The sequence below is a fragment of the Schistocerca serialis genome, chromosome 8 (assembly GCF_023864345.2).
Source record: "Schistocerca serialis cubense isolate TAMUIC-IGC-003099 chromosome 8, iqSchSeri2.2, whole genome shotgun sequence".
Classification (NCBI taxonomy): domain Eukaryota; kingdom Metazoa; phylum Arthropoda; class Insecta; order Orthoptera; family Acrididae; genus Schistocerca; species Schistocerca serialis.
The window spans coordinates 379,000,065-379,072,153 of record NC_064645.1 but is presented as its reverse complement, the minus strand read 5'-3'; positions in this window follow the sequence as shown (position 1 = coordinate 379,072,153).

The window sequence follows — 72,089 nt, the reverse complement described above, 5'->3', positions numbered from 1 at the left end:
TATCAAATACCTCTAATGACATTACTTCTTCAGCGTTTCCTGGTAATTATGGCGTCAACGAATACACTAACATGGAATTAAGTAGCAAGTCCTCTGCGATGACCACCTGTCTTTAGAAGTTTGCAACAATCTATTTCATGTTCGTAATGTAAAACTGTACATGTCGTGGTAGTGATGTGATCCTAGGCGATATGAGGTTGGCTAGAGGGCTGATTTAATAGAATGGAGTCAACACCTTCGTTCTTCTTGGACAACGTGGTAGGTGGCATTCGCGCCTCTACTTGGTTTCGTGACACTGTGACCGAGCGAAACGGGGTCTCTCCTGAACTAAAGCACCCCAATGATTAGCATTTCTCGTTTGCTGATTCGTGTATTTAAGTTTTGTTGTATAGATACTTACCTAATATTTTCTCTCTGTACCAGTCAGGTGACGACTCTAACAATATAGTATGAACGGTGAAGGCTGTCACCTTAGAAGGCCTTCGTTGCAACATGCACTAGGTTATAAAGGCGCCAACAGCCATGAAAAGAAGTAATTCTGTGGTGCATGCAGAGGGAACCCCCGTATTACATGGATGTAGTTATATGTTTTAATGGTTATCTAAGTCCTTATGCCACACATTCTGTTCGGCATTGACACTCAACATCGACAGTATTCTCTTTTCCTCTTCTGCGACTCGAAACATAATTGAACGGTGTAGTCAGTTACATTCATTCAACCAAACATTAAAAAAGTTATGATATGTAATTAAAAATTAGTACATCTATTCAGTGCCAACCTACCATCAACACAATCGGTCTATAAGAAAAATACATAATTTCTGTACTTTTTCTTAATTTATTCCAGACACAGTCACACAAAGACGCTTTCGGTCGTGACTGGTTTCTGCAATATGTTGGTCGTCTTCAAAAGGTAGCGTGATATGGACGACTGTACAGTGCAGTAGATGTCAATCACTTTTCTCCATCGACACAACGTCATTTTTACCAAAAGATGTGTTAGTTCTTTTCTCTTTATGTCAGTAAATGCCAACTAGTATTGTCATGCAGAACACACCAGCTCTTCTTAAAACAAGTGGTAACGCTACACACTCAAGTCCATCGCATTACCTCAGTGACGATCATTGACGCTGAAAGCCCTCTAAAATGTAAAGGGTGACGTTTAGGTGTAGATATGAAACTGAACAACCTGTGTTTCAGCGAGGTGCCTTTTTACAGCGGTCAAATACTTAAAGAAGTACATTTTAACCATCAGGTGTACAAATAAACATTATTCTTTACCGGCTTCGGTTCCTCGGAGCTTTATTACAGGGAGGCTATCAACTTTTCTGTTGATAGTCTTCCTGTCGAAGATGGTAGGGCGGTTCTAGGCGCTTCAGTCAGGAACCGCGCGACCGCTACGGTCGCAGGTTCGAATCCTGCCTCGGGCATGGATGTTTGTGATGTCCTTAGGTTAGTTAGGTTTAAGTAGTTCTAAGTTCTAGGGGACTGATGACCTCAGAAGTTAAGTCCCATAGTGCTCAGAGCCATTTGAACCATTTGAAGATGGTAGGAGAGGCCGTAACCGGTAAATACAAATGGTTTATTTGTGCAGCTGATGGTTGAAAGTGCCGTTCTATAAAGCAGACAACATGCTGATAACACCTGTAGTAATGGAACAGTTGCGTACCTTTTTTCACATGAAACAATATTTACAGAGAGGCTAGTTTTCTGTAGCTCAAAAATTTCCATTAGGTAAAAGCACTTTAAACTATTCAAATGTAAAATGAACACATTATAAATACTTCACGAAGCTACTTCATCTAAACGAAGACCGCAGGTTGCAAAATTGTGAATCGTTTTAGTAATGAACCAAGTGAAAGACGGTCGTTAACTATGATTTCCCTGGGAGCGCTAATCGGTGAACGTCATTGCGCAAGAGTAATGTACTTTGACTTCGCCCTGCACACATCAGTCACCTATCGTCAACAAAGTGTCTTCCGTACAGCTGCCTGTTTCGATAGCCGCGTTTGGTTGCCTGTTTGGCCACAGGCGTTGTCTGAAGGTCATTCCTATAAATATAAACTTGACTGAACAGTCAGCCAAAAAGAAAAAAAAACTAGAGACAAATTTCGTCTACAGATCTGTAACAATCAACCCAATCCGGCTTTGCTTGGGTAACACCAAGTAACTATGGTTGGACGACTTGTTTGGCGTAGCACTAATGTTGTTGACTGGTCATGCACAGGATTATGATTGAAATTCGAGGGATAGCATCAGTTAGTTGAATATCATCACTTTCGGATCACGATTTAAGCAGCAAACGCCAAGTAACTTCTCCGGAGGCATGAATGTTATCTGTTTCGTATGTAATTGGCACTTGGACGAAATCTCGTGGCAGTTACTGGAGTTGCGAACTACCGCAGTCTGTCCAACTGCAGCTCCAGTTGCATGCGAACTGTAGTGGCATCTCAGGTGGTTTAGGAAGTCTGCAGTAGCTCGCGCCGGATTCCCGGTAGCGATAGCTCGCTCTGGCCGATCATTGCAGTTCCAGTATGGGAGCCTTACACCTATCTCCTTGGTTATGAATCAATATATTAACCCTAACATAAAGATAGAGACCTCGTCAAGGTACTTTAATTTATATATGCGTAGTTTTCTGAAGCCGACACTCTAGATGCATTGAAATGGCAACCTATGAATTTAATTTCATTTCAAGTCTAGTGATGTGAAAGATTATTCTACAAAACCTGCAGAAAAGTGATTCAAACCAACCAGTCAGATAGTTCCATTCCACCACCTTGTTCTTCCCTTTTAATCGATTGTAAAATTTGTTAATTTTAAATTTTTGTTCACGTGAAAGCACAGTTTATACACAACTACCAATACAGTTTACAATTGCAACCCATTTGCTACAAGTCAACTCAAACATGGAGAGACCTCTGTAAGAATATGATCTCGATAGTCGCCATAATCAGCATGAGAGGATGGCACGAGCCCAACGGCATTCTGACACGACATCGAGAGATAACTGACGCATCCGACACCATCCCATGTATTGTTTCACTACCGATAATCGTTCGCTGCGCTGAGTTTATGTGAACTAAATCATAATCCGTATCGAGTTTGGACACATGTGTATACAATGTTTCTCATCTTCTTGCTACGTACATTCTGAGTAAAATTTCTTGCTTCCGACGCTTTACTTTGATCATCTTCATCAGGTGCCGTTGACTGTCATGACTGGTGGTATAAGCGATACTCGGTCTGTGATTAGTCGACCTACACCATCGCGACGTCAAACTGCTGGAGATCTTGTCAATATCTGCCGTGAAAGGACCATAGAGTTGCCCCCCTTTCCTATGAACCACAAACAACTCATAGAATTTCCCCATTATCCCTGAAGGCCGAGTGACAGATTTCACACACCCCCTTAAAACAGTTGTTGCACAGTATGATCTGTATGCTATCCCTGATGATAGCCTCGGTGCGCTGATGGTTGGAACAAGATATTTCTTTCATTAGACATAATTTTACGTTTGTTCGGGGGCCACGCTCAGCAACCACAGATGTTTCCAAACGTCCAATTTTAATGTTCCATTGCTGTTCCTAACATCGTTCAGGAACTGTGGGGATTGTGTAGCCGCTATAATTGATTCTGCACTCAAAAGCGATATTATGTTATACCTACTGTGGACATTTGAAATAACTCAATTCGGTAATTAAATCCTTTATGTTTATATCAACTTGTGTTATCAGCCATGGGCAGCGGTGTCCTAAAGCAACGTTTCAACGTCTTGAAACTGCTTTGGATCTCCTGCCGATGCAGCTGTACTGAACGATAATTATGACATTCTCACTTCTACGGGAAAAAGATCTGAAGAAGTTTTAAAATACTGGAAAAATTAACCATCTGAAGATGACGAGTAGGGAGTTCACTGAACCGTTACTTGAAGCTGAGTTGTTGATTTGTTTACAAAATATTAGTAGTTGGAGATAAATAGATGTCATGTGTCTGAACATCCTCTAGCCAAAGCAAATTACAATCTTTATGTAAGTGATTATAAACCACCTGCATGTCCGTGTAGATCCAACATGTATAAAATAGGGGTTATTATTTATGCATATAATTTATTTATCTATATTGATAATAGTAAGTGGGCTGGCGCAAGTCTTCATTGAACGCCACTTCGGCAGCTTTCGTCTCTCTGACCCACCACAGTTATTCAAGTGCGGCAAGGGGACCTACAGTTTATCGTAGAATCCGAAATACGTGTTGTTTCTGGCAACTCCTCATACCGTTGAGAAGAGAACGTTAGGTTATAACCAAGACTGAAAAATCCGTGGTCTGGTCGAGATTCGAAGCCGCGAACTCTTCGTGTCCAGGTACAAGCTGTACCACTAGACCATCACGTCCGAAACGTATGTATGTTCATCTGTAGCAGTGGTGGTAAACGTGGTCCCTAGTGCCCAGTAATGGGAATTCCGGCTTCCATGGTGGGAAGTAGGCAGTAAGTGCTTCAAAAACATGTTCATAAGATTACAACATAAAGTGTTTGGTATATTACTATTAATGTTTTAACTTGCTGTAACTCTCCTTTATACATTTTACAGGGGAAAGTTACTTACCTACTTCATACATAATTCACGATTTGTGTGGAACCGGTGGGCGGTTAGGAAATTTTCCTACTAACTGCGATACAAAAGTGGGTGGTAGGTGTATTGTGAAACCTTGATTCGTGTGAAATTTTGTGACTGTAGGTGAACTGGAAATACCCTACTTTCGTTGAGTGAGTTTGCGAGTATAGAAAAATAAGACTCAAACGGGCGTATCTTTTGACTGCTTTCAATTAGAAGCTCAAATTTTTCACACCACCAAGGGACCGTAGACCTCAGTATCTGAAATAAATATAATACCTCTATTTGATCCCCAGAAGAAAAGGCGTCATAACAATCGAACAGACACCAAACGGACGAAGTGGCCCTACAAGGGTCCGGTTTTTACCGACTAAAGTACAGAAACCCAAAAAGGAATAAAGTCACAAAAATGTAGAAGTAAGTAAATTGTACGTAGATCAGGATACAGAAGAGTGTGCTTCTGACTTAATATTGGGAAATGTAATACCTGTGATTACTACAGTTTACAAGTCTCCACTGGGTGATCGGAAAATTTTCACGAAAAACTTTAATGGATTTTTTGCTGTCAGAAGGAGTAGTATTTTAATTAGTGGTGATTTTGATGATTTCTTAAGGAATCTGACAGGAAAAATGACACAGAGATGCCTTCTACCACTTATAATTTGGTTAAAAAAAATGGTTCAAATGGCTCTGAGCACTATGGGACTTTAACATCGGAGGTCCCTGTCCCCTAGAACATAGAACTACTTAAACCTAACTAACCTAAGGACATCACACACATCCATGCCCTAGGCAGGATTCGAACCTGCGTCCGTAGCGGTCGCGCGGCTCCAGACTGTAGCGCCTATAACCGCTTGGCCACTCCGACCGGCTATAGTTTGGTATCAGTCATAAATTTCCCTACCAGAGTACCCTCATAGATAATGTATTAAAACAATAATCGGAAGATAAGGAGACGCATGCGTATCCTGTGTTAAACAGGTTGTCAGATCACTATGCAGTTAGTCGCAGTACATAACTTAGCAACGTGTACCCCTCAGAAACACTCTAAGAAAACTGTGAGACAGGTTTTAAAAATTATGACTGTGTTGAAGTTAACAATGAGCCTAATGCTAGCTCTGGAGTATCCATTTCTGAGAATAGTTTTGCTAAAAACATTATCAAATTAATAAGAGGAATTCATTAAAGAAAGCTTGAATCACCTCAGGTATCAGTCTCCTCACAGTGATAAAAGGAATTGTCTATAATAGCCAGAACAAGTAATGATCTGTAAATACTTACATATTCGAAACAGTACTGTAACATATTAAGAAAAGTTGCAAAAAATCCAAGGGTGTAAACATCTTGCCTAAAATTAACAGATCAAGCAATTCAATAAATAACACGTTTTTAAAAATAGATGAGAAAATTGATACAGACACTTGAGAAGAGAAAGAAAAACATTACATTGTAGAAGCAATACAGTGAACATTTAGTGACAATCAAATTAATCTCTCATCCCCATCCGAAATAGGAAAGATCATGATGACTCTAAGAAGTAAAAGTCCATGTGGGGAGGATAATATATCCAACAAGCAACTAAATACGAAAAGTTCGTAGTCAGTTATGTAATCCATCGTTATTCGGGGTGTTTTCTCACTCAGATCAAAATATGCCGTGATGCCGTGTTTAGGCCACAATATACGAAACGTTACTCTACAGATGCAATAAGTACCGCCCAGAGTCATTCTACATCTACATCTACATCTATACTCCGCGAGCCACCTTACGGTGTGTGGCGGAGGGTACTTATTGTACCACTATCTGATCCCCCCTTCCCTGTTCCATTCACGAATTGTGCGTGGGAAGAACGACTGCTTGTAAGTCTCCGTATTTGCTCTAATTTCTCGGATCTTTTCGTTGTGATCATTACGCGAGATATATGTGGGCGGTAGTAATATGTTGCCCATCTCTTCCCGGAATGTGCTCTCTCGTAATTTCGATAATAAACCTCTCCGTATTGCGTAACGCCTTTCTTGAAGTGTCCGCCACTGGAGCTTGTTCAGCATCTCCGTAACGCTCTCGCGCTGACTAAATGTCCCCATGACGAATCGCGCTGCTTTTCGCTGGATCATGTCTATCTCTTCTATTAATCCAACCTGGTAAGGGTCCCATACTGATGAGCAATACTCAAGAATCGGACGAACAAGCGTTTTGTAAGCTACTTCTTTCGTCGATGAGTCACATTTTCTTAGAATTCTTCCTATGAATCTCAACCTGGCGCCTGCTTTTCCCACTATTTGTTTTATGTGATCATTGCACTTCAGATCGCTCCGGATAGTAACTCCTAAGTATTTTACGGTCGTTACCGCTTCCAATGATTTACCACCTATGGCATAATCGTACTGGAATGGATTTCTGCCCCTATGTATGCGCATTATATTACATTTATCTACGTTTAGGGAAAGCTGCCAGCTGTCGCACCATGCATTAATCCTCTGCAGGTCCTCCTGGAGTACGTACGAGTCTTCTGATGTTGCTACTTTCTTGTAGACAACCGTGTCATCTGCAAATAGCCTCACGGAGCTACCGATGTTGTCAACTAAGTCATTTATGTATATTGTAAACAATAAAGGTCCTATCACGCTTCCCTGCGGTACTCCCGAAATTACCTCTACATCTGCAGATTTTGAACCGTTAAGAATGACATGTTGTGTTCTTTCTTCTAGGAAATCCTGAATCCAATCACAAACCTGGTCCGATATTCCGTAACCTCGTATTTTTTTCACTAAACGTAAGTGCGGAACCGTATCAAATGCCTTCCTGAAGTCCAGGAATACGGCATCAATCTGCTCGCCAGTGTCTACGGCACTGTGAATTTCTTGGGCAAATAGGGCGAGCTGAGTTTCACATGATCTCTGTTTGCAGAATCCATGTTGGTTATGATGAAGGAGATTTGTATTATCTAAGAACGTCATAATACGAGAACACAAAACATGTTCCATTATTCTACAACAGATTGACGTAAGCGAAATAGGCCTATAATTATTCGCATCTGATTTATGACCCTTCTTGAAAATGGGAACGACCTGCGCTTTCTTCCAGTCGCTAGGTACTTTACGTTCTTCCAGCGATCTACGATAAATTGCTGATAGAAAGGGGGCAAGTTCTTTAGCATAATCACTGTAGAATCTTAAGGGTATCTCGTCTGGTCCGGATGCTTTTCCGCTACTAAGTGATAGCAGTTGTTTTTCAATTCCGAAATCGTTTATTTCAATATTTTCCATTTTGGCGTCAATGCGACGGCTGAAGTCAGGGACCGTGTTACGATTTTCCGCAGTGAAACAGTTTCGGAACACTGAATTCAGTATTTCTGCCTTTCTTCGGTCGTCCTCTGTTTCGGTGCCATCGTGGTCAACGAGTGACTGAATAGGGGATTTAGATCCGCTTACCGATTTTACATATGACCAAAACTTTTTAGGGTTCTTGTTTAGATTGTTTGCCAATGTTTTATGTTCGAATTCGTTGAATGCTTCTCTCATTGCTCTCTTTACGCTCTTTTTCGCTTCGTTCAGCTTTTCCTTATCAGCTATGATTCGACTACTCTTAAACCTATGATGAAGCTTTCTTTGTTTCCGTAGTACCTTTCGTACATGATTGTTATACCACGGTGGATCTTTCCCCTCGCTTTGGACCTTAGTCGGTACGAACTTATCTAAGGCGTACTGGACGATGTTTCTGAATTTTTTCCATTTTTGTTCCACATCCTCTTCCTCAGAAATGAACGTTTGATGGTGGTCACTCAGATATTCTGCGATTTGTGCCCTATCACTCTTGTTAAGCAAATATATTTTCCTTCCTTTCTTGGCATTTCTTATTACACTTGTAGTCATTGATGCAACCACTGACTTATGATCACTGATACCCTCTTCTACATTCACGGAGTCGAAAAGTTCCGGTCTATTTGTTGCTATGAGGTCTAAAACGTTAGCTTCACGAGTTGGTTCTCTAACTATCTGCTCGAAGTAATTCTCTGACAAGGCAGTCAGGATAATGTCACAAGAGTCTCTGTCCCTGGCTCCAGTTCTGATTGTGTGACTATCCCATTCTATACCTGGTAGATTGAAGTCTCCCCCTATTACAATAATATGATCACGAAACTTCTTCACGACGTTCTGCAGGTTCTCTCTGAGGCGCTCAACTACTACGGTTGCTGATGCAGGTGGTCTATAGAAGCATCCGACTATCTTATCTGACCCACCTTTGATACTTAACTTAACCCAGATTATTTCACATTCGCATTCGCTAATAACTTCACTGGATATTATTGAATTCTTTACTGCTATAAATACTCCTCCACCATTGGCGTTTATCCTATCCTTGCGGTATATATTCCATTCTGTGTCTAGGATTTCGTTACTGTTCACTTCCGGTTTTAACCAACTTTCCGTTCCTAATACTATATGCGCACTATTTCCTTCAATAAGAGATACTAATTCAGGAACCTTGCCCTGGATACTCCTGCAGTTTACCAATATTACGTTAACTTTTCCTGTTTTTGGTCTCTGAGGACGGACGTTCTTTATCAACGATGATAATGTCCTCTCTGGTAAGCCGTCAGGTATTTTATCGTTTCGCCCAAGGGGGGGTCCCTCTAACCTAAAAAAAACCCCGTGTGCACGCCACACGTACTCTGCTACCCTAGTAGCTGCTTCCGGTGTGTAGTGCACGCCTGACCTGTCTAGGGGGGCCCTACAGTTCTCCACCCAATAACGGAGGTCGATGAATTTGCAACAATTATAGTCGCAGAGTCGTCTGAGCCTCTGGTTTAGACCCTCCACACGGCTCCAAACCAGAGGACCGCGATCGACTCTGGGCACTATGCTGCAGATATTAAGCTCAACTTGCACTCCGCGTGCGATGCTGGTTGTCTTCACCAAATCAGCCAGCCGCCGGAAGGAACCAAGGATGGCCTCAGAACCCAAGCGGCAGGCGTCATTCGTTCCGACATGTGCTACTATCTGCAGCCGGTCACACCCAGTGCGTTCAATAGCTGCCGGAAGGGCCTCCTCCACATTACGGACGAGACCCCCCGGCAAGCACACCGAGTGCACACTGGCATTCTTCCCCGACCTACCCGCTATTTTCCTGAGGGGCTCCATAACCCGCCTAACGTTGGAGCTCCCTATAACTAATAGGCCCGCCCTCTGTGACTGTCGGGACCTTGCCGGAGAATCGGCCACTGGCCCAACAGGCGAGGCATCCTGTGGTGGCTCGGAAACGATGTCATCACCACTAGGAAGCACCCCGTACCTGTTGGAAAGGGGTAAGGCAGCTGCCACGCGGCCAGATCCCACCTTCGCCTTTCGGCCAGGCACGCGCGAGCCCACCACTGTCCGCCATTCACCCTGGAGTGATGGCTGACCGGTAAGATGCTCACTGCCGGAAGACGCAGCGACATCAGGGGTTCCATGTGATTCCAAGGCCACCGAAGTAGGCATAGGTCTCACCACAGTTGCCCCAACGCCACTACGAGCCGACGCCTGCGCCTCGAGCTCGATGAGCCTAACAGACAAAGCCTCCACCTGCCCCCGAAGAGTGGCCAATTCTCCTTGCGTCCGCTCACAACAACCACAGTTCCTACACATGACTATGTTTACCCTACTCTATACGGTGACAAATTCCCAAGATAATCTTCTGATGAGCTACTCTGATAATCAAGAAACACTCACTGAAATACGAGACGCGAAAACTACGCTAGGTTTTCCCAGAAAAACTATTTAAAAGCTAAGCGCAGCAAATAAGTACAAAAACGCTTTATACAAACAGTACTCGCTGCTGCTGGTGCTCTCGCTCTGGCTGTCACAAGACAACTTACATTATATTCGAAAATTTTTGAGAAGATGATGTACTCCAGGATTGTCACCCAACTGTGCAGAAATGGGATACTTAATCAATTAGTTTATATTTCACTAGAGCCTCTCTATTTAGTCAGCTATTTATTCATTTAATGAGCACATAATAAAATCTATAAATCATGAAATATCACCAGTTTGGATCTTTTGTGACTTACGGAAAGCATTTGGTTTCGCCTGGCATAATATTCTACTAGTTTTAATGGACTATGTAGTTCAGCAAATGCCTGGTTTAGTTCTCGCTTAAGAAACAGGATGCAGAATGAAACTTCCTGGCAGATTAAAACTGTGTGCCGGACCGAGACTCGAACTCGGGACCTTTGCCTTTCGCGGGTACTTGCCCGTGAAAGCCAAAGGTCACGAATTCGAGTCTCGGGCCGGCACACAGTTTTAATCTTCCAGGAAGTTTCATATCAGCGCACACTCCGCTGTAAAGTGAAAATCTCATTCAGGATGCAGAGTGTTGTCCTAGGCTGTCCGAGCAATACAAAAACGAACGCAACATCATTTTCATGGGGAGAAATAACAGTGGGAGTCCAACAAGGTTCGAGCACTGGCCCACTACTGTTCTTGTTTTATGTTAATGATATAACATGTTACTTGAGTCGGGGGGCAGAATTAGTGAAACCGATCAAACAAGCAATAGCGAAAGTACAAAATGATGTGTGAAAATTGCTGACTGGGCTAGCTTGAGACTTTAAAAAATCACAGCTCATTCAGTTTTGAACAGTCCAAACTACCTTACGTACTATTAATTTAGTATACCAACAAGAAATAAAAACAGGATGGAAAATTTTAAGTTCGTAGGTGTGCATGTTGATGAAAATGTAAAAGTGTAAAAGCCATGTAGAAGACCTGCTAAATTGTTTACATTTAGCAGCTTTTCTCTTAACAATGTGCCGCATTTGGAGCACAGAAGTGAGTAAGTTAACATTTTTTTCACATCTGGTTTTCAATGATATCTTATAGGACAAAATTTTGGGGTCTCATTTAGACAAGTAGTGTTGATTCCTCAAAAGAAAATAATTAGAATTACGTGTGGGTTTCACTCACGGATATCGCAGAGGCATCGCTTTAAGCAGCTGGAAATATGAACCGCAACTTCACATTACGTTTAATCATTTATGCCATTTATTATCAACAAACCATCTGAATATGAGGATAACATAGATATTCAAAACACCAGAAGTAAAAATTATCTGCATTACCCTTAAACTAATCTAACTTTGATACAGAACGGAATGAAATATATCAAATATGCAGTTATAAAACTGTTTGACAATCTGCCCATAGAAGTAAAATGTTTAACAGATACCAGAAGTGTTTTGAAATGTAGGTTAAAGATGTTTCTCGGTAGCAACTCCTTCCATAGCAAAGAGGAAGTCTTGCGTAGAAATAATTACTCATTTTTAGAAAAAAAAAAACATGTTAGTGGATATATATATACCGGGTGACCAAAAATTCTGTGTAAATTTGAAAACTTGAAAATTGAATAAATCTCGGAATAATGTAGATAGAGAGGTACAAATTGACACACATGCTTGAAATAACATGGGGTTTTATTAGAACCCAAAAAATACAAAAGTTCAAAAAATGTCCGACAGATGGCGCTTCATCTGATCAGAATAGCAATAACTAGCATAACAAAGTAAGACAAAGCAAAGATGATGTTCTTTACAGGAAATGCTCAATATGTCCACCATCATTCCTCAACAATAGCTGCAGTCGAGGAATAATGTTGTGAACAGCACTGTAAAGCATGTCCGGAGTTATGGTGAGGCATCGGCGTCGGATGTTGTCTTTCAGCATCCCCAGAGATGTCGGTCGACCACGATACACTTGCGACTTCAGGTAACTCCAAAGCCAATAATCGCAAGGACTGAGGTCTGGAGACCTGGGAGGCCAAGCATGACGAAAGTGGCGGCTGATCACACGCTCATTACCAAACGACGCGCGCAAGAGATCTTTCACGCGTCTAGCAATATGGGGTGGAACGCCATCCTGCATAAACATCGTACGTTCCAGCAGGTGTTTATCAGCCAGAATGGGGATGATGCGATTCTGTAACATATCGGCGTACCTCTCACCCGTCACGGTAGTAGTTAAAAAACCAGAATCACGCATTTCCCCAAAGAAGAAAAAAGGCCCGATAACGATAGATGTGGTAAATCCAACCCATACCGTGACTTTCTCGTCATGAAATGGAGTTTCCACGACAGTTCTAGGATTTTCGGTTGCCCAAATTCTGCAGTTGTGGACGTTGACAGACCATCGCAGCGTGAAATGAGCTTCGTCGGTCCACAACGCGTTACTCAACCAACTGTCATCTTCCGCCATCTTTTGAGACGCCCACACCGCAAATGCCCTCCGCTTCACTAAATCGGCAGGTAACAGTTCATGATGCTGGTGGATTTTGTACGGATTGCATCTGATAGTGCGACTAAGTGCCAACCAAACAATAGTGTATGGAATGACGGTACGACGTGCGACTGCACGAGCGCTGACTTCCCCGTGCATAGACGAACCCGCTATAGTCTCCATTTCTGCCTTAACTGTCTCAGCAGCATTACGCCTTGTGCTCGGTCGGCCACTACGGGGTCTATCGTCCAAACAACCCGTGGCTTCGAACTTCTAAATCATTCTCGCCACAGCTGCATTTGTCAACGGACCTTTACCCGTTCGAATCCCCTTCCTATGGGTATAGGATCGTAACGCTGAACTAGCACATTCCCCATTCTGATAATACAGCTTTACTAAAAGCGCCTTTTCGGTAACGTCAACATGCTGCGGCTGCTGGCGCATCTGATTCTCTCTCTCTCATTACAGCTCCGTTTATACACGATTGACATACGCAGTCACTGACGTTTCGCTGTCCAGCGCCATCTGTCGGACATTTTGTGAACTTTGTCTTTTTTTCCGGTTCTAATAAAACCCCATGTCATTCCAAGCATGTGTGTAAATTTTTATTTCCCTATCTACATTATTCCGTGGTTTTTTAAGTTTTCAAATTTATACTGACTTTTTGATCACCGTGTTTGCAATATGTACAGGAGTGGACGAAACGAGCGAGACCCCTCGCCTTTTCGTGATGCTGATCCGCACAGCTTTAAAGTCTGCTACACAGCATAACATGCAAGGCGACGAAGTGCTACCAACATACCAGTGCAGGCGTGAAATTGAAAAACTATCCGAACTTTGTCACACTGCTTTCAATCATGTGTAAGACTATATCAATGTTTCCAGAATGAGATTTTCACTCTGCAGCGGAATGCTGATTCGTGTGTTAAAAACAACACATAAATATAATATATAAGTGAAAGAAAAACGCTAATTAGTAAGAACTGTACTAATAAAAATGAATTTCAGCTTATCCGGATAACATAACTATTTTAATAAGACAAAGTACTCCATTATACGCATTCGGCCGGGAAACGGTCTGTGTCAACGTTCAGTCGAGTCACACTGGATTACCGTTGCTGACCTACCATGAAAGTGTGCAAATTTAGCAATGGGTGAAGATTCATAACGAAATTCAGTTAAAAATCATTCAGTGCCACACTTATGTCAGTTCAATTATTGATAGAAGCGGAAAAAGTAGGCAGTAACAAGTATGCAATTCTACAAGATTTTCATATTTACATCCACAGGGCGGCGGTACAGAATAAAGGTAGCAATAAAACGTATTGGGACGCGAAAATTTCTTAATGTTGCCTTACTGATATTCTATCTGCATCCATCAAGATTAGAACCGAAAACAAACCAGACCTCCCTTGCAGTAGCAAACACCTTTCACTACACTAGCAGACAAACCAGGAAAATAGCCCTCTATTATTACCCCAGACATGAATAAGCCGGCAATTTCGCAATGAAAATGGCAAAATGATCTGCAGTTTCTGTTGCATAGAGCTTTATGGACTCAAAACATGAATTTTCTACCTTTATGTCACCGCTTATGTGACAATCATTCAGGATGTTTATCGAAATAATAAAATACTGAGGTACTTTGTCTTACTAAAATAGTTATGTTATATGGATAAGCTGGAATACATTTTTATTACTACAGTACATACTAATTAGCGTTTCTTCTTTCACTTATATTTATGTGTTGTGTTTAACACACTAATCAAAATTAATATAGTCTTGCACATGATTGAAAGCAGGGTGACAAAGTTCAAATAGTTTTTCAATTTCACGCCTGCACATAGTATGTTGGTAGCACTTCGTCGCCTTGCCTGTTATGCTGTGTAGCAAACTTTAATGCTGTGCGGATCAGCATAACGAAAAGGCGAGGGGTCTCGCTCGTTTCGTTCACGACTGTACCTGGAGTTAGCCGACGGAAACACTACTCTTCATTTCTTTCATGAGACTGTCAGTGTCGGCGGAAAGCGTCGGTGTGTTTCGGGCTACAAAAGAAAATGAGTTTTAAAACCGAATTTTACGTAATCATTCCATAGAGTCGTCCGAAAATTAGTCTAGTGCGACATTTGTTTTGTCGATATATATTAACAGGAACAGTAAAGCGCGATGAATAGCCAGTACCCCAGCAGCCAATGAGCAGAGCTAGTGCAAGATGGTAGCTGGCAGCGAGGGCCAGGGCGGTGATGTCACTGCTGACGTGTTGGTTATTCATCGTGTATTACTGTCCCTGTTAATAGATACCTACAGAAGAAATATACCTTTAGATTATTCCGGGGAGGCTCTATCGAATGGGCACGTAAAATTCCGCTTAAAAAATCATTTTCTTTATAATGGTAAACAAACCAACGCATTCCCTTGACACTGGGAGTCGTATGAAAGATTTTATGAGCCATATTTGTTTGAGCTGATTCCAGGTACAAATCTGAAAAGCAAAATTGCAGCGCTCCCTGTGCGTGTGTGTGTGTGTTCTGACTTTTTCCTGATGACGCATTCCACATCACAAAATTTATAGTGTACATGATCTGTGGTACAAGTAAAACAAAGAAGTAATTAAGATGACGCTGTTCCTAGTTGATAACAAGAGCAAATTTGAACAGTGAAATTAGTCGAGAAAGCTCGGATTCTCATATAAAAGTCTTGTTTCAAATTTCAGTCACGCAGCATCACACAATCTTCATTATTAATAGGATTCGTCAGGTTCGATGCGTATTTCGATTCTCTATAAGTTTGTTTTTATCACAATAGAAAGAAGCAGTTAGACAATCGGTCTCAGTTGCTGAACGACCATCTTTACATCTATGAAAAATAGAGAGAAATTGTTGTAACTAAGAGGAAATACACTAGTGATAGCGCCAGATAAAATAAATTATCTTTCAATTTTTCAAATTATTTAAAATAACTATTATGGATCATGCGTCTCCTTAAGTAAGTTATTTGGTTTTGTTATTTCTATAGATATTTCTTATTTTGTAGGAACCAATCGTTAGCAGACTGTAACATGACATGAGGCATATTGCATATAAAATACGTTTTCTCTCTCCTGGGTGGTACAGTTAGGTTTCAGCAGTCATCTCTCACATGAACTTCCTTACTGCAATTTACGAATTCATAACGGCATAGCAAACTTGTGGGTAGCAGAAGAAGCGAAGGTCATGTAACACAAAAGTGAAACACAGAACTACGCTGTGTTCATAAAAATAGAAATAAATTACTCTCGCGTATTGGAAAGATTATTGTCTTGATTAGCTTAGTGGTTACAAACAAGTAGAAAGCAGATTCTTACAGTGCAATAAGCGAGAAAAATAATATTTTTACCGGGATTATGATTTTCGTTGGGATATGATTTACACAAAATCACAATGATTGATGCCACGCACAACACAGGTTCTTGCACTGGATACTACTAACTTCACACAATTTCAGTGACACTGTGCCTGTCCTGTATCACACTCACATCTTCAATCTTCAGATCACCACGAAACGTGTGTCAAATGGCTGTTTTTATTGTACCACCACTTTAAAAATTTTTACATTTCAGTTCACCCACGCAGTTTGGTAATGTAGCACTTTGGAAGGCTTAATACAACTGAACAATTCTGACAAGTCAGTTTTTGTCAAACTTAATGAGCTGCAGCATATATGCAAGCCTAATTTCGCACGAGACAGAGAATATAAACGCTTTAATTGCTTCTGATTACAGAGGTCTCACTAGTTGTCCGACCACAACAACGAAACCGCATCCAGCTTGGAATTTATGTCCAGTGGAGCAAGTAGCAGTTGCTATATTAACTAAATTCTGCGCAGATTGGAGTTTAAGTGCTCGGATGATATATGCCTGAACTAGTCTGGTGCTTTGCCAGGGTGGAGGACACAGTAGCTCCGTATTCTGCAGTGTGGTGTTGGTAGAGACACTGAAGTGAAGCTAGTTAGAAAACACAACGCTCGCTTTCTTTTTGGCGAACTTTATGCGCCCAGCGACACACAGTATACAACGAACCATCTCCAAACCACAAAGAAGTATTCTGTTCTTAACTGAGAATTCCTCAGTACAAACCTTTTTTCCCCAACAACAATTGAGTAACTTTAACATTCTAGTACACACGTATTCAACGTAGCTTCAAGATGTTCCTCTGTGTATTTCGATCTTGTACAGCCCCTTCTTCTGCAACAAGTCTTCTCATTATCAATTGAACGCTTTGAGGCAAGGTTGTCATGGGTCGCCCTATCCTCGTACCTTTTTCAGTTTCCCATCATAGCATTCGTTTTGATATTCATCTAATTTCCGAATTTAATTTTATTTAACTCGTTTCTTCATTTCTGTCGCTTGCCCCTTCAGGGTAACTGCTGAGCGCCACACCATTGCTGTCCTTCCGCCCTCCCCAACCCTCCCTCTCTCTCTCTCTCTCTCTCTCTCTCTCTCTCTCTCTCTCTCTCATACACACATATATGCTGACAGGCAGGGAAAGATCTAACACCAAAAAACAAAAAATACACTGGCACGCAAAATTAAAGGAAGGAACGGAAATTTTGCGACGTTGCGTTTATTTTACCGCAAAACAGTATAAACGGGAGATGCTAAAGTAGAAGCAGTGTATAGCAAACAGAACGTAAATATTTGTAATATGTATAACGGTAGACAAAAACGTTCTTCGTTTTTACCTACTTAACAGACTTGCACACACATTCGGACAACTGGTTAATATGTTGAGAAGGAGATGTGACCACCTCTGGCAGCAATACAGGACTGACAACAAAGGGGCATGATGCGAATGATGTCATCAATCTCATGTTGAGGCAATAGCGCCCATTCTTCCTGCAGAGCTGCTCGCAAGCATTGGAGAGTAGTTGGCGGATGCTGACGTTGTGCAACCCGTCTCCCTAATGCATCCCAGACATGCTCTACGGGATTCAAATCGGGAGAGCGAGCAGGCCACCTCTTGCGTGCAATATCTTCCATTTCCAAGAAAACATCAACCACCCGTGCTCTGCAAGGTCGAGCATAATCGTCCACCAATACGAAGCCTGGACCAACAGCACCTCGCAACAACGGCACATGAGGTCTCAAGATCTCTTCACAATACTTGACAGCAGTTCAAGCTGTACTGTTTCATGAAGAGTTGCCAACATAATCCCTGCCCACACCATTACTGATCCCCCTCGATATCGGTCTCTTTCCACAATATTCGGATCCAGAAATCGTGTTCCACATTCCCTCCAGATGCGAATGCGTCTAGAATCACTCTACAGACCAAATCGGGACTCATCTGTGAAAAGAACATTGGCCCACCGTTCGACCATCCAGGTGCCATGTTGACGACTGTACACGGTTTGCCTCGATACAACACCTCCAGTGGACGCTTCTAGGTCAGATGCCAGTTGCCGCGCTGTGCTAAGGCGGTACCGTCGTGCTCTTACAGCCAACCACCGGTCCTCTCTTTCTGATGTCGCACGTGATCGACCTTGTGCCAGTCTTCGGAATTGAGTTTCAGTCTCTCTAAACAGTCGCCACGTCCGAGAAACAACAGAATGATTCCCATTATGCCATTGGGCCACATCAGTTTGCCACCGTTTCCATTATTCCTATGGCTCTCCATCGCAGAGAATCTGCTAGGCGTCTTCTCTGTGTCATACTGCACCGTCTGTGGCGGTGTACACAGTGATTGTGGATGTGGGACTACCGGGCAAACACTAGCCTGTTTGATAGGTGCCATGACGTCATCGTTGGCGCGGTTGTCCATTGACCGGAATGCCACGTTCCGTGCAGAACACTATCGTACGGACATCTGTTGACAGTTTGTATTATTATACCGTCAGTTAGACACATGGAGGGAAAATAATGGTTTGTTGCTTTAATTTTCGACACCAGTGTAATTAATGAAGAGTAGTGAAATGTCGGTAATCCATTTGTATAGGTAACATATTTAAGTAATTAACAATACAAGGTCACAGGTTAATATAAGCACTAGATAAGCTACTACAAATGTGAAATGCTGGTACATTAATAACAGACGTAACCGCCAGAATGTTTAATGCAACCATGCAAACGTGCGTTTGTAACCAAAAAGATGACAGTTTACATGTGATGTGTTACTATAGAGAAAGGAACCTGTGACCACTGGAAGCGTTGTATTTTACTTGTTTCTTTTCACCTTTGGATATAAGTTTAGTTTTTAGTCAAAAAAACTTCTCAAAACCTTGTTCTGAAATAGTGTTTTGTTTCTCCACTAGACAGCGCTACAAGTTACCCCAAAATCGTAACACAACACAAATATATGTCGTACTAACATATGTAAATCAACCTGATGATAGTGATTTAAACCTTGGAAACGCTTTGTGTATTTAAATAAATCAGTGGCTGGTAACAGCAAAATTGTGGTTCTTGAAGTAAAATTGTTGTTTCATAGATATCAATAAGTCAAGGTAAAGGCTAACCTAAAATTTTGGTATGGGCTACCTCACAATTTTTTCTGCTCGGAAAGCTACATGTTACGACAATAGAAGTACTTTATTCGAGATTCTGACCTGTTTAGAAAATGATTATTTTTCTTCTTTCATATGACTCTCTTTTCTAGAAAAGTATGCTTTTAGCTCGATCACTTCTTAATGACGCTTTAATTTGCTAGGCAGCACACATACCAAATCAAAACGTACTGTGGACGCTCTTCCTTTTTCACAACACCTGAAAGCAAAGTCGTATATTGTGTACTTGCGTTTCCTGTCTTCATTACCACTGTCCTTGGTGTTCACAATGAGTTATCGCTTTCTACTTCCACTTGAGAAATTTAAAAACTTTTTCATAGTTTATCGCCTTTATCGACTTTATAATAAAGTCGCAATAAAATAAAAAGTGGCTGAAAACTCAACAGTCATTGCTGCTGGTAAGTGTAAAGCGCGGAAGTTCAGATTCGAGGTTATGACTGGACACGCAGGCTGGCCAACATCTAAAGTTTGCGGGCTTTCAAAATAATATGAAATGAGTGCACCTGTACTACGTACACTCAGATTCAGAGTTGAAATATTAAAAGTTTTGACTGGTTTCGTTGTCTAGGGGCTGGGATACGTAGTTGCCGCATTATAAGCCAAAGTCTGCTGAGTCTGCAGTATACAATATGAATATACACATCCATCGAATGGTCGTAGGTACCTATCTCTCGGCAACTGCGAATTTTGAACGTAACATAGACACTTATAAATGAAAGGATGCAATTAAATAAATTCTGCAGGTATTATTTTAACGACTTTAAATGATGAGTACGATAGCAGAAGTACATTTAAGAAGGCCCATTATTACTGTAAAACAATTATTGTCGATAGTCCAGCAATTGAATAAAGTGTAAGTTGAGTAACAGGGAAACAATAGATTCCTACTTCACGTAATTAGTTATGAACAACAACATAGCTCGCGAAATATTCACTTCTAAACGCTCACTACGTCTTCACTGCAGAAGCCACGGAAATCTCACAAGTGCACACGTCGGCACTACGAAATATTTCTATCTCCCATGACTTCGGGCAAAACTCCACTCTCCAGAGTAGTTCCTGCGACCGACCGTTGCCCTTCCCGTCCAGCACTCTCTCTGTGCTGTGCCCCTGTCCCCCACGCTGCGCTGTTCGGAACTCCCCCCGTGTCCCGTGTCCTCTCCCGTACTGTCCAGAACTCCCCCCGTGTCCCGTGTCCTCTCCCGTACTGTCCAGAACTCCCCCCGTGTCCCGTGTCCTCTCCCGTACTGTCCAGAACTCCCCTGTCCTCTCTCGAAACGATGCTCCTCCCCCACTTCCATACAGTCCCTCCGCGTGTCCTTTTTGGAACGATCGATGTGACTGGCTAGAGCGCTCTCACCCTGTCTCCAAGCTAACGCACACTCACAAACATAATCAAACACATTCGAAATACTGGATATACATTTAAATAACTTGAAATTAAATAAATATTCCTACGGCTGGACCATAAACATGCTCTAACACACATTATTAAATACATAAACAAATTAAATGAACATATATATCAAAGGAATAGGACAGAAATAGGCTGTGCTTTCTAAACCACAGTAAATATTTGACCAATTCCTTCATGAATAGTATATATCGGATATAAACAAAGACATAGAGGAATAAATGTAAGCACGCTGCTACCGTTTTTTCGTGTAACTGTGGAGTACTTACGGCCTGACGCGATCGATAATAATCGACCATTTTGACCTCCGATAATTCATGTACTACTCAAGTTACATGCCTGTAATTTATACCAATTTAGGTTTACACTAATAGCTTTCTAAAGACACGTCGATCGACAAAATCGGATAAACCGTTTAGATTTTGGGAACTCGTTGGTGGGTGTTACTTGTATAATTTATCGTCAAATACTAAACTTTAAACTAACAAAGATATTGAGCATCTGATTACACTATCAGAATCGTCGTGCAAGTAATGGTAATGTACATGTTTCTTTTTGAGGTATCATGATTCCTCTGGCTATTATTAATTTATATATGAACTGCAAAATGTCTGGCATTATGGTTTCACAAAGTCCGCCATCTTTGGCACTACCGGCACACAAATCTCCTTCATCGACACAAAGCACAATCCTCGTCACAGCATCAACATGGAATATTCAGCCGCGGTCTCGGCCTGGACCTCGCGCTGGGTCTACCCCTCTTGCTGCGGCTAATGTTCGGCACCTCGCGGTTGATGACGAGCCCCAGCTTGCCGAGCGGCCCGTGCGGCCACGCCAACTCCGAACTTAGAATATTTTCAGGGCGCCACATCTCGCCCGTTACCTCAAAGGTTGAATCCCTCCGAGGCTACAAAGATTGACACCAGAAATGAAATTTTCCAACACTCTCTTCTTTGTTATTGACTAAGAAAAAGGGGACTGATGACCATAGATATTAAGTCCCATAGAGCTCAGAGCCAGCCAACTACGAAAAAAATTCACGGCGCCCCAGGCGATCATTCACGGCCCACCAGTGCGACGCTGCGCACAGGCTGAACACCACTGCGTTACGACATCAAAGATGGCTGTACTTGTTACAAACTCAAAAGGCCCCTGGAAGATAAAACGTTTCGGAAATGATATAAAGGTGAAGAATGCAGCGAACAACTGGCTGAACGCACTGACGGCTGCAGACTACAATATCGGAATTCTAAATGCTGTAGACATATAAAAAATCTTTACTACTAATTCTCGTATCAGACACGTATGTGACACCCGCAGTTCCTGCATCGGGCTATACATTGCAAAGCGAAGAGATACTTAACAAAATAGTCCACAATCAAAAATGGTTCAAATGGCTCTGAGCACTATGGGACTTAACTGCTGTGGTCATCAGTCCCCTAGAACTTAGAACTACTTAAACCTAACTAACCTAAGGACATCACACACATCCATGCCCGAGGCAGGATTCGAACCTGCGACCGTAGCGGTCGTGCGGTTCCGGACTGTAGCGCCTAGAACCGCTCGGCCACTCCGGCCGGCAGTCCACAATCCATTCATACCGAGTCAGACGATGTGCACCACGAAAGAACCTAGGATTTATGGAGAGAGGGGGGGAGGGGGGTTCAAATGGTTCAAATGGCTCTGAGCGCTATGCAACTTAACTTCTGAGGTCATGAGTCGCCTAGAACTTAGAACTAATTAAACCTAGCTAACCTAAGGACATCACACACATCCATGCCCGAGGCAGGATTCGAACCTGCGACCGGAGCGGTCGTGCGGTTCCGGACTGTAGCGCCTAGAACCGCTCGGCCACTCCGGCCGGCAGTCCACAATCCATTCATACCGAGTCAGACGATGTGCACCACGAAAGAACCTAGGATTTATGGAGAGAGGGGGGGAGGGGGGTTCAAATGGTTCAAATGGCTCTGAGCGCTATGCGACTTAACTTCTGAGGTCATGAGTCGCCTAGAACTTAGAACTAATTAAACCTAACTAACCTAAGGACATCACACACATCCAGGCCCGAGGCAGGATTCGAACCTGCGACCGGAGCGGTCGCTCGGTTCCAGACTGTAGCGCCTAGACCCGCACGGAGAGGGGTGGGGGGAGGGGGCGAAAGTACCTGAAAGGCAGAGGACGAAACTCATATTAGTTTCCTGGATGGAAGAGGGGTGAAGGAAACGAAACAGTTTCTTAAACAGTCAGACTAAGAATAACTGGGTTTATATATCACCAAACACAGTAAAGTTACCACTTTATTTATGGTACCTATAGCCAACAATGTACTTAACCGAGAGTCAGTCGTTATCACGAAATTTTTATACATTATTTTGCTGTCAAGCAGGCTAGCAACAGATACTTGTGAATACTTTCTATATTCACATTTCAGTAGATTTAGACATTGACTGGTAACGTGAGGGAAAAAAAATCGCATATGCAACGCGGCACGCCTTCCAATACCACACATACATTTTCATATTCTGTGTTCTTGTAAAACCGACTGTATACTTGTACAATTCAGACATATATCGCATTTCCAGTTGCAAGAAGAACAGCAGCAAGCGACGAAATAGTTTTGACTGCATAACAAATGGCTCAGGGTGCACTTGTTAACAATCTATATTTTGATTTTCTTTAAGCTGATTCCGAACTTGATTTACAAGTCCATTGTGTGCCGGGACAGGGTGTTGGTCTGATTTGCAAAAATCATTTTGGGCGATGGCGTAGCTGACCTCTTCTGCCTCATTCTGGGTACGCCATTGGTCTGCACAATTCTGCAGATCAGAAACATTGTGTTCCTACCATATCTGTGGCGCCGTGCACCGCAAAACGGCCGGCCGGGGTGGCCGAGTGGTTCTAGGCGCTACAGTCTGGAACCACGCGACCGCTACGGTTGCAGGTTCTAATGCTGCCTCGGGTATGGATGTATGTGATGTCCTTAGGTTAGTTAGGTTTAAGTAGTTCTAAGTTCTAGGGGACTGATGACCTCAGAAGTTAACTCCCATAGTGCTCAGAGCCATTTGAACCATTTTGAACCGCGAAACGGAACGTCATAGACATCTGAATTGTAGAAGGCAGTCCCAGTGGTTTTAACTGCGAAATGGCCCTAATACTAGCTTACTTTATGTAACTCAGCCGGCGCTGTGCTCTTATTACTGTGTCATACGTTTTCCCTAATTAACACCAAATATCGTGTGTTGTTATCGGACGTGTTCACCGTCGTTCTCTAAATCCACTTCCCAGTGGAGCGAATGGAAGCAAACACACAGGAACCAGCATTCGCAGAAAATTCACCACTGTTCACTACCATTTGCGGACAAGCGTTTACGCTAGAGGAAACGGGAGAGAACACCAGATAACGCTGCATTACTGTTTTAGCGCTAATTATCGGAGCACTGGATACGACACTATTAAGGGTGATTCAGCTGCCCCTAACTATGGGTTTTATGAAACCCGCCACGCCTTCCGATACCACCCTTAAATTTTCATATTCTCTTGCGCAAACTATTAGTCCTACAGAAAAAATCAACAGGACCTTTTTGTAGTAAATTTAATGCAATTAGCTTCTGTACTGGGGTATGTTTTCACTGGAGAGAAAAACACATTGTGTTTTTCTTGAATGATTGAAAAATACAGTCTCTAGCGAAAAAAACGTATCCCAGTACGAAATTTAACTACGTTAAATTTACTACAAAAGAGTTCTGGTCATTTTTTTCTGTAACACGAATAGCTTGCGTGTAGTGGGCGAAAGAATATGAAGACTTGCTTGTGGCACTTGAAGGTGTTACGGTTTGCATGAAACGCTTAGGCTGGTGCAGCTGAGTCACCTTGTATAATAGTTACCATTAAAATCAGTCTTGATCACAGATTTATTTATTCTGTAACCAGTTTCGATCACTCCTGTGGTCATCTTCGGACCTAAAAGTCAAATACCAAGTCTGATCAGCGGACTACATACATTAAAGAAAATTATATAAAACGATAAATTACCAAAATGCTGTATGGGCAGGAGCCTCCTTCTGGTGGTAAATCACTACTAGACAGAGCAGTGCACTTCTTACTTATACAGGGTGGTCCATTGATAGTGACTGGGCCAAATATCTCACGACATTAGCATCAAACGAAAAAAACTACAAAGAACGAAACTCGTCTATCTTGAAGGGGGAAACCAGACGGCGCTATGGTTGGCCCGCTAGATGGCGCTGCCATAGGTCAAACGGATATCAACTGCGTTTTTTAAAATAGGAACCTCCATTTTTATTACATATTCGTGTAGTATGTAAAGAAATATGAATGTTTCAGTTGGACCACTTTTTTCGCTTTGTGATAGATGGCGATGTAATATACTTACCACAAAGATGTGGTCGCAGGCTACTCTCCCAGGAGGTTGTTGTAATATCGATAGGCAAACACTGTCACGTCAGACGACGTACCATAAACAGCAGCATGTTTTTATCGAAACGATAGAGGTTGCAAAAATCGTTGACTGGCGTGTTGTAGTAAATGCTGCACAAGTACAATTTCAAGGTGTAACAAGAGACATCCATTTGTATAGATTATTTGATAGATAATAATTAGTTCTTGCAGATGAAAACTGAGATAGAAAGTAATCTAGAGGGCACAGTACTTGTGCATATTCTTAAAATACTGCCTAAGACAATCCTATATATATTGCAAATTTTGCATGTGACAATATTAAACGCCATTGCTATGTTTTATTTTACATGCCATTCTTAAAAACAAAATATAGTTAATGTATAAAAATAGTACTAGAAGACTAAGCCTAAAACAGTGACAAACACTGAAGCAGGTGACATGCATTATTGGTCAATAAAATATATGCACAAATTTATATATATATATATATATATATATATATATATATATATATATATAATATTAACAGTTTATACTAACTTTTGTTTCATAGTAATATGTAAAGGAAAGGAAGAACTGAAGAGTGGCTAAAACTTATGAGACAAACTGTGTTATTATAGAATAAGATCACTTGCACATAAGAATATAAAAATTTTATGAAACGAATATAGGAACATTGAAAGGTCCCCTTTGGAACAATTATACATGACTGTGCTTAAACTGACACACAATATTTTTAGCGCAACGCAATCTGACTTTCAATAATCCCTATAAAAGAGTGGCCCTGACTAACACTAACCTATACCTTTCACAAATCACTTACCTCACAAAAATCTTCGTTACTCGAACTACTGCAATACAGCGAGCGCCACTACTGCCAGCTAAATAAAAGATTCAAACTACGGGAGGCACTAACTACTGATAGGCATAGTTAGCAAATGAAAGATTTTAGTAGAGAACAAACAATGTATTTACCTTAATAGTGTTGAAAACTCATAACATACATAGCAGTTCATGACATCCAGTCTTACAAATTTCAAAACTCCGCCATCTCTCTCCCCACATCCACCATTGCTGGCGGCTCACCTCCAACTGCGCAACGCTACGCGCTGTTAACATCCAACTGCCCAACACTACAATGGCGAGTATTACAACAATGCCAACCAGCCACAGACCGCACACAGCACAGCCAGTGATTTTCATACAGAGCACTAGATAACGTTGCCAATAAGAAAACATAAACAGCCTACTTACAACATAAATCGCGTATATACCATTAGTCAGAAAGTGGAACGAATTAAAAATACAATAATACAAGCCATAGTGTCAGAATATTAAAAGGATTTGAATTTGCATTATGCAGTCTTAAAGCGAGACGGAAGTAAACATTCTAAAAACAGAATGTCAGTCAAAAAGTAATATTTGGTAAAAAATAAAGGTTACAAAGTATAAAATGTTTTATAAAGGTTTGAATAATTTCTAACAAATGAGAGACAGAAGAGTGAGCATTCTAAAGCAAATGGTCAAAAAGCTCAAAGAAATGTTTGAATTCACGCTGCTCATTTAAAACATAACGGTTTACGTTTATAAAGTGTATAGATTTCAATTTCTTCTAAAGTATTTAGCAGAAGCCCTTTTGGTACATTATGTAATATTTTCAAATTGTTCGAAATGTAACCCTCAGAGTGTATTCATCAAGATGCTGACCAAATATTGATTTGGTACGTGCAGTACCAGTAGTATGTTCCTTAAAATGTGTTAGAAACTTGCGGCCAGTTTGCCCAATATACTTAGTTAGAGAACGATATAAATCATTAATACTCGGAAGATTATTTTGCATGGCGAGCGCACTGTTTTTGAGGAAGTAAGCAAGATGGCGACAGAAAATAGAAGTTCAGGTATCTCAATTTCTACGTAAACAAGTGTGGATGTAGTGTACTTAAGATTGAATTACAGCCCCAGATTTCCTTAGCAGTACTCCAAAACTTCGCACATATGCCAGCTGACGCTATTCGCTGCTTTCTCATAATAGCTGAGGCAGAGCTTTAAAATAAGAAATCCAATTACCGACAACCAACAGAAATTGAACACACTGGTATTAGCGAACGGAGACATTTACGTTAGTGGTTATTTCGCATTACAGTAGCTGCTCTACATGGTGATTCCGTGTTGATGTTACAAACTTTCGGGGATGATAGAGAAGGATTAATGTACCAATTTGAGGTAAGGGACCGTGGTGCGGAAACGGCAGAGTCGAAAGTTATAAGTGAAAATGTTTCTGATACCACTGTCAGTGCAATACATGTATCGGTAGTGTTGTTGCTGTGTCTGTAGGGTAGGCAATCCAGACGACCACACTGGTGTAGAGGTTGGTATGAAGCTCAACTAATCAAGTCCTGTGTATAACCTCTCTACATAGTGTTTATCAGAGACATATTACCCATACTACCGGAACATGCCCCGCTCTTATTTCTCAACGGATGTGGGTTGAAGGTGTTCGAGCACCAACTCACTTTTGACTGAGGGTTCGTCAACACCTGGCTCGGACATTCCTTAAAACGTGAATAGGCAAAGGAGGTCCTTTTTCGTGGCTGGTACGTTCACTTCATCCCACCTCTGTTGATTTCTTCTTGTGGGAGCACGTGTGTACGAGACGCCTGTCGAGACTGAAGAGGATGTACTGGCAAGATTTCTCAGTGCCTGCGACACTGTCAAACCAAGGATATTAGAACGGATACAACAGAAGACAGTGGGACGATGTCATGCCTCAACTGATACTACTGGACGTCATTTTAAACAATTGTTGTAAATGGAGCAGCCTGTGAAACTTGGGCAGATAAACGGATTTCACTATTACTCTCCCATAGACGTGCGACCAACGGCCTTGCCACAGTGGTAACACCGCTTCCCGTCAGATCACCGAAGTTAAGCGCTGTCGGGCTGGGCTAGCACTTGGATGGGTGAGCGCTGTTGGCAAGCGGGGCGCACTCAGCCCTTGTGAGGAAAACTGAGGAGCTGCTTGATTGAGAAGTAGCGGCTCCGGTCTCGAAAACTGACTTCCTGTCGGGAGAGCGGTGTGCTGGCCACCTGCCCCTCCGTATCCGCATCCAGTGACGCCTATGGGCTGAGGATGACACGGCGGCCGGTCGGTACCGTTGGACCTTCGTGGCCTGTTCGGGACGAGTTCAGTTACAATACGTGCAGCATTACTACTTCACCATCAGAGGAAATTACATGATGATACTGGGGCTTATTCGGCGGCAATTCTGTACATCATGATCGCTGCGCGGGGTAGCCGCGCTGAGTGAGGCGTCCTGTTCAAATGGTACAAGTGGCTCTAAGCACTATGGGACTTAACATCTGTGGTCATCAAGCCATTAGACTTAGAACTACACTACTGGTCATTAAAATTGCTACACCAAGAAGAAATGTATATGATATTAATTGGACAAATATATTATACTAGAACTGACATGTGATTACATTTTCACGCAATTTGAGTGCATAGATCCTGAGAAATCAGTACCCAGAACAACCATCTCTGGCCGTAATAGCGGCCTTGATACGCCTGGGCATTGAGTCAAACAGAGCTTGGATGGCGTGTACAGGTACAGTTGCCCATGCAGCTTCAACACGATACCACAGTTCGTCAAGAGTAGTGACTGGCGTATTGTGACGAGCCAGTTGCCAGGCCACCATTGACCAGACGTTTTCAATTGGTGAGAGATCTGGAGAATGTGCTGACCAGGGCAGCAGTCAAACATTTTCTGTATCCAGAAAGGCCCGTTCAGGACCTGCAACATGCGGTCGTGCATTATCCTGCTGAAATGTAGGGTTTCTCAGGGATCGAATAAAGGGTACAGCCACGGGTCGTAATACATCTGAAATGTAACGTCCACTGTTCAAAGTGCCGTCAATGCGAACAACAGGTGACCGAGACGTGTAACCAATGGCACCCCATACCATCACGCCGGGTGATACGCCAATATGGCGATGGCGAATACACGCTTCCAATGTGCGTTCACCGCGATGTCGCCAAACACGGATACGACCATCATGATGCTGTAAACAGAACCTGGATTCATCCTAAAAATGACGTTTTGCCATTCGTGCACCCAGGTTCGTCGTTGAGTACACCATCGCAGACTCTCCTGTCTGTTATGCAGCGTCAAGGGTAACCGCAGCCATGGTCTCCGAGCTGAAAGTCCGTGCTGCTGAAAACGTCGTCGAACTGTTCGTGCAGATGGTTGTTGTCTTGCAAACGTCCCCATGTGTTGACTCAGGGATCGAGACGTGGCTGCACGATCCGTTACAGCCATGCGGATAAGATGCCTGTCATCTCGAGTGCTAGTGATACGAGGCCGTTGGGATCCAGCATGGCGTTCCGTATTACCCTCCTGAACCCACCGATTCCATATTCTGCTAACAGTCATTTGATCTCGACCAACGCGAGCAGCAATGTCGCGATACGATAAACCGCAATCGCGATAGGCTACAATCCGACCTTTATCAAAGTCGGAAACGTGATGGTACGCATTTCTCCTCCTTACACGAGGCATCACAACAACGTTTCACCAGGCAACGCCGGTCAACTGCTGTTTGTGTATGAGAAATCGGTTGGAAACTTTCCTCATGTCAGCGCGTTGTAGGTGTCGCCACTGGCGCCAATCTTGTGTGAATGCTCTGAAAAGCTAATCATTTGCATATCAGAGCATCTTCTTCCTGTCTGCTAAATTAATGGCCAGTAGTGTACTTAAAACTAACTAACGTAAGGACATCATACATATCCATGCGCGAGACAGGATTCCAGCCTGCGACGGTAGCAGCAGCGCGGTTCCAGTCTGAAGCGCCTAGAAGTCACGGTCTGTGCGGCTCCCCCCGTCGGAGGTTCGAGTCCTCCCTCGGGCATGAGTGTGTATGTTGTCCATAGCGTAAGTTAGTTTAAGTTAGATTAAGTAGTGTGTAGGCTTAGGGACTGATGACCTAAAGTAGTTTGGTCCCATAAGAACTTACCACAAATTTCCAATTTGTACATCATGATCAAGGTTCGGAAGTGGGGGCTCTTACTTTGAGTGCTGCGCGAGGCTAGGGCGGATTTTGAGTTGATTTGAGCTTGTACCTTCCGACTCGGTCGTTTCCGGACTTGGGCCATCACCTAAAATTGACATATTTACCCTTCTCCATCATCCATTAAAGTCTGTAAAATCATCACGGAATCACCCTGTCTATTAGATAGTTTCTGACGTCTGTGGAGCCATGTGCGAAACACTTCAAGAATTTTATTAAATTGCTAATAAGTCAGATAATGTCAATGAAATATGATACTTGAAATGCAAAATATACAGTCGACCTGTCATAAAGGCTACAAGATTAAATCTGCTATAACGTTTATTAGAGGGCAGGTAGTGTGGTCCTGGGTAAATCATGTTTTTCATGATGGAACATCTCTACCATGACAGGGATACATCAACCATGAAATTACAGATACCATGAATGTAAGCAACAAGAAGGGCCAGGACTTTATTTTTCATTTTAATTACTATAAAAGATACAAATTCGCACTTGTCTGCTTTCGAGGAAAGTTGTTGTGCTTTTCAAAGCTTTTGCTTACTCACTCCATTTCAGCTGGACAAAACAATCTAACGAATTTATTGTCTTTATCGTGTCCCAGTAGGATCTTTGAGTGCTTTGGAAATTTTCTACCATTCATATTTATTTCCCTTTGGCATTTGTGCTATAGATCACTTGGATCCCAGGAACACGTATGATACCGTATCAATAGGGCGTCCAAGAAATGTTGGGACAGACTTAAAGGGATTGTAGAGGATGTCTTGAGGAACACATCGAGCCAGTTGTTGTGGCCGACCGGTTCTAGGCGCTTCAGTCTGGAACCGCGCGCCCGCTACGGTCGCAGGTTCGTATCCTGCCTCGGGCATGGATGTGTGTGATGTCCTTAGGTTAGTTATGTTTAAGTAGTTCTACGTTCTAGGGGACTGATGACCTCAGATGTTAAGTCCCATAGTGCTCAGAGCCATTTCAACCATTTGAACACATCGAGGATAGAAACCCGTGTCCCGAAAATCATCCTGTGACGCTAAGGAACATCGAAGTTATAGTAATCATCTAAAACCTTCAGCGCCTTTGGTTTATAGGAGAAAAATAAACTGCAGATAGAAATCTGTGTTCGAAACAGTCATCCATGAAGGCAAAAGAGCACCGCATTTATATTAGACAAGGCCTGTCTACACAGCAGCGAGCTCCATCTTCCACTATGGCGGCCGCGGCACTCTGTCGCTGTCACCGAATAACAAACGACATTGCAAGATGCTCCGCCTATGGTCCGTCAGCATAAGAAGTCACTTTTGCTGCCGAAGTTGTGGCCTTGCGGCAGGGGCTGGCGCCTATAACTTTCACGCTACGTAGAGTCGTTAGATGACGTTTCTGTACACAAGTTCCTATTCTCGGCTTGTTTCCCAAGACACCCTCTACAACACATCGAAGTTTATCGCACCATTTCTGAGCACCCTGTGTATTCTTCTCACACCAACATTACATTCTCTTCTGAACATTTTATCACCCACACAACACATGCAAACAACTACAAAAGTAAGCAAGGTAGCAGAGGGAAACATTCTGTACTGCTAGGACGCGAACTTTCTTTGATAGCTCGCTAGAGGACCGACAACCCGCGGAACCCGAGCGAACAGAGACCGACCACGACCGAATGCCGTTTGCTCACGTCCGCCTAGCGTTTACACCAGAAAGACTTCTCGTCCACTCTTATACAGTGCTCGCTTCGGTATAAGGAAGGCTTAAGGGGATCACACCGTGGTTCAGGTCGAAAAAAATCAATTTTAGGTTTTCATCATATTTCGAAACATTAAAGTTTTATTTAAGTACTCTGAAAAGGATTTTGCTGAAAAAAATTTTTTTCGAGCATTTAAAGAGCATTTTCCTACCACGTGTGTTTATGTGCCACGCCTACTTTTCTGTCATCAACTTTTCTGAATATATTTTAGACCTTTATATCCCATACATTGCACGTAAGTGATTTTTTTTTTACTCCCGAGTGTGTTGGCTATGCTTCGAATGCAAAGGTCGGTATTCTTTTGTTTCTGCTGTTTGTGAACAACACGCTTTCAAACACGTGGTTAGTTTTGTTCAAGTGCGATTTCGAGTAGTTGTTATAGAAAACTTGCAGGTATACTATGGGCAGGCAATTTGGAGAAATAAAGAAAATCTGGAGGCAATGAAGAGAGACGTTTGGGCCATATTCTTCCGTAAGTCCTCTACTGATGATAAGCGATGTCATGGATTGTGTCCATCAGAAGAAAATTCTGGGTGCAAATACAATAGGGCTCAGGCAATTGGAGAATCTTATTCTCACCAGAATTATCTTCCTGCTGCTGTTATTACAGCAATTAAACCTATTTTCAGAGTCTTGGCTCATCCTGACCTTCTAAGGAAATGTCTCCATGGGCAGACACACAACCCAAGTGAATGTTTCAACAGCATAATCTGGAACCGCCTTCCTAAAACTGTATTTGTAGGCATGAATGCAATGAAATTATGAGTGCATGAAGCTGTTATTACACTCAGTTGTGGTAATATTGAAAAGTGTTGGGTACTGAAAAAGCTGGGAATTAATCCTGGTGAAAATATGATCACTGGGCTGCAACACTGCGATAAAATGAGGATAGCCGATGCAGAGAGATCTGCATCTAATTTGGCCAAGAAAGCAAGACAAACATCCAGGAAGGTGAAAAAGAAGCTGGATGATCTGCTAGAGGCCAAAGAAGGACCATCATATGCAGCAGGACAGTTTTAATTAACTGTAAGTAACAAATTTCAAAAGTTTTTTTCTTAATAGTCAATTTCCCGCAAACTAAAATTTTCAGTACCTCTTTCTTCTTTCTTTTACTGAGGCTTGTCCCGCAGTTACGCAGGGTCAGGCATGGTTAATCGGACGTGGCATGTTAAGTGAAAGGGGTGGCCGGATGACCTTCCTGCCGCCACCCCATACCCCCCGGGAAGGAATTAGTGTACCCCAGCTGTCTGCATCTAATGTAAGCCATGGAATAGTGCGAATGTCTTGCAAATATCTGCGAGTCGTGTAACGGAGGTGGAACGTGAGGACCAACCCGGTATTCACCCACAGGGATGTGGAAAACCGCCTAAAAACAACATCCAGGCTGGCCGGCACACCGGCCCTACGTCGTTAATCCGCTGGGCAGGTTGGATCGGGGGCCAGCGCACCTATCCGAGTCCAGGAAGCAGCGCGTTAGCGTTCGCGGCTACCCTGGCGGGTTAAAATTCTCGCTACATATGCCCCATTACGTCAGAAACTATCATAGATGAATGAATGAAATTTTCAGACACTCTGCATAACATAAAAAGTCACCTCTGGTACTACATTCATTACTATTCCCCCATTAGGAAGTTCACAAGAAATATATTCTGCAGAAAAAACTTAATATTTTTTGTTAGTAAATGTAAAAAGGTGTTTCTTAATAACTATAAAATAGATAAAGTAGATTTTAGTACAGTTGACTCTATTAGCATCATGTAACATACACTAAAAATATTAAGGTCCTGCATCAAATAGTTTTTTTCAGAAATGGGTCAAATTCTTGCCCGAATTAACATGGGTTAGATAGGCAGAGTGTGGTCCCCTTAACATTTGTTCGCCAGCTGGTGGCTAGTTGGGTTGTTTGGGGGAGTTGACCATAATGCGCAGTCATCGGTCTCATCGGAATAGGGAAGGATGGGGAAGGAAATCGGCTGTGCCCCTTTCAAAGGAACCATCCTGCCATTTACCTGAAGCGATTTAGGGAAATCACGAAAAACTTAAATCAGAATGGCCGGACGCGGGATGGTGGCTAGAATTTTCGAGAGTTTTCCAGCACTGATTGATTCGCTGACCTACACCTCAATTTACATTATGAGGGTGGTTCTATAAGTTTGCTTAATTTCCATGAAAGAATGGAACATTTCTGTAGCGCCTTCTTGGTTGGTAAGTCTGTTTATTCCAAGGATCGTATGAAGAATGTCAACAGCACAGTTCATTGAAAACAGTCTATGAATTGGTCAGAGTGTCGACTGCGATTGAAAATTGAGATAACTGAGTTTCGCGCTGTTACTAAACATTGGACTGCCACACATACCAAAAGACAATTGGATGAAGTTTATGCGGACTCTGCACTGGAGACCATTTACTTTTGCATTCATAATTTTAAACGTGGTCGGACAAGCACCGAAGACGAAGCGCGCTCCACCATCCAATTGAGCTCACGACAAAAGAAACCATTAACCAAGTTCATGAGATCACTGAGACAATAGGCATCTCAACTGAGCGAGTGCATAACATCGTCCACGGAGAAATGGCTGTGAAGAAGCTGTGTGCGAGGTGAATGCCGCGTTTGCTTACAGTCGACCAACGGCGCATCCGGCACACATTTCAACCCAATGTCTGGCGAAGTTTAATCGCAATCTGCAAGACTTTTTGCGCCGGTCTGTGACTTTTGATGAAACCTGGGTCCATCATTACACACCATAGTCAAAACGGTAGTCAAACCAACGGACAAAGGCTGGTGAAAGTGTACCAAAGAAGGCAAAGACCACTGTGTCAACTGTTAAGGCGATGGACACTTTTTTTGGGATTACCAAGGAATGATCCTTGCAGATTGCCTGGAAAAGGGCAGAACCATAGCTAGACCCCACTATGCTTCATTGTTGGATCGTTTGAAACTTGCGTTGGGTAAAAAAAAAAAGAAAAAATGGTTCTGTTCTTTCACCAGGATAACGCACCATCCCACAAATCAGCTATAACAATGGCGAAACTGCATTAATTGGGCTTTGTATTAGCTCCTCATACGCCCTCTTCACCAGACGTAGCCCCAAGTGACTTCCTCGTGTTCCCTAAATGGAAACTTTGGCTTATGGAGAAGAAACTTTTATCAAATGAGGAAGTGGTAATTGCAGTCAATGAGTATTTTCCAGTATTTTCTAATGAACTGATAAACCTGGACGATGGCTGGAGCAACTGCATATCGCTCAAAGCAGACGATGTCAAGAAGTAAGGTGAGCTGTTTGGGATACAAAAATTTCAAACATTTCTTCTCGCTTTTTACCAGACTTATCAAACCACCCTCGTAAATTTTCGCGCCATAAGAGATTGGCTTGTTTCGTATTTCCTAACTGGCAGGTTTTAATGCTCTGCAGTTGGGTGGGTTCATTGCTGTCTGTTGCTGCCCCGTATCATGATCCCTGTCTCCAGTGAGAGAATCAATGTACTGTTGATTCATACTGTTTTCGGTAAAACACTTATTAAGCTGTGTTTGGCGTACATTTAACGATGTCTCCACGACCTAAAACATAAAGATGACAGGCTATAAGAATTTTTCAATCTATTAATGACATTCATCCCAACGTAAAATGTACGACTCGTAAAGTAATGATCGAAGTGCGTTTCTGGCAGTACTAGTCATGCGAATGGATCAGCACCTGGGGAACACTGTGTACAGAAATTCGACGGATGTAAGCTCCTGTTAGTAAATTGTCATTAAAATTAAAATAATTTTCAGCAGTTGAATAGTCTAATTAGCAACAGAGCTCCAACCCCTTGGTCGTTTTCATTTCTAACACTGATTGTGTGCCCTAACCAGTACTACCACCGTTAAAGTCTTTATTATTAGTATGCGTCGTTACTGACAGGGGAAATATTGAATAAGAAAAAGCCCTACACACATAACATTCTGTCATCCAACCAACCAATTTCGTGGCAGCCTACCTACGTCCCGACGAATTGCACTCATCGAATGCAGCTAAGCCCTGTTCCTATGGTTTGCTGCGACTTGTTTTATAGTGAATTCATTGAGGTTCTGTTCGACTAAATGACACTTTTTGATGCAGAAACAAAAACTGGGACTTGGCTTTGCTCTTTTAGAGATAAGAAGGCCAACAGAAGCTGAGAGCAAGCTGTGGGCAAAGAAGTGACCTAAATGCAAAGAAAGAAATTCACCCACTCTCTCTTACTTAAGGACCTGGGAGTTGAACACCATGAAATAATCCTTAAGGAAAAGGAATTCTGTTATGAGATAGGTTGTAAGCTGCGAAGAGGAGCTCTTAGCTACATTACGGTTTGTATCCACTGTAAGGTGTTACAACGGTCTCCAATTCAGTGCTATTACATCTCTACAACTATCAAAAATTATTCCTCAAACCTGCAACATGATTTATAGTAGCCTGACGAAATTTATCAAGGTAATGCAAAAGAAATAAAACAATAAAGCAAATGATCATATCAAGTAAACTTTATTATTGTACATCTGTAGCACAAAGAGTCGTAATATATATAAGTAGAAACTTTGACACAACGTTCTATTCTAATACAGGCGAGTTTAGGTAACCTAAAACCTTCGAAAGATATATATATATATATATATATATATATATATATATATATATATATGTGTGTGTGTGTGTGTGTGTGTGTGTGTGTGTGTGTGTGTGTGTGTAACTTTGGGAACTGAATAAATCACGCAATAATGTAAACAGAGAGGTACAAATTTACACACATACTTGGAACGACATGGGGTTTTATTAGAACCAAAAAACACAAAAGTTTAAAAAATGTCCGACAGATGGCGCTCCATCCGATCAGAATAGCAATAATTAGCATAATAAAGTAAGACAAAGCAAAGATGATGTTCTTTACAGGAAATGCTCAATATGTCTACCATCATTCCTCAACAATAGCTGTAGTCGAGGAATAATGTTGTGAACAGCACTGTAAAGCATGTCCGGAGTTATGGTGAGGCATTGGCGTCGAATGTTGTCTTTCAGCATCCCTAGAGATGTCGGTCGATCACGATACACTTGCGGCTTCAGGTAACCCCAAAGCCAATAATCGTACGGACTGAGGTCTGGGGACCTGGGAGGCCAAACATGACGAAAGTGGCGGCTGAGCACACGATCATCACCAAACGACGCGCGAAAGAGATCTTTCACACGTCTAGCAATATGGGGTGGAGCGCCATCCTGCATAAACATCGTACGTTCCAGCAGGTGTTTATCGGCCAGACTGGGGATGATGCGATTCTGTAACATATCGGCGTACCTCTCACCCGTCACGGTAGCAGTTACAAAACCAGAATCACGCATTTCCTCAAAGAAGAAAAAAGGCCCGATAACGGTATCTGTGGTAAATCCAACCCATACCGTGACTTTCTCGTCGTGCAATGGAGTTTCCATGACAGTTCTAGGATTTTCGGTAGCCCAAATTCTGCAGTTGTGGCCGTTGACAGACCGTCGGAGCGTGAAATGAGCTTCGTCGGTCCACAACACGTTACTCAACCAATCGTCATCTTCCGCATCTTTTGAAACGCCCACACCGCAAATGCCCTCCGCTTCGCTGAAACGCTAGGTAACAGGTCATGATGCGGATGGATTTTGTACAGATAGCATCGGAGGGTACGCCTAAGTGCCAACCAAACAGTAGTGTATGGAATGCCGTTGCGAGGTGCGACTGCACGAGCGCTGACTTCCCCGTGCATAGATGAATCCGCTATAGTCTCCATTTCTTCCTTAACTGTCTCAGCAGCATTACGCCTTGTGCTCGGTCGGCCACTTCGGGGTCTATCGTCTAAACAACCCGTGGTTTCGAATTTCTAAATCATTCTCGCCACAGCTGCATTTGTCAACGGGTCTTTACCCGTTCGAATCTCCTTCCTATGGCGATAGGATCGTAACGCTGAACTAGCACATTCCCCATTCTGATAATACAGCTCCATTAAAAGCGCCTTTTTAGGTAACGTCAACATGCTGCGACTGCTGGCGCATCTGATTCTCTGTCTCTCATTACAGCTCCTTCTATACACGATTGTCATGAGCAGTCACTGACGTTTCGCTGTCCAGCGCCATCTGTCGGACATTTTGTGAACTTTGTTTCTTTTTTGTTCTAATAAAACCCCATGTCATTCCAAGCATGTGTGTCAATTTTTACCTCTCTATCTACATTATTCCGTGGTTTATTAAGTTTTCAAATTTATACTGACTTTTTGATCACCCGGTATATATCTTCTGATGATCTTCAATATAGCAACGTTTCACATTACTACGTTTATAAAAAATATATATTATATATTTTTAAAATATGGATGTATGAAAAACACATGTATTCCTAAGCAACGATGTGCCAAACTTTAAAAGCTTTCGGTCAAAAACTTTCGGAGATTTGGGATTGGAAATTCTATATCTATATGGGTAAAAACGTAAATATTCATGATCGCATTCAGCGATGTCATTCCACTTCTCCGCCGTTAACTAACTGCTTTGCACCCACCTTAATATATTTAACACCGCGTACACACCAGGCCAATGAGCGTCAAGAGACTGGACTCGGCCGAACGTTGGTCGCCACTGTGCTGACGTTCGGCTGCTTATCCGCACCAAACGAAGTGACTGGGGTCAAGGGATTCGGCAGTGCGCAATCTCAGTTGGCTCTTAGAACTTACCGATGTTGCTCTCGTTTTGTTATTGATACAAAGGAGCTTTTTAATAACAGCTTCACCGGCCTGTCTTATTGGGGAAGAAGAGGGTTTAGCAGTTTCGCATGTTCAGCAGTATACTGCAGGAAGCTGATCACCAGAAAAAGAAGTAGAAGAAACGACGCTGGTGGACGGCCTCTCTCTCAAAACGTAGGGAGCAGTGAGGTAGAGCAAAATTAGTGTCTACTTTGTAGCTGCATCGGAATACAGGCTATTTCATAATTTTCCCCTGACGAAAACTACAAATTTCAACATGTTACTGGATTGTGTAGGCCCTAAAATTTCCAAAGGTAACACCACTTGTAGGAGAGCTCAACTTGCAGCAGAAAGTTAGCAGTCACTCCAGTTTCGTTTGTTTCTCTTTGTCGTTCACTGCGAAAAGGTGTCATTTTCTTTTTTACATTGTGTGCATCACTTTCTAACAGTTGAGTTATTTCCGTCCAAGCGTCTAGTCTTTCCAGTTTGTTTTTTATAATCGCAGTTCGTAGGGGCTCATACACATTCCTGTTCATGACGAAACTGTATCAGCTTTAATGTTCTCTCAGTATTCCACTCTATATTCCAAAATTTTTAAACACAATAAATACACATTCTTGGCGATAGTAGGCATTGCCTGCAAGAAAATCAACAGCTGTTGAAATTAAGTTTTGCAGAACTTCCACAAGTCACACTATAAGTATGTTTTATTGACTGGTTTCGGTCTTTAAACTGTAATTTCCAAGTTCTTCATGATGCTCTTGTTAAATTGAAAGGAGGAACCGGCCAGTGGAACACTCTAATTACAACTTCTTCCTGTTCTGAAAAACTTAAATATACGCCCGTTTTAGAGACGCAACAAATCGCTACGGAACCAACGAACATGGGACTCGGCGTCTAATACGAGAGGGGTCCCAAAGCTAACCAATCGCCAACGCTTTGATGTTACGCCAATGGACCGAACCGAAACAAAGGGCAAACGCTTCGTTGGCTGCAATTTGCCGCTCTTAGACACTTGTCAAATCTCGCCTACAAGTGGTTGGCTGTCGTTTGTTGGCCTTCGTTGACATAGTTTGTACGCGCCTTGACGCGAACATCTGTTTCGCGTACATGCTCCGGCCCCAGGCTAGACCGACACCACACAATGCTGACTCAAACAGTGCCTATTGTCCACAGTTCCGTAGTAGCCGCGCTGCAGTTCAAAGAGAACCAACAGCTAAAGGAAGTGTACACTAGCCCTGGCTAAGGTGAGCAGTACGCTTTCAACATACAGAGCGATACCTGCCCAAACAGTCTACACATAATCTCAGCCAAAACTCGAGTATCATACTTGCTCTTAAAGAGTGAAAAAACTAATTCGTGAATCCAGACACATACCTAAAGAGCGGAGTGGAAACTATTAGAAGTGACGCACAAATTAAGGGCTACATGACAAATTTAGGTATGAAAAGAAAGAAAATTCGCACTTCATAAGCGACAGAAATAGTGATGTGATTCTTCAGTTTCTCCCGGCGTATTTCTTGGTCTAACAGTCCATGGGTGTACTGCTGGTCCATAGTGTCCAACGGGCACAACATTTCGGCGATCAGACATTTCGCCATCGTCAGGTGCGCTGACGAACTGATCTCCTGAGCTGACGCTGACGCTAAACATACGGGCCTGATCCTTGGCCCGAAGTATGGAGTCTAAGCTTAGTATAGCTGTTCCTCCAAGATCCTCATGGGTTGGAATGGTGTTGCCTCTCGTTCTGGATGGTCCTTGCGTGTTGCCTGGTCGTATATCCTGGTTGCTAGCATGCAGGCATGCTGGCGGTGACGTTGGATGTTCCTGTGGTACTAGGTGTTCTTCGAATCTCGCGCTATGTTGTTCAGCGCGGACTCCAGCTCGGGTGTGAGCTTCTTCTCTCCATCTCCAACTTCTTTCTTCAGCCGGGCGACTGCGTCCTCCAAGATGAAGCCCCAGTCCCGCGGCGTGAAGATCAGGTTGGATTGTATGGTGTGGAGGTCCTTCCTCGTGACGAATTCGAGCATAATTGCCCGATATCCGCCACGAAGCTCGAACGGCCGGTGTGGAAGCGGTGGCTTCCGTTTCCCTTCCGCTTGCGCGAAAAGGTACGGCTTTCGTTGGACGTCGTACCGCCCATCTCGCACCATGGTCGCGATCTTCTTCAGGACCGCTGGGAGGTTGGTGACATCCGGGAAAGGGATGGTTTCGGAGTACATCCCTTCCCCCTCTTGTTTGTCCTGCTGCTGCTTCTTCTTCTCCACAGACGGCTGTGGCGGCGGCGGTACCGGTTGCACCACGTCCATGGGCGTCTCCCCGTTTTCCTGTATTGCTACAGATTCCGGGGCGACGTCCGTTTGCGTGGACACGTCCACCCCAGCTTGTCGTACCACCGTGGGGATGGCATCGGGGGCGGGTGGCTTCTTTTGCAACGTCCTTTATTCTTCCCGCAACTCTTGCAGCTGCCGGTGAAGACCGACGATCTCCTTCTGCATTGCCGCTCTCTCTGCCGCCATCGCGGCTTTAAGGGCGGCCACGGCGTCGTCGGTGGCGGCGCTGGGCGGGGTTGCGGCCGCCCCGTTTCCCCCTTTGGGAGGGGGTGGCGGGACGGCTGCCTCTTCTTCATGTACCGCTTTCTTGGCGGGTGTTGGTGTCCGCTGCTTCAGATATGCGGAGCTGCGTGCGTTTGCGGCGTGCGCGCCGCCACAGTTAACGCACGTTGGCGCGACGTGTGGTGGCTTGTCGCAGTCGCGTGTATCATGTGCCTTTGCACATTTCAGACACGCGACTGCGTCCCTACACATCCTGGCGACATGTCCCATCTTCTGGCAGCGGTAGCACTGCCTCTTGTGCGGCGGTCGGCTGCCCTTCTTCTTGTTGCTGCCGCGGCCGTCTCCCGCCAGCGTGAGCAGAAGCTTTGTCACAGCAGCAAGTTTGCCTCCCTTTCCGCGTCCGGACATGGCGTTGGGCTAGTGGCGTTGGCGTGCGCGACCGACGGTAACGATGTGAGCCGCGGCGAGTCGAGCAGCGGAGTCTGACTGAGCTCCTGATGGTGGGCGGCCGTCTTAAATACCCTCCCCCTACGAGGCGTTCTCTCCGCGGTCCGCGCCCGCGGCCACGCGTCGGCTGTCACTGAGACGCAGGCGTCGGCATCTGTGGCGGCGTCGGTATAACTGCCTCGTCCGCCCTGGTCGCCCGTTCGTTTTGTTTGCTGAGCGTCTTTTTAATTAGACTCAATGCTGGTTCCCATGCCCTGCTGAGGTTGTAGCCGCGATCTCGGTTGATAAGTCCGTCCCTGGTACGAATTTCGATAGCCTCTCTAATGACGCTGTCCCATTAGTTAGATGTCTGTGCCAAGACCCTGGTATGTTGGTAGTCCATTTCTTGATTTTCGGACAAACAGTGCTCTATGCGTCCGCCAAGTTGTTGGGGTACCAAAGTCGAGTGTGCCTCTAATGTTCTCGGCAACGATCTTCGATTGTGCGCACTGTCTGTCCAATATAAGTCTTCCCACACTGACACGAAATCTGGTATTGCCGGCCTTCCGCAAACCGTGATCGTCTTTGACACTTCCCAATAATGCTCGTGTTTTATTAGCTGGGCAAAAGACAGTTCCTACCCAGTGTTTCCCCAATATTCGTCCTATTTTCCCCGATAGTGCACCAGTATGCGATATATAGGCAGTCGCTATCTCTTCTTCCGTGACTTCGTCCGTCTCCACACGGTGTACTGTAGAGGTGGGGCGGAGAGCTCGTCTGATCTGCCACTCGGAGAACCTGTTTCTCTGGAATACAGTTTTGAGGTGTTGCAGCTCATGAGGCAGACTCTTTGCAACAGAGATCGAGCGCGCCCTGTCACCAGTGTTTTTAGCAGCCATTCGAGACCTGAGACAGAGCTCTGACATTTTTGTCTTATGGGCTGACAAAGGCAATGCTTTGGTTGTTCTTTCACACAAGGATTACACTGAGAACATGCCGAGTCTGCTAAATGACGAATCTTACAAGAAGATCAACGCTGAGCCCACAAAGAAAGTGGAGAGCAAGACTAGGGCTCCTCTCAAGGACGCAGATTTACCAGAGGATGTCACCAAGCAATTGACACCTGAAGGACCTGTACCGCCTAGACTTTACGGACTCCCTAAAATCCACAAAAAAGGGGTGCCGTTAAGCCCAATTGTCAGCAACATTAGGGCCCCAATTGTCAGGAACATTAGGGCACATGCATATTTGCTGGCCAAATACCTGGCAGAATTACTAAGCCCTTATGTGGGTAATCGCCCTCATCACTTTATTAATTCTGTGGATTTCGTAAAACGTCTCGACAACTTCAAGCTGAAATACTCAGATGTACTGGTGAGTTTTGACGTTGTTTCATTATTGACCAGGGTGCCTCTTCGAGTTTCAGTTGAGCTTATTGAACATAAATTTGACGAGAAGACGACCGATCTTTCCAGGCACGTTCTGACCTCCACGTATTTCCTCTTCAATAGAAATACTATGAACAAACAGAAGGAATCGCAATGGGAAGCCCACTCTCGCTGTGGTCGCGAATTTATATATGGAATGCTTCGAGGAAGAAGCTTTGGGGTCATCCAAATGAAAACCTACTTGTTTTCTCCGTTATCTGGATGACAGGTTTGTGATCTGGCCCAATGGAACGGACAAGCTCCTAGACTTCCTTACAAACCTGAACTCCATACGTCTTAACATCAAATTCACTATGGAGACCAAAGCAGAAGGAAGATTATCATTCCTGGACGTCACGGTCAAAAGAGGAGTGGATGGCACCCTGGGCCGCGGGGTATACAGGAAGAAAACGCACACCAACCTGTATTTGCATGAGGGTAGCTGCCACGACACTGCATATAGGAATGGGGTGCTAAGAAGACTGGTGCACAGGGCGCGCTCCATCTCTGATGTAAAGAGTCTGCCTCATGAGCTGGAACACCCCAAAACTGTACTCGGAATAGCAGATCAGACGAGCTCTCCGCCCCACCTCTACAGTACACCGTGTGGAGACGGACGAAATCGCGGAGGAAGATATAGCCACCGCCTATATACCGTATACTGGCGCATTATCGGGGAAGATAGGACGAATATTGAGGAAACACCGGGTAGGAACTGTCTTTTGCCCACCCAATAAAACACGAGCGTTATTGGGAAGTGTCAAAGACGATCTCGGTTTGCGGAAGGCCGGTATATACCAGATCCCGTGTCAGTGTGGGAAGACTTATGTTGGACAGACAGTGTGCAGAGCGAAGATCGTTGCCGAGAACATTAGAGGCACACCCGATTTTGGTACCCCAACAACTTGGCGGTCGCATAGAGCACTGTTTGTCCGAAAATCACGAAATGGACTACCAACGGACCAGGGTCTTGGCACAGACATCTAAATACTGGCGTCGTTAGAGAGGCTGTCGAAATCGGTACCAGGGACGGACGCATCAACAGAGATTGCGGCTATAACCTCAGCAAGGCATGGGAACCAGCACTGAGTCTAATTAAAAAGAGACTCAGCAAAGAAATCGAACGAGCGACCAGGGCGGACGAGGCAGTTACACCGACGCCACCACAGACGCCGACGCCAGCGTCTCAGCGACCGCCGACGCGTGGCCGCGGGCGCGGACCGCGGAGAGAACATCTCGCATACTATTCTACCTTTTAACTACCGAACCCATACTCAGACTACCAATTCATGAACCCACATACATAGGCTTCCAAGGTACACCAAACCCAGACCACATCCTCTACAGCCCAGACCTCCACGACACCTTAACCGAACCCAAAGTAGGTGACTCCACCACAAGTGACCATCTCCCATCACACTCACAACAACAGCCACACAACCACCTCCCCCTCCCCGATCAGCAGAACCATAAAACCATACAGAAACGCTGACTGGGACAAATATCGAAACATACTAACAGAAGAACTAACTGCCCCCATCAGTAACACAGACCCAGACGACCTATAACTTGCTGCCGACAGACTTGAATCAGCCTTCCAAACTGCCATAACAGAAGCGATACCAACAAAAACAATAGAGAATTGGAAACCCTCCATTCCCCCAGAAGCATTAAATCTCATTATACAGAAAAAACGACTACAAAGACAAATGAGACGTGGAGATAACTCAGACCTTAAACGACAGTGGAATAGACTAAATGCCGGGGTCAAGAGAATCATCTCAAAACACAAACAACAGCAATGGGACGACACCTGTGCTCAGATATATTACAGGGAGGGCAGAAAATTCTGGAATAGATTCAAGACCCTAACAGGACAACGAAAGACGACTCACTCCACCCTACTGGTAAACAACGAGCCAACGACCGACCATAAAGAACATGCAGAAGCATTTAAACAGGTGCTACAAGAAGTTTATTCATTTCCAGCCGACGACAAATTTGACGAGCAATACAGGCAACACGTACAATCCCAACTACCACAAATACTAGAAACCCCCACAACCGAAACAGAAGAACAACTAACACTCACTAGAGACATAACAGAGACTGAAATAGCAGACGCAATCTACACGGGACGAAACTCTGCCCCTGGCGAAAACGGTATCCAACGACTCCACCTCCAAAAAGCCCCATTACATATCCTCACCCCTTTACTATCCCTCATCCACAACTTTTGCATGACTCACGAAATAATACCGACAAATTGGAAAACCAGCAGGACAATAATGATCCCCAAACCCGACAAACCCAGGACTGACAGCCATTCATATAGACCAATATCACTACTAGATGTAATAGGAAGGACATACGAACGGATACTGACGGACAGGATACGGAAATACACAGATGACAAAGGACTAATCCCCCCTATACAGGCAGGTTTTCGACAGAAGCACTCGACCAACGACCCCCTACTGAAACTGAGTGACAGCATAGCGAAAAGATTCAACAAAGGACAATGCACACTCGCTGTCCTTCTGGACATCGAGCATGCCTTTGACAAATTATGGCACAACGGCCTACTTTCCAAATTAACAGAAATAGGAATCTCAACAAAAATGACAAGAATTATAAAAGCTTACTTAACTGGCAGAACCTGCATCATACATGTAGGAAAAGAAAAATCTGAAACTTTTACCCCACAAGCAGGGGTACCCCAAGGCGGAATACTATCGCCCTTACTCTACACATTATATACAGGCGACATACCCACTGTCAGGACACGAACCGAAACCATAGGTCTCTATGCAGACGATACAGCATACCGGTGCACTGAACTGAAAACAAACACTGTACAACGGAAGACGAACGACTACCTCACACGACTAGAGCAATGGATGACCAAATGGCGAATTCGCCGTAACCCCAACAAAACACAGACAGTTCTCTTCAAACACAGACATCTGACAAAAAACGACAACAAGACGACAACGACATCCGACTAACAATATGGAACACGCCACTCTCACTGACCAACTCAGCCAGATACCTTGGGGTATATCTAGACCGACACCTGAACTGGAAAACACACCTAAATATATATATATATATATATATATATATATATATATATATATATAAATTTCTCACACCACATTATTAAGCACACACATAAACATATATACAATACATATATTTAACTCAATCACCCAATAAATTCCTATAATGATGACATAGTTTTGTATTCTATATGTCTCTTCTTTTTCATTGCTATATACATTGTGTACTTCATACATTTTCTTGTTTTGTATACTTAAATTTTATTATGTTAATATAATTGTTTTTGTTGTTTTCGTTTTCCTAAAAATCTGCAGTAACGAAATTGTCAAGCACATATAACAGTGCACCTGCAGGAAAAATAAATTGTATCAAATAAAAATAACTATGTAAAAACCACAAGGCTGAAAAGGGACGCCAGCATGCTCTCAAACAGCCCGTCTTCCTCCTTCAGAGGAGGGAATGAAAAGCGAAAAAAAAAAAAAACTCAGGAGCTCAGTTTTAGCAGCTCAGTTCGTCTGCACACGTGTCAGCGAAGTGTCTGACCGCCGGAATATTGTGCCTGTTGGACACTATGGACCGGCAGTACACCCATAGACTGTTCGAGCAACAGAAATAGTATATCCGAAACATAGACACAGCTTATTTGCACTTATATCAAGACTCTCACTCACTTGTTCAAAGTTAGAACTATCTTCAAACCCACTTAAAGACCACTCAGTTTTTACGTCTCTAAAAGATTAGTATGATCAATTTGAAACATTAGGTATACCAAGTTCTTACAAAAAGTCTGAATTTCTATGAGTAAAAGATCAGTTAACGCGATAGGTGAGGAATGGTAAAGAAAGTGTCTATTGGAGCAAAGTTAAAATTCAGCTGCATCCGGAAACGTTTGCAGTAATTTTGACGGTACAAAATGCACTGATAAGCAAAAACATTATGACCAACGCCCACCGCGTTATGGATGCCGCCTGGTGGCGCTGTGGGCACGTGACACTGTAACAAAACCATGTAAGTGGAGCACACGCGGAAATGGGAAATAAACGATTATCACAAAGGGCGGATAATTATAAGCAGAGTCTATGAACGAGTATCCTAACATTCTGCGTGCTGTCTGTTTGTTCTAAGTCGTGTCTCCCTACCACTTTCGCGCAACGACGCTCTGAGCGTGTTTTTTAGGGAATGGACTAGTTTGAACCTGGGACCTGTTGCTGGTAAGGAGACGCCAGACCACACATGACATGTAGAGTTCAGAAGAATTCAGTGAGACTAGCGATGTTATAATCAAATACTTAATGAATTCAGCGTCAGCTCCACTGCACTACCTGTAAAAGAATCTTAATACTAACTAAATTTAGTGGAAGGGGTTCAAGGCTTTCCTATTTTTAGTTGGCTGGTAAAATAACGTCTAAAAAGTAGTTAATTTTACCATTGGAAATTTTATTCTACTCGCAAAACATTGTTTATAAATTGCACTATTGATAAAAGGAAATATTTTAATACAGGATGATAAAAAACAACTGCGTTCAACAAAAATGAGAACGAATATTCCCTGAATGGGTTTCCAAGTTCTACAATGGATCAAAGGATGACCTATGCCATATCACATCTATAATCTAGATTAAAGTTAAGTTTCATAAAAGAGGAAACTATCAAAATGGTCTACACTGACCCTCAATTATCTTAAATTACTTATTTAACTTATCATAAATTACAGTGGCTGATGTGGCTTCTAAATAATTATATTACAGAAAAATCATCGTGTTTCAGATTTTAACTTCTAGTAGCAAATGTGAATACCACGAAGTTTAATTGACGATCGACACTAGTATTACGCAAAAAGGGGGTGTAACAGATGAGACTTCTGCAGTTCTGAGTGAAGCCTTATGGCGGCACCGTGTGCGTTCATTACCTTGTCGGTGTTTAGGCAGCGTCAGGGGGCGGCGGGCGGCGCAGCTCCACGCACCTCACTGTCTCGGAAGCAACTTTCCTCTTAACTTCTCCTTACTACAATTTACCGAAGTTGGTTTAAAAAAAAGGTATCTGGCTGTGCTTTCAACTGACCAATCAGGGTCTCAATGTTAACCTTAAGCTCTGCCTACAAAAACTCTGTCTATCCAATGAGAAACTTTATACTTTTTCTGGTGGGGCAATGTTTTTAACGTTTGCAACGTAACAGAGACGCATATAGTCTCACGATAAAACTTTCAGCTGGTGTGGTCCTTTTAATGTTATCGTAAGATCTATACTGTTCTTCTGGAGGGCTCTATCTTTTAACATGGGCTGGGGGGGTGGTCCTGGCGGTCGGCTGGCGACGTGAGTGTCCGTCCCTTATCATAGGGCTTCCTAGCCTACACGACTCTGCTCTCGGCTTCTGTTCTCGTTTCTCCCACCAGAACTGCGTCTGTTTCACGGTGGGAGGGTATGACACGCATTTAGGCGTTCTTGTGTTGGTCCGTGGTATTCCATTTGCTCACTCGTTGATCGTATTACTTTGGTTAATTTAATGTCAGGATTTATTCGGAGCTATGTGACATACTGCTGGGATTTGCTATCATGTCAGGTTTTTCATGGAAGGTGTTGGGTTTGCCTGACACCTTACAGTATCTCGAAAGGGGCGTAGTTGGTAGAATGTTCATGTGCTACTGTTGTCAGCATCAAAAGAAAGAGGTAGGACCGGACTCTTCACTGAACGGGAGGTTCGGAGGCTTGTCTGCTCTGTAAATTAGGATAGATGGTGATCTGAGGTGTCTGTGCTGAAAGAGCACAGAGCTAGGGCTCGCACCGGTGTTTCAGAGCACTCTGTTGACCGTACATTGTCGAATGTGGAGATCCGCTGCACACTTCCCATGCGTGTTCACATGTTTACCCAACGACGTCGTCAATCACGACTGCAGTCGGCACGAAACCATCGGGATTCGACTATAGATCAATAGAAACATATCGGCTCATCTGGTGAATCACATTTTTGCTACACTAGATCGATTGTCGTCTCCACAAACGCCGTCATCGATTTGGACGGCGGCTATATACGAGGGTTGGAACTTTAGTAGTGGCATCTAGTTATTTACAGCTCGTACAAAATAGATACGTCTTTCAAAGTTTTACTGACCTCCAAAGTAGTCACCAGCATTCTGTATAACCCGTTGCCAGCGATGTGGAAGTCGTAGGATACTCTTAGCTGTGCAAGTTGTGTTGACAGTTCGAGCGGCGCGGCCTATTGCCTGGCGAATTTGTAGCACTTCTGAAGTGAATTCCGTGAAGTGTTTCCTTCAGTTTAGAAACAGAGTTGTACTCACGAGGCCTTAGGTGAGTGCAATAGGTGGTACAGCACTTAGCAGTCCCACCAGTCAAATAAATCAGTAACGGCATGCACTGTACGTGCTTGAGCATGGTCCTGCAAAATGATGGTCAGGCCCTGCAGAAAGTACCACCGCATCTGTCTCTAAGCTGGTCGTAGGTTGTATTCCAAAAATGAACAGCATAGAGAGGGAAGTGATGACACTTTCTGCAGGGCCTGACCATCATTTTGCAGCACGATGCTCAAGCAAGTACAGTGCAAGCTGTTACTGATTTGTTTGACGGGTGGGGCTGCTAAGAACTATACCACCTACTGCACTCACCTAAGGCCTCTTGAGTACAGCTCGATTTCTAAACTGAAGGAAACACTTCACGACTTTCACTTCAGAACTGCTACAAATTCGTCGGTCAATAGACCGCGCCGCTCGAACTGTCAACACAACTGGCACTGCTAAGAGTATCCTACGACTTCCACATCGCTGGTAACGGGTTATACACAATGCTGGTGACTACCTTGAAGGTCAGTAAAACTGAAACACGTATCTATTTTGTACGAGCTGTAAATAAACAGCTTCCACTATTAAAGTTCCAACCCTCGTTGCAGCGCGCCTCGGACGCAAGGTGGCGAGAGCAGTATTTTTCTATAGGAGGCATTCTCCTGGGCTTGCAAGGGATAATAACCGAAGACACGCTTACAGCAGCAAACCATCTACATCCCTTCATACTTGATGTCTTCCCCGACGGCGATGTCATCTTTAAGCAATATAATTGTCCGTGTCCGGGTACCTGAAGTGTTCTACAGTGGTTTGAAGAGTATTACAATGAACTCACGTTGATGCCTAGGTGGCAAATTCGCCTTACGTAAGTCCTACGGAAACCGTATGGATCGCTGTCGGGCGCCATCACCGCCTACGCAAATCAACGGCCCGTTATTTACGCGAATTACGTGACCAGTGCGGAGACATCTAATGCTATATACCTCCACAAACCTACCAACAAACTTTCGGGTCCGTGATACGAAGAATGCTTAATATATTTCTTTCCAAAGACGGACAAACAAGCTATTAAGCAGGTGGTCATGATGTTTCGGCTCATATCTGTAGTTCAATGAGACTCGACTCCTAGCTAGCAAAAAGGGACATCACTCACGTCAAACTAGAAAACTCACTCAGGTACATTAGCGTAACAACTGCCTTAAAAAGAAAGAGGATATATTACGAATTAAACGTATTTCGGCTTCAATATTGACGAAAGCAAACATGACCAAAATTAAATGTAGAACGACAACGGATAACACTGACCCTAACCAATCATACAGCATGAAAGTCAGCCAGTCAGGGAATCATGGAGCGAAAATGTAAATATGTTGAAGTGCAAACCGTCACAGCAATCATTGCCAGACGACACTTGAAAATTCTAGCTACGCAGGCTGGCGAAACGTCTCAAGGAAGCTTACATATGTAACAAACTTGTAGGCTAACAGTTTTTGCAGTTTTGATAACTTTTCGCATGTCTTGAGCACACTTTTTCCAACAATCATACGCATTTCGGCTTTATGTCGTTTTCAACGGCTACAAAATACAGCACAAAACTGGTAACAGAAGATATGAAAATGTGATACAGTTCACCACTGATAAGAGGCATATTACAAGGACAAGAATATCTCTCCTAGTTTACCAGTGCTACGTCAGCCGTTAGGTACATTGTATCACGTCAACATTCCCAACCACGAGACAAGTGCAAAGTGCTACCAAGAGAAAATTGTGGAAGCAAGTTTTGACTAACCGCTTGGCGGCACCAGATACGTGGTACGCGCTGAAGTTTGTTTCTATTTACAGCCACAATTTTCATCATTATATCGTATTAAACGATTTCATCTGTAAACATGAAAACCACTTCATATCGTTTAACGAAAAGGTATTACTTTACAAAACAATGTGTAACCACTTTATAACGTTTAACAAAAAGGTATTACTTTACAAAACAATGTGTAACAGATTTTCATTTCATTAAACTAATGCACTGGAAGAACGAGATGATTGGCGCTGGCGCCAACTGTCTCTTAACTAACAAATCTTTTCTTTTATTTTTTTTTTTTACAAGTTACAGCACATAAATTACTATCAACAGTAAAAGTTCATAAATATTTGTGGTCGTATACACATAAAACAGTTTTCTGTGAATAACAAACATTGCACATCGCCATGACGCAGTTAAAGAAGGGGGTTAAGGGGCACATAACGTTAATATTGACATATTAGAAATGCTGTAAAACTTTTTGTAATACTGCGACTACAGATGTTCGTAAAATGACATCTTAAATAAAATAACGCAAAAGCGTTGTGGAATAGCAATAGAAACGTTGTTGTCAACAGTTTTCAACTTGTGCCATGCAGTGTGAAGCCTTGAGCAGCTGCTTATGAATACTCCATCGCCACACTTAAGAAAACATACATTAGACCTACTATGGTTGTAAAACCATGAAACTCTTTCTGTGAATAACAAACAATGTAGAATGCTATTGCGCAAAGATAGGGGAAGGTGAACAGGTACACAATATTAATTTTCACATACTAAAAGTTCTATTAACCTGTCTACAAAATAACTTTAAGTGTGAAACAACTTTTTTAGCGCTGTTAACACTTTTCAATTCGTGTCATGTACTGTCAAGCTCTGAGCAACATCTTATGAATACTCTCGGCCTAGGACCAACCTGCGCGTATGACACTAAATATGTAGTAAATAATTAAACTTTTATTCTTCTCGTGGACAAAACAATACACAGGAGGAAGCCAGACAAAGGTGCACAGTCTTGGGGGTAAAATGCAGAATGGTCGCCATTTATCACGAAAAGAATACTCTGTAGCGGCGAACTGTAGTGCGTTGCCATCCACCGAAGCGGCTACTCAGCGCTTCACGCTGCAGGCCACAAGTTGAAAAGTGCTAACGACAGCGCTACTACAGCTCGTAAGAGGCCCATGACTCAGGAATTTGTTGCTAGCGCACTCGAGCAGATGTAATTTCGATGGATTGCTTATGTGCTGCCTGCGATATGTAAGCTATAAGAGAATCTCCGACCAGAGAGCAGTGTTGGCTGCAGTAGGAACTGTGTCGCAGTAGGAGTAAGTAGTAGCTAGCAGTCTGGTGTATCGTATTGGCTTGGCCGGTCGTGTGGAGCGATGGTGGAGCCTGAGCGTTGTAGGAGAAGGTAAAAGCAGCCTCGCGCATATGTACTATTGTTATGTCAAGCCCCATGAAAATGTTTTAAAGAAAAATATCTTAATAATAATCTTTCTTATAAAAATTAACTTTTAACAATCATTCATCTCTATTTAAAGAATTTACTAATTTCACCAATCCATGGTCATCCCGATTATTGTAAAGAAAAAATCAGTTGTGTCTTTTTATACATGACAAATCTATTGGCCAGCATTGCACTGGGCTGTACCAGAAAAATTTCTTATAGGAGCAGATATATATGCGTTATCCGGCGACCTTATTGAGGTAAGAATTTTCGATTTATTTAGTATGATCTTTCAGGGCCATGACGCAGCACTGCTGACGTCCAAATTTACCAGTTTAGATTCACAGTCAATTATTGAAAGGTTATAAGTGAGCCACAATTTCATTGAGAGATTAGTCACATTTTTATTATTGGTAAGTTACGGAATTTATCTGTTGATAGATTATACTGAATGTGAATGAATGCTATCATTATCATATTTTTTAACTGTTGGGAGGTTACACTTAATCTGAATGATATATAATTTTTTTCAGTTGGGAGGTTACAGGCTGTTTCACAATGCTTTCGCGTTAATTTATTTAAGATTTCCTTCTATATCCCTTCACCCCCTACCCTTCTTTAAATGCTTCTTGGCGATCTACAATGTTTGTTATTCACAGAAGATCTCGTGTACATTATCTTAAGTGTGCCAGCTGTAAACAATTCTCTTCCAACCCTCTAATTGCCCTCCCCCCTTATTGCCTAGTTGCTCCTCTCCTCTCCAACCCCCGCCCTCTGCTGCACCTTCACCATTGTGTCCCCCCTACCCTCCACCTCTACACCCTCCATCTCCTTTCCCGAGGTGGCTTCCGTCAGCTCCCCCTCCTAGATGATGCCCTCTCTCCCTCTATTTATCCCTCCTATCAAATCTGATCCTCACCTTTTCCTCCCTCCCTCTGTCCTTTACCCGGCCTCCTTCTCCCTCCCCCTTCTATTCTGTTCTTTCCTTGCCTACCCTCTCTTTAACTCCATTCTCTCCCCTGAGTCCTTTTTCTCTCCCCTCCACTGCCTTCCCCACTCCTTCTCGCGTCCACCCTACCCCCCCTCCCCCTGTTTTCTGTGTCCTCTCTCTCCATTGGCTCACCCCCTTCTTCCTCTCCTCCCCCCCCCCCCATTTTTCCCTTCATTTGTCTGGTTCTGCCTTAGTGTCTACTCTATCATGCTGTGTTTATGTGAGTTTTCAGTGTTGTATGTCCCCTTTTTAAGTGTTGTGACCGACCGGGGTGGCCGAGCGGTTCTAGGCGCTACAGTCTGGAACTGCGCGACTGCCACAGTCGCAGGTTCGAATCCTGCCACGGGCATGGATGTGTGAGATGTCCTTAGGTTAGTTATGTTTAAGTAGTTCTAAGTTCTAGGGGACTGAAGACCTCAGAAGTTAAGTCCCATAGTGCTCAGAGCCATTTGAACCATTTTAAATGTTGTGAATATACACCATAGTGTCACTTGGTGAGTTTTTTAACTCTTGCGAACAGAAACAAGAGTGTCGCCGTGTTTTTTTTAATTGTGCCTGTCTAATTACTGTGCATTTTAATCAGCATCACCAACCCTTTGTTTTTATATTTTCACTTCACGACATTTCACCATGTTACAGTTTTAAACAGTCACCATTTTATCGACTATTTTTTATTGTTTTGTTATCTCCTCATTATGTTTTTAACTCTTCTGTAAGCTGCAGAACAGCATATTACGCTGCTGCCATCCTGCCCCCTCCCCCCCCCCCCCCCCGCTGGGAGAAATTGAAATTCAATTAAAAAAATCTCTAATAATCATCCCCCCCCCCCCAATCACTCCTGGTTGCTCCTCTCCTCTCCAAACCCCACCCACTGCCGCACCTTCACGATAGTGTCCCCCCTACCCTCCACTTCCAGATCCTTCATCTCCTTTCCCAAGGTGGCTTCCATCGACTCCCCCTCCCGGATAACGCCCTCTCTCCCTCCATTTATCCCTCCTATCAACTCTGATCCTCACCTCCCCCTCCCTGCCCCTGTCTTCCTGGGCTCCCTCTCCCCATCCCCCTTTCCATCCTGTTTCTTCCCATCTACCCTCCCTTTGACTCCATTTTCTCCCCCAAGATCTTTTTCCTTCCCCTCCTCTGCCTTTCCCATTCCTTTTCGCATCTGCCCTGCCGCCCTATTTTTGTGTGCCCTCTCCCTCCATCGGCTCGTCGCTCCTTTGCTTCTCCCTCTCCTCCTTCCTTTTTTTCCCCTCATCCGTCTGGGTCTTCATCCCATCTACCTTAGTCGTGGTGTGTCATCTTCATGTCTACTCAATAGTGCACTGTTTAAGTGAGTGTTCAGTCTCGTGCGTCCCCCGTTTTTCACATGGTGCTATAGGAAACCATACGCTGGGTGTGATTTTTTTTTTCTATTGCAAACAGAAACCAGACTGTCGCCATGTTTTTTAATTGTATGCCTACTATAGTACCTGTTTACTTACTGTATATCTTAATTTGCATCACCAACCCTTTATTTTTATATTTTAACTTCCACAACTTTCCGCGATTTAACAGTTTAGAAAGTCTCCGTTATTATCGCTTGTTTTTGTTTATTTTCTTGTTTTTATGTTTTTAACTGTTCTATAGGCTGAAGAGCAGCGTACTAGCTGCTGCCAGCACCCTCCCTCCCTCTGGGGAGAGTCTAAATTCAATAAAGGAAAAAAATTCTAGTTATCCCTGGAATTCTGACTTTTATGAAGTATTTATGAACTTTTACTGATGATAGTGGTTTTGTACTGTAAGCTGTAAAAAAAAAAGATTGTTAGTTAAGAGATAGTTGGCCTCAGCACCAATCAGAACGATCTTCCAGTGCATTAGTTCTAAAAAAGAAAATATGTTACACATTGTTTTGTAAAATAATACCTTTTTGCAAAACGTTGTCAAGTGTTTTCCGTTCTTACTAATGAAATTTTTTATACGATGTAATGAGGAAAATTGAAAATTGTGGTTGTAAACAGAAACAAACTGCAGTGTGTACCATGTACCCAGAGTCGTCTACCGATTAATCCACTTGGTTTCCTAAATTTTCCTTTGTAATCAGTCTGTACTTGTCTCGTGAACGAGAATGTTAAAGTGATATAATGTAGCTAGTTAACAGTTTTATATGACTGACATAACAGTGGGAAGCTAGGAAGCAATATTTTTGTCATCATAATACGTCTCTTATCGATGGTGAAATGTATCATATTTTCATATCTTCTGATACCAGTTTTGTGTTGTATTTTGTAGCCTTTGATAAGGACATAAAGTCGAAACGCGTAAATTTGTTGGAAAAATAAAGGTGTGGTCAAGACATAACAAAAGTTATCAAAAGTGCAATCAAATGCCCTCGTCGTCTCACAGCATTTTCATGCAAATTGCAGCAAACAGTTTTTGCTTTACAAAATTGTTTCTCAAAAGTACTTCAGTCATTTAATAAACTATTTCAGAAATTGAAGGCATTGATTCAGATTCAAATTCTTGCAAATAGAGATATTTTCATGTATTTATTTTATTTTTGTGTGACCATCCCTCTGGAGGTATGTAATACAATCGCCCTTACGATTTTATTTATAATATGGCTACGAGATTCGGTGCTTCAGCTCGTCATCTTCAGGCTTTAATGACGCTGAGGGCTTAACTCCAACCATTGGAGACACAGCATCGTTGTTACAGGTAGTCTGCGAGAACCAGTTCATAGATGTTGGCCACTGATGAATCGTGTATACGACTGGAGTTAACCCACTCAGCGTCAGTTAAGGCCTGAAAGTGGTGCACTGAAGTATCGAAAGGCGTAGTCATACAACAAATAAAATTGTAAGGACGGCTGTAAGTGTTCCATTTCATTACATTTTTATTTTATGCTCAGCTGTAACTTGTCATCTCTACTTTGTCCTCTTGGTTGGCATCATTTCCGTGATCTAGCAGCGTCGTTCTGTATTTTGTAAATATTCTTTGTTACTGTTAATGTATGCATAAAAGTAATTTTTACTATTCTGGTTTATGGGAAATGAAATTTTTAGCATCGGCGAACTGTTCTGTCAAGTAACGTACTTTCACTGTGAATATGGAAAGCCTGATTCTCGTACTTTCAATAAATACTGTTCACTTCACTTAGCCAAATTGCTTCATTTCGAATGTAAAGCGACCATATTCAGTCATTACCGGTTTGTAAATTTTTGTGAATTGTTCACGTGTCGCTAATTTACTTGCAGTGCATATGTTTAATTGATTCTATATAAATTACTCATTGAATTACCTTTTGATTTATTAAATTTTATGTTCTATTGGACCGGCGACAGGATATTATTAAGCTTAATTGGCATTTCTGTAGCTTATCTAAATTTCATTTGTATCTTTCTCGTTTACACTTGTGTAAGACTGCACCACTTTATTTCCAACTTTGCCTCATTTACATATAAATAATTACTCTGCAATTAACATTTAAGTAGCTGGAGGAAGATTCATCGGACCACCTTCAAGCTATATCTTTACCGTTCTGCTCTCGAACATCGCGCGGGAAAAACGAACATTTTAATCTTTCTGTGCGAGCTCTGATTTCTCTTATTTTATTATAATGATCGTTCCTCCCTATGTAGGTGGGCGACAGCAAAATATTTTCGCAGCCCGAGGAGGAAGTTGGTGATTGAAATTCCAGTAGAAGATCCTGCCACAACGAAAAACGCCTTTGTTTCAATGATTGCTTCTCCACTTTACATATCATTTTCGTTGGCGCTCTCTTCCCTACTTCGCGATAATACAAAAAGAGCTGCCCTTCTTCGAACTTTTTCGATGTCTTCCGTCTATCTTATATGACGCGGATCCAAAACTGCACAGCAAACGAGAGTAGAAAACGTACAAGCATAGTTTAGGCGGTCTCTTTAGTAGACCTGTCGCATTTTCTCAGTGTTCTGCCAATAAATCGTAGTCTTTGGTTTGCTTTACCCACAACGTTGTCTGTGTGATCATTCTAGCTTAAGTTATTAGTAATTTTAATCTCTAAATATTTAATTGAATTTACTGCCTTCAGATTTGTGTGATTTACGGTGTAACCGAAATTTAGCGGATTCATTTTGGTACTCATGTGGATGACTTCATACTTTTCGTTATCTAGAGTCAATTGCCATTCTTCGTACAGTATAGATGTCTAAATCGTTTTGCAATTTGTTTTCATCATTTGATAACTTTATAAGACAGTAAATGAGAGCATTGTTTGCAAACAATCTAAGAAGCTACTCAGATTGTCTCCTAAATAGTTTATGTTGATCAGAACACTGGAGGACATATAACGCTTCCTTAGGGAAAGCCAGATATCACTTCTGTTTTACTCTATGACGCTACGTCAGTTACTACTAACTGAGACCTTTCTGTCAGGAAATCAACGAATCCAGTCGCACAATTGAGGTGATAGACCATATACAAGCAATTTGATTTGAAGTCGATTGTGAAATCTAAAAATATGGAATCAATTTGAAATTCGCTGTTAATAGCATTCATTACTTCGTCAGAATAAATAGCTAGTTGTGTTTCACAAAAACGATATTTTCTGAAACCGTGTTGGTTGTCAGTAAACCGTTCTCTTGGAGATAACTCATAATGTTGGATCATAGTGTATGTTCCAAAATCCTACTTCAGATCGACATTAGTGATATGGGTCTGTAATTTAGCGTGTTAATCTATTTCCTTTCTTGGAAGTTGTTGTCTTGTGCAATATTCCAGTCTTTAGGTACGGATCTCACAGCGAGCAATCGGTTGCATATGACTGCTAAGTATTGGAGCTGTTGTACCAGCGAACTCAGAGGAACGTCATTGGTACACAATCAGGACCGGAGCCTTTGCCCTTATTAAGTGATTTACGCTGCTTTGCTGCATCGGGGATATCTGCTTTTAAGTTACTCACGGTGGAAGTTGTTCTTAGTTCGAATTCTGGAAAATTAGCTTCGTGTTGTTTGGTGAACGAATTTAGGAACACTGTATTTAGTAACTCTACTTTAGCGGCACTGTCATCGGTAACGTCACCGTTGTTATCATGCAGTGAAGGTATCGATTGTGTCTTTCCGCTGGCGTACTTTACATACGACAAGAATCTCTTTGGATGTTCTGTCAGATTTCGAGAGAGAATTTCGTTGTGGAAAGTGTTAATAGCATCTCGCATTGAAGTTCGCACTACATTTCGAGCTTCTGTAAAACTTCGCCAATCTTGAGGGTTTTGCGTTATTTTAAATTTCGCATGTGTTATTTGTTGCTTCTGCAACAAGTGTTCTGACCTGTTTAGTATACCGTGGAAGATCAGTACCACCTCACATTAATTTATTTGGTATATTTCTCTCAATAGCCGTCGATACTATTTCTTTGAATTTAAACCACAACTTGTCTACGCTTACACGTACAGACTGGAAGGACTGGAGACTGTCTCTTAGGAAGGCGTCAAGGGTTGAGCAATAATTTACGATTTCTTCTTCTACACATGTCTCTGCTGGTTTGGATACCTATTTCGCAAACCATAATCTTATTCTCGAACTATTACGTACCTCTTTACATAATTTATTACATCGAAGAGTACAGCTTATGTAAATTCCCTTTTACCTCTATGGCGTAGAAACTACAAAATGCAGTCAGATTCTTGTTAGAGCAGGAATGCGTCACAAATTGTGGACGAATAAAAAGCTCAGCCTTCCGAGCCGTCCACATTAAATTCTTAACCATAGTGGAAGGCGGTGTTGCTTGTAAAGTTCAGTTGATGGATAACTTTTTATTATTCGTAGCCTCTCCACCTTAATATTTAAAATTACGCTAGAAAAAGGTCCACAGAAACCGTATTCTTCGAATGAAGGTACACTACTGGCCATTAAACTTGCTGCACAACGAAGATGACGTGCTACAGACGCGAAATTTAACCGACAGGAAGAAGATGTTGTGATATGCAAACGATTATCTTTTCAGAACATTCACACAAGGTTGGCGCCGGTGGCGACACCTACAACGTGCTGACGTTAGGAAAGTTTCCAACCGATTTCTCATACACAAACAGCAGTTGACCGGCGTTGCCTGGTGAAACGTTGTTGAGATGCCTCGTGTAAGGAGGAGAAATGCGTACCATCACGTTTCCGACTTTGATAAAGGTCGGATTGTAGCCTGTCGCGATTGCAGTTTATCGTATCGCGACATTGCTGCTCGCGTTGGTCGAGATCCAATGACTGTTAGCAGAATAGGGAATCGGTGGGTTCAGGAGGGTAATACGGAACGCCGTGGTGGACCCAAACGGCCTCGTATCACTAGCAGTGATGACAGGCATCTTATCCACATGGCTGTAACGAATCGTGCAGCCACGTCTCGGTCCCTGAGTCAACAGACAGGGACGTTTGCAAGACAACAACCATCTGCACGAACAGCTCGACGACGTTTGCAGCAGCATGGACTATCAGCTCGGAGACCATGGCTGCGGTTACACTTGACGCTGCATCACAGACAGGAGCGCCTGCGATGGTGTACTCAACGACGAACCTGGGTGCACGAATGGCAAAACGTCATTTTTAGGATGAATCCAGGTTCTGTTTACAGCATCATGATGGTCGCATCCGTGTTTGGCGACATCGCGGTGAACGCACATTGGAAGCGTGTATTCGTCATCGCCATACTGGCGTATCACCCGGCGTGATGGTATGGAGTGCCATTGGTTACACGTCTCGGTCACCTCTTGTTCGCATTCACAGCACTTTGAACAGTGGACGTTACATTTCAGATGTGTTACGACCCGTGGCTCTACGTTTCATTAGATCCCTGCGAAACCCTACATTTCAGCAGGATAATGCACGACCGCATGTTGCAGGTCCTGTACGGGCCTTTCTGGATACAGAAAACGACTGCTGCCCTGGCCAACACATTCTCCAGATCTCTCACCAATTGAAAACGTGTGGTCAATGGTGGCCGAGCAACTGGCTCTCACAATATGCCAGTCACTGCTCTTGATGAACTGAGGTATCGTGTTGAAGCTGCATGGGCAGCTGTACCTGTACACGCCATCCAAGCTCTGTTTGACTCAATGCCCAGGCGTATCAAGGTCATTATTACGGCCAGAGGTGGTTGTTCTGGGTACCGATTTCTCAGGATCTATGCACCCAAATTGCGCGAAAATGTAATCACATGTCGGTTCTTGAATAATATATTTGTCCAATGAATACTCGTTTATCTTCTCCATTTCTTCTTGGTGTAGCAATTTTAATGGCCAGTAGTGTATTATGTTTATAGGTAGTACCACACGTCATCTCAAGATCGGTAGAAACGCCTGTTCAGTATTTCGTGTGTAATGAACCCTTTTCAATACCAGTTTCAATTGCTTCAAGCTTTCAACGGTGGAATATTTGCTCGATCTACCACAACGTTCTGTGAGACACGGTCGGGCAACCGGCTGTACGAGGGCCTGATCCGCGCGCGATTGGTTTTAGTCTGGCCCGCGGAAGAAATTCACCGAGTAACTCCTAACTGCTTATCGACTGGGGCTGCCTATCGCAATGCCGAATTTCGGTTTTCTATTCTTTCCCGTGCTAACGTTAGTAAATATTTCTTGTTGTTAACTAACTATACTGCAACAGTTGAAACTGAAGGTAATTTATAATGAGTTAGCTACAACCAGTTGCTTTTATAGGCATTTATTTTTTATTTCTCTATGACGATTTAGAGATGCCTGGCAATCCATCTTCAGATGTTTACATTTATTTATGTGTCGTGAACATTGTTTCTTTAGTAACGGCGTTCCAGAATTTCGCAACGGAAGTTTTTAGGTCAGCTGTTTTAAAACGTCCTGAGATATAATGTTCGCGACGCGTAAATGTAAACATATGGGATGAACATAAAATGATTGCACTCACAAAAACACATGCCAACAAACTGGTTGGCGCGGCGTGACGGTAAAGGGTTGCTATTCATACCAGTGAGTTAGCCAAGAAACATTAACTACAGTTTTGTCTTTACACGCTAGGAGAGCTGCTGTCACATCACGTGATTAGGTGGCCCGCGAGCTTAATAAGTATGCTAATCAGGTCCTTTGGTCATCAATGTTTGCCCACGCCTGCTCTAAGCCTTGGAGCAAGAGGGTAAATACAGTATGACCATTACTAAACTATGTGAAATAAAATCGTCGTAACTTCTGAAAGGTTTGCGTTCAGACTGCACGGTTTGCCGTCGGTCTTGATAGGTCTGGTTTAGCGATGAAGTCCTTTTCATATGGATGGGTTCGTCAATAAACAAAATTGGCGCGTTTGGGGGACTGAGAATCCGCAACTGTTGACTTTGTGGTGTGCAATGTCCAGTAACGGAACAATCGGTGCGATATTTCTTGATGGCACGGTAACTACCGAGCGGTACGTGAAGGTTTTGGAAGGTGAGTTCATCTGCATTATCCAAAGTGACCCTGATTTCGGCAAGATGTGGTTCATGCAAGACAGAGTTCGACCCCAACGAAGCACAAGAGTGTTTGATGGCCAGAGGCCATTGGCATGGGCCCCGATTGGCCGCCATATTTTCCCGATCTGAACACATGCGACCCCTTTTGGGGGGGGCTATATTAAAGACAAGGTGTACAGGAATAACCCCAAACCACTGCTGAGCTGAAAACAGACATTCAGAAGGTCATCGACAGCGTGCATGATCGGACACTTCAGCTTGTCATGAAGAATTTTGCTATGCGCCTGCGCCACATAATCGCCAATAGTTGCAGACATACCGAACAAGTCATAACCTAAATCCGAGTATCTATAGTGACCTTTACATGTTGAATAAAGTGTATGCACGCCCTGTTTGTAACTAATTTACGCTTTTTTCGTATAGTTCAATAATTGTCACCCTGTATTAACTCCAGTAGCCTCAAACACCTCACTGTCACCACAACGAGCCATAAAAAAATACAGGGTGACCCAAGTCACCAATTTTTGCTCATGCGTGCTCTAAGCCTTGGAGCAAGAGTGTACATACTAGCTTCATGAGCAGCAAATCCCTCACTGTGACTACGTAGGGCCATACAGAAATAAAAACCCCAAATGTAAGGTGGCTCAAAAGTCCACTAGCGTTTGGAAATGCGGTAATTCACGGAATAATTTAGGTAAAGAGATAAAACTTGGGACACATGCGTGAAATGGCATACCTGGCCCCTTCCGCCGGAGGTTCGAGTCCTCCCTCGGGCATGGGTGTGTGTGTTGTTCTTAGCATAGGTTAGTTTAAGTGGTGTGTAAGTCTATGGACTCATGACCTAAGCAGTTTGGTCCCTTAGGAATTCACACACAGTTATACATTTTTGAAATGACATGGAGCCGGCCGTGGTGGCCGAGCGGTTCTAGGCCTTTCAGTCCGGAACCACGCAACTGCTACGGTCGCAGGTTCGAATCCTGCCTCGGGCATGGATGTGTGTGATGTCCTTAGGTTAGTTAGGTTTAAGTAGTTCTAAGTTTTAGGGGAACGATGACCTTAAATGTTAAGTCCCATAGTGCTCAGAGCCATTTGAAATGACATGAAACATAAAACGAGTGGAAAAACTGGCATTGGATAGCAACACCTCAGTGACGCCGCATCAGGCTCCGAGGTGCGCCGATATGTTACAGAATCGCACCACCTCTAGCCTGGCTGATAAATACCTGATGAATAGTACTACTTTAATGCCAAATGGCGCTCCACGCCTCCACCCCATATTGCTACACGTGTGGAAGATCTCTTCTGCACATCTTTTCATGAGGATCGCGTGGTGAGCCGCCACTTCCATCACGCTTGGGCTCCCAGGTTACCAGACCTCAGTCAATGTGATTATTGGTTATGGGGTAACCAGCAGACTCAAGCCTATCGCGATCGTCCGACTTCATTAGACAATATCCGTCTGCAATTTCTCACCAAACATACTGAAATGGTGTATAGTACTGTTCACAACATTGTCGATCGAGTACAGGTGGTATCGATGAATGAGGCCCGACGTATGAAGCAGTTGCTTGGTATCATATGAAGTGTCATTTGTTGGTCATTTTGTGCACTGTTTAGGTTTCAAGAAGACCTTACGTCATTTGAAGCATGTGTGTCAATTTTTACTTTCCTACTTACATTATTCCGCGAATTTTGAAATGCTAACGGATCTCTGTATCACTCTGTACATAATTAGTGGCATCGCTTGTTTTACAACAACACGTTTATAATGTCAAATTTATTCTCATATCATTACTAGTAACTCCTTAGTGGTTTACAGAACCTTGGTCGTAAAACGTTGAGCGAAATTAGTATGTGGGCTGATGAAGCTCACTAACGAGAGATTTGTACTGCAGAATTCTGGAGTTGGATCCCTCTGCCAGAATGCCAGTTACATTGGCGTGGCTCCTTTCCGCGATGGAATGGAACATAAATGAGAAAGAATAAGAATAATAGTGAGGGGCAGACTGTCATTAGATAAATGACGGGCTGTATGTTTACGTCCCTGCCTTTGATTCTAAGGTATGTCGATCATTCTCGTGTTTGGATAGATGTATTCAGATACCATCTCTCCACATGTCAGTATCGACTCCAACATTACAAAGAGCAGAGAGGTTTATTTATCTCTTGGCCGAGCGGTTCCAGGCGCTACAGTCTGGAACCGCTCGACCGCTACAGTCGCAGGTTCGAATCCTGTCTCGGGCATGGAAGTGTGTGATGTCCTTAGGTTAGTTAGGTTTAAGTAGTTCTACGTTATAGGGGACTGATGACCTCAGCAGTTAAGTCCCATAGTGCTCAGAGCCATTTGAACCATTCATCCCTTTCAGTAATGAAACAAGGTTTTCACTCCAAAATTGTATAGAAAAGTATCAGGTGGAAAGCTTTATCCATAGCTCCACTTCGGATGCTACTTTCTAAGCATGGTGCTAGTTCTAGAACATCCTACAAAAAATTCTTCAAGTAACTTGACATTGTGAGAACTGTTTCACAAAACACATATTCGTGTATCGGGTGTTTATAATTAAAGTACAGCTTGTCACATAGGTCCAGCGTGGAGCGTGAGTGTCGTATGGCAGCGAAACTTGGTACACATTCTAATGCGTTACGGTGGAACTGATTTATGCTGGGAAAAAATAGTTCCACTTTTGTCCACCATGGCTAAGCTGGAGCTTTGAATGGAAGAAAGATATACAGAAATACTTCAATATACGTATAATATATTGAAAGGATAAACAAGTGTTTGTGAGGCAGGAAAGGATAAAAAAGTGGAAAGGGATAATGTTGATTTTTATTGTTATCCATCGTTTACGCAATTTGGTTCAATGTGAGCACCGGAGACGTCGACGATACACCGTACAGCGCCAGTTTTGCATCTCATGGCCAAAATTCGAACTAATTTTTTTTCAGCGTAAATTGATTATGCAAAAACAGACATAATGTGTGATGGGATAACCCTAATCACTGGTTTTTCCAATGATATTTATAATCCGTCTTGATTGCAAAAATGTTTATTTACATTAACGGTTTCGGTTCCTCTAGAATCATCTTCAGATCTGTAACGGTAATTATACTAATTTACTATTTCACAAAAGCGAACCTATTTCGTCCTACCCGATCAACATCAAATGTACCAGAACTTACCTGCAATTTCGGTTACAGGAGTAACCCGTCCATACACAGTAACCTTCCCATGCTGCGTCACACAAAACCAGTTGGCAGAATGCACGTCATTTATATTAAATATAAAATTATTACCGACAGGTGGCGTCTGGTACATTTGTTACATTACATATGCACATACTGTGTGAAGTAGATTTTTATAATTTACTTTTATCTCTAAAAATACTTAATTAAAATCTGTATATGTCAAGATTAAAATCTGTGCTTGTCAATATTAAAATACACAGTAAAATTACCATTTTCATACCATCTAAAAACAAAGGGAGATTTCTATATCCATGGCGCTGGTATAGACTTGTTTTCCTCCATGGTCCCTCCGTGGTTCCCGCCATTTCGGTGCTGTGCCGCGAGCCCGAGCCGTTCAGTCGTCTGATGTCCATCGCCGTGGGCAAAGAGGACCGCGCAGGAGGGCCCCGTCAACGACGTCAGGCGCTGCACGCATCTTTCGGCTTCTCTACCGCGCACCATCTCTCATCCCTCGGCCTGGACCACCACACGCAACAGTTGTCATCTCAGTAAGTCGTCATAAATACTAAAATTGGCGTTATGATTGAACTCGCTTTGCTCGTTGAGGATTAAATCCGGATCTTTCTTTTCGTGAGTGTATATTTCAATTTCTTCCAAAATGTTAAGAAAACGTCCCTTATGAGCTCTACGCAGTATGTGTAAATTTTGTTCAGAGTTCGTGACAGAGTGCTTTGAGGCAGCCATTTGCACCCCAAATACTGTTTTGTTTTGAGAGTAGGCGTGCTCCCTGAATCTGGTCTCAAAGTTCCTACCAGTCTGCCCTATATATTGTTTACAGTAGTCATCACACTTGATCTTATATATTCCTGAATCCTGAAATTTATTCCTACTGCTACATATTTTGTACCGGAGCTTCAATTTTAGCGTGTTATTTGTTTGGAACCCTATTGTAACGTCGGATTTACGAAAGCATCTTTCTATCTTACCTGTAATTTTTCCACTGTAAGTGAGAGCTACGTATTTTTTCTTGTTGTTCCTCTTAACTGAAACTTGACTTCCTTCTATTTATTTCGGTTGCCTCTTCTTTATCTTATTATAAATATTCATCACCTCCTTACCCGTATATCCGTTAGCTACGGCCACTTGTTTTAAAAAACTTAGCTCATTTTCTACTTCCTGTTGGCTTAGTGGCAATCTTACTAGCCTGTATACCATCGATGTAAATATGCCCATTTGTATCGCAGTGGGTGACAAGAGATAAAAATTATATCGAAAACATAGCACAAAAAATGAGCTCTCAACACCCGAAAATTAGATTCACTATAGATTTTGATGAAGACAACCGTATAGATTACTTAGATATAACACTAATAAAGAAAGATGGGAAGCACAAATTTAGCATATTCAGGAAACATACGTGTACAGATTCAGTTATGAATGAGCGCTCTTGTCACCCACCGTGATACAAACGGGCATATTTTACTTCGATGGTGTACAGGCAACTAAGATTGCCACTAATCAGACGATTGGGCAGATCGCGGCACAACACCGAAATGGGGGGAACCACGGAAGCAGACCATGCAGAAAAACAAGTCTACACCAGCGCCATGGTATAGAAATTTCCCTTTGTTTTTAGATGGTATGAAAATGATAATTTTAGTGCGTATTGTAATTTTGGCAAGTACAGATTTTAACCTTTACATCTACAGATTTTAATTAAGTATTTTTAGAGATAAAAGTAAATTACAAAAATCTACTTATTACAGTATATGCATATGTAAGGTAACAAATATACCAGACGCCACCTGTCGGTAATAGTCTTATAATTAATATAAATGACGTGCATTCTGCCAACCAATTTTATGTGACACAGCATGTGAAGGTTGCTGTGCATGGACGGGTTACTCCTGTAATCAAAGTTGCAGGTACGTTCTGCTACATTTAATGTTGTTTAGGTAGAATTAAAAAGGTCTGCATTTGTGAAATAGTAAATTAGTATCGTTACCGTTACAGACCTGAAGATAGTTCTAGAGGAGCAGAAACCGTTCCTGTGAATAAACATTTTTTTGCAATCAAGACGGATTTTAAATAACATTGTAAATTGATTATGCATTAACAAATCTAACAATTTTTGCAGCCGTACGATAATTACAGCCCGCACTAGACCTCCCTGAGTAGCTGCTCTTTAATCATATCGTAGATCAGATTCACTCTTGATGGGAGTATGCAGCCATAATCAATGTAAATATGACCCTAAAAGTGCCGATAGGCTGCAGAATTGAAATAGGCCCAGACGGTAGTAAATCCTTTACTGTGCTGGCGCATTTCAGGCAAAGCTGTGCACCCTGTGAAAAATAAAAGAAACAATAAAAATAATAATAATACATACAGTGACGTAGCATTTCAACTTACTGAAAACGAGTAGCGCAACTACACAAAACGAAATACATACCACTTCTTATAAAAGAAGTTAAACTGGACTTATGAAGACGTCCAACAAAACTGTCATACAACATTTGTTGTCGAATGCAGTAAGTGACATGGATCAGTCGAAACCCACAACACGAAGTGAGACGGGCCCACCACGGAACCTTAATGAAAGTCAGAGTGTCTAAGCTAAGCGCACTCTACATCGTATGATGCGTCGTAAGTTTAATAAGTCAACTCAATGAAAAAAATTTTATGTTTTGTCCTTTGTCATTGAATTCATGAAAATTTCAACATGTAAAAAGAGCCGCCCAAAACTTTCTAGTATCTCTTGAAACAAATCGGCCGCAGGTATCAGACGAGAATTTGCGATACTCCCACTAAGCGACCTCACGACTGAGTATAGCATGAATGTACAAAGTCTAAAGTTAACCTGCACGGAATTTCACAATATTTAGATTGCGGCCTCAATACAAAGCAGCATATAACAAAGCAGTTGAACGTTAACATATAGTTAAAGAAAGCGTTTTTTATTTGTTATCCACTTTTACATCGTGGAAGAAATCGAAAAACCATTGACGACAACTGTCTACCTGCTCATTTACCAAAAAATTCATATCATCTTGATAACGCGCGTAAATTTAATCTCCTGCCTTTAGTAACATAGCGCAGGATAGACAAGTCATCGGTAATGCCTCTTAAGCAATGCTTGAATTCTCTTAGATGGTTCCCTAATGCGCTACCATTACTAGCACATCACTGCTCACGATACATGACCTGAAAATCCCTCCCAATCTGTCCAATGTAATGTTTCGTACACAAGCCACAGTTGATCAAGTAGAACCGTGCTCTGCTACAGTTATTTATCTCTGGCCACAGGCTGTGTCACCGTATTTTGTCCAACTTACTGTTTGTCCGGAAACCCATAGTAACGCATTAGCCGTTTTATCTGGCAAAGGAGTGTAGTAAGAGAGTGAGATATACTTTTTCATCATCATCTCTCCACTATCTGTCCATTAGCCCCTGATTCCTTTCCAAGGTTCTTAAAAACCGCTTTCCCGAAAGTATATCTCACTTTGAGAAACTGCGGTGTTTTTTCAGATCTTTATAAGTCCAGTTTGACTTCTTGTATAAGAAGTGGTATGTATTCGTTTTGTTTGGTTGCGCTACTCGTTTTCAGAAAGTAGATATGCTATGTCACTGCATGTACTATTATTTGTGTTGTTATTTGGAATTTTTTCTTCGCGTTCTGATGATGAGATTTACCCAAAACGAATCACCACAATAAAGGATTTACTACGATCTGGATCTCCCTCATTTCTGCAGCCTATCAGCATTTTTAGTCTTATTTATATCGACTAATTATAACCAGACGGTAGTACGAAATCTAATGCCGTAATTTTACGTAGATATGAATTTGGACAAATGGCTACACAGATGCAACTTGCCAAAATACCTACAAGGCAAAGTCAGAAACGACCAAGTGCATGGGTGCCCCACTAGAACTACAACGCACAAAGCAGATCTCATAAACCGCCACTGTACGAATATGCTAATGCATCACTAGGGAGCATGCTTAACATTAACTATCTATAAAATATATTCCATAGAGGGTCCCCTCCTTAGTAGGGTGGCAACAGTACGTTAGTGAGGAGTTACGGGAAGTCACAAGAGTGGCATTTCTCCGGTCAAATCTCGAACAACTGTGAGCACGATATGACCAACATATCCCCTAAAAAGAAGGCACAAAAAAGACTCTATCAAATGATATTATATGCATACAAAGAAGAGGAGTACATGTGTACTCCGCAGGCTTGTTTGTTCCATGGTAGAGAGTCTCGGAGCTACAGCTGGTAGATGCTTGAAGATAGAAACCAACTGATACAACAATCTCAGAAGCACATTCAGGCTTCAGAAACTAACGTTCGTGTAATGATAATTTATTTATAATAAGACAAATTATTGAAGAACTTCAGGAATTTGCCTTCGAAACGTATTAATTTTGAGAAATCCTTTGAGAAGGTAAAAATACTCCTTTCTGTGGAAAATACTGGAAATAAAAGGTTTTTCTAAACATCTTATTAATACCATAAAGTGTCTATATCTAAATACAAAAATAGTTATAAGTTCAGGTTCGAAAATGTCAGATGAAATTTCGATAAATCAAGCTGTTCGACAAGGGTGCAGTCTATCAGCCACTTTATTTAATTTATGTGTTGACGACCTAGTTGTAAAGTAGAAAGATGAAGTACACCTAGGAATTAAAATAGGATCTAGCGTACCATTATATGCCACATAATTATACAGATAACAGAAGCTAATTTATGAAGTCAGTATATAGACTGATCCAAAACACAATATATCAGAACTTAACTATATCTGTAAATAATACAAAGATAATGGGTTTCAGAGGAAAGAATCAAGACAAATCGAAAATAATAACAAAAGAGAAAACTTATGAAGTATCCCCAATAGTTGTCAAGGACATGATATTAGATTAACTATGCCAAAGACATTGAGAGAAAGGTTAATCAATATCAAGATATCTATGAAACAATTGGTAGAACTTTGGGAAGAAAAAAAAGAAAAGAGACACAAATGAAATTCTATGAAGTTATGGCTATATATGGCTGAATCATGAAGAGTAACAAAAAAAGAAAAATCATGAATACAAGCAACAGACATTAAATTCATAAGATATACTGGAGGCAGTAATAAAATGCATAAAATTAAGAATGAAACAATAAGATCAGATTCAAAAATCTCTTCAGTTAATGACAAGATAAAAGAGAATAGAATGAAATGGAAGATCGTGTTGACAGAATGACAGAAAATAGATTGCCAAAAGAATACGGATTATCGGTCGGCTGGAAAGAAGGAACTAGATAGACCGCGAAAGAGATGGATGGGTGGATGAAAAAGACCGAGAAAGGTGATTACAACACCTAATCACTGGAAGGAGATGATGATTCTTGTCGTGCTCTTTACGCGAATGGAGTAAGAAGTGCTAATAAGTAGAACAATTGAAAGTACCCCCCGCCATGCAATTAGCGCTGGTTTTCAGAGTGTAGATGTAGATGAAGACGTAGCAAACCTATACTTTTGCGATCGTGTCTGCAGTTACTACATTCATTATTGTTGCTATGCAGTGTCACACTTCACCCAGTTGTTGGAACGTGAGGCACAGTGTCTTAAGGCAAGTCTCGATATGGTTTCTTCGGAAACAACAACGCCTATTTCTTTCCTCAACACGAGTTTGTGCATCGTCCCTAATGTTCACATCGTCGACGGGACGTTGAACGCTAACCTTTCTTCGTTTTCTTTTCCTTCCATCAGGGAGAGGAATTCGAACTACCAAAAAAAGCATCGGTTTGGAACATATCGTGAGGACGGTCTGAAACCCTTTTCCCACAACGCTGCATAAATGACTGGGCTTGATAGCTGCGTATGATATCTGACGCGTAAACCGTGCCGAAGAACACATGCGCGAAACAGGTCCCCTGCTTATAGACGAGGCATGCCTCGCTTTATACGAGTTTCAGACGGACGTTGGTTGGTTCGCACGTGAGGGAACGCAGATTTTACTGTGCGTACTGTACCCACTGCAGATACGTGTGCGTTCTCCCTGCGGCTTATAAGCCATCAGCAGCCGAACTAGCTGGCGAGCAGATGGGCTGGACGCATTGCGGCCAGCAATAACTCGCATGCCTACACACAACACACATGTCGCCCACACGCGCCACACCACTGAGCCGATGGCGTCCCTGTTTTATGATCCGCTTGCGGTCCAAAGTACGGCGCTACTACCCTGTATTAGCAAATATCGAATTACCATCACACAGGCGCTGTACAGTTCCACTGACTGCGTACATCACTGGCTAGCTCCGAAACCCGAGCGGCATCACGTAAAAGCAAATGACATTCGAAATTTTACGTTCATATTTACCATTCTACTAAACCACATCTTCGTTTCGGTTAGTTGTGCGACGATTTTCCATTTTATATCCTTATCTTTAGAAGTGCGACCTTTGGCTCCGCGCTCCATTCCCAAAACAGCATGTTTTTAATATACGTTAAGACAGGAGTGATTAAACGGAATTAAACTAATATCGTGGGATAGTGCGAGCCATAGCCAAATTATGGAGTGAACGACTATGTAATTCACAGAAGCATGATCAGCTGCATTTCTTTATTTTTACGCTCCCGACACTAGAGACGACATTTCTTGTAGATAAACGTTACATATCCTTAATGCCGTGGTTTCCATTTCCTCATGGACGATGA